At 27.0% G+C, this 72089-nt stretch overlaps 1 protein-coding gene and 1 long non-coding RNA gene across 3 annotated transcripts; one reads left to right on the top strand and one right to left on the bottom strand.

Annotated features, from left to right (window-relative positions):
* Positions 1-15744: 15744 nt before the first annotated feature.
* LOC136076674 (uncharacterized) lies at positions 15745-64217 on the bottom strand. Its single transcript, XM_065790008.1, has 5 exons — positions 63982-64217; positions 63116-63173; positions 17278-17424; positions 16038-17205; positions 15745-15921 (listed from the first exon to the last, which is right to left on the bottom strand). The coding sequence occupies exons 1-4, from the start codon at positions 64088-64090 to the stop codon at positions 16263-16265; spliced, it is 1257 nt and encodes a 418-aa protein (XP_065646080.1). The 5' UTR covers positions 64091-64217; the 3' UTR covers positions 15745-15921; positions 16038-16262.
* LOC136076352 (uncharacterized) lies at positions 56533-57678 on the top strand. 2 transcript variants are annotated; one of them, XR_010636189.1, is made up of 3 exons: positions 56533-56666; positions 56959-57114; positions 57476-57678. It is a non-coding gene; the product is annotated as an uncharacterized LOC136076352 (long non-coding RNA). The 2 variants fall into 2 exon arrangements; XR_010636190.1 differs by having other exon boundaries at positions 56533-56675.
* Positions 64218-72089: the final 7872 nt, after the last annotated feature.

The raw sequence follows: 72089 nt of genomic DNA, 5'->3' as shown, positions 1-72089 counted from the left end.
GTTTGTGACTTTAATGTTCGTCACACTGAATGGCTTGGCTCTAGAGTTTGGCTCAAACTCTAACATATTTAGTCAACTTTCCAATTCACTTTCCAGACAATTCGAATCATATACCTTCTTTACTTGACTTATGTCTTGTTTCTAATCCTAGTCAGTGCTCAGTTTCTCCACATATACACCTAGGTACTTTTGATCATGGTTTGATCACTCTAACACCTTTATCTCATTCTTTAAGTAGTTATATTTGTGATGGCCCTTGGGTAGAAATCTTATGCCTTCCTGCTGATAAATGTACTAATGTAACTTCTTGGATTCAGGCTGGAATGGAGTCTTTTATTTCCTCTCAACAATTCTAAGCCAAGCCTCACTCTTCTTCATGGTTTTTACTCTAGTTATGCTGCTGCAATTCACAATCACAACCATTACTTCCATATCTATCACCAAAACAACTCTCCAAAAAAACAGACGTCTGTTTAATATTGCTAGAAACAATAGTTAAATGGTTTTGTCTAATGCCAAAAATTTTAAGTTCACAAAATTTTGTACTTAATCTTAAAAATTAGGCTCTGGAGAATCTATAAAAGTGATCCATTTTAAAGGCGAATCTGTTATTCCACCTCTCTTGCACGGTTCAGATTTTGTCACATCACCTGAGGAGAAAGCTGAATTGCTTGCTAAGAACTTCGCATCAATCTCATTTTTTGATTCCTTAAATCACATTCTATCAGATAAAACCAACAAAGTCAACAAAGTTTTTACCATCTTATCACAGGGCACCGCGGGAGAGCATTTAACAAGAAGTTCATGCCCCCTTCTATACCAATGTCACTTGATGGGCTTGAGCTGGGATTGAACCTCGGACCTTGAGTTCTGAGCCAGAACTCTAACCTTTGCACCATGGCAACATTCTCCCAGAAATTCTCACATCTAAAGTGGCATTGTTTGCTGATTATACTACCTTTTATTCTTACCTTAAAAAGAAGCCAAATCTCTGATTGCTTCGAGGGGGGATTTGAGCTTGAAATGAAACTTACTTCTGCAGAAGCATAAAGCTCTCAGTGGCTGGTGAACTTAAACTCAGACAAAAAATTTTTTAGCTAATCGTTATTGCAACAAATTAGATCTTCCAATATTTATTAATGGCAATGTATTTGATAAGTCATCTACCCTTTATCTTCTTGGATTAACTCTTACTTCTGACCTTTCTTGGGAACCATATATCAAATCGATTGCAAAATTAGCATCTGGTAATTTTGAAATCGATTTGATATAGGGTTGCATTTCTTTATCCTTCTCCCTTTCTTACTCAGGATTCTATTCTCTTTAAATCTCTAATCTGTCCTTGTATAGAATACTGTTGCCATATCTAAGGCAGATCTTTTAATGATGCTTTTTGTCTTTCAGGAGTGCAAAATGCACATTGTAAACATAGGTAAACCTGTTCTAGCAGCTAATCTGTAAACATTATTACATCGCCGAATTGTTGCTTCTCTTTCTCTTTTCTGTAAATACTATAACGGGTGCTGCTCTAAAGAGTTAACATCTCTTGTACCATCTACTAAGGTTCAGACTCGTATTACTTGTCATTCAATTAAAAAAATAATATATAACGTTGTAATGCTGCATCTCTCAAATAAAAATTCCTTCTAGTTATTCTCGTAAGTCTCTTAAGTCTCTTTCTTTACATTGAATGTTTCTTTACTGTGAATGTGCTCCAAAAAATTCTGTCTAGTTTTTTTCCTCTAACATCAGTTGTTTGGAATTCAGTTGTTTAGAATTCACACCATATATCTTGTTTTATTGATTCATATAATTTGTAATCTTTAAAATTGTTTGTTAATTATTATCTTGCTTTATAAACTTTATCTTTTTTCTTCCAGTATTCCAGTAAAAAAAAAAATATTTAAAAAAAAATAAAAAAAAGGGAAATTAAAAACTTAACTAAAATAAATAATAAATTATAAAACTATAACAACAAGATTATTTAAATTTGAAATAAAAAACTTTAAATTGTTTCTATTTATTATAGTTTGGTAACTGTTTATATATATTATATTTGCTAATGTTTTTATAATATAATATTATGCAAAATCCTTTTAAATAAAGTATCAAATTACATCTGGAGATTAATCAATCTTCAGATGTTTTATATTTTATAATTTACTAATTATTTTAGTTAAGTTTTTAATTTTCTGTTTTTTTAATATATTATATTTTAATTATAAAAATGAGCATTTAAAAGTTAAAAAAAAGATACAATTTTTCGCAGTAACATCAAGAAAAGAAAAAATAATTAAACCTTTTCTCTATAATTTTCTTTAATTTTATATTTAAACAATTTTTTATATTATTTTATATTTAAATATATATATATATATATATATATATATATATATATATATATATATATATATATATATATATATATACTACAAAATAGAGTGCTCAATGTTCTTAAAAGAACAGAGCAATTATAAATTACAAGAAAATCACTTAACAAAATCTTTTTTTCATTTAACACTGTGTTTCATTAATAAAGACTCATCAGAAATGAATGCTCAAATTAATAAAACTTCAATTTATACCAAAAATTAAATTACAGGAAGTCGCAAATGTCTTCAATACTCTAAATTCACACACACTCGTATATATATATATATATATATATATATATATATATATATATATATATATATATATATATATATATATATATATCCAATATGTTGTTTGAAAACAATTTCAATACATTCATTAATTTCTATACAAATTAAATATCTAATATACTGTTTGTAAACATTAAATAAAAATTTAGAAATATTCAAAATTCACAATCCTTTAATTAAAAAAAAGACATACTTGCTTAACTCGACTTTCTATTGGTACCAGATGCAAAAAAAGAATTTTTAAATAAGGCTGAAAGTCTACTTTATTCTATATCACTACAGTTATTTGACTTAAGGACAATGTCACACCCATTAATTTAATGTAGGTACGTGCGTATCTGGGTTTTTTACGGCACCGATTTTTAAGACAAAAACTGTGACCTATTTTTTTCACAGCGCACAGTAGGCCAGGTTATGGACAAAAGTATAAAAACCAAAATCAAAATTTTGATGCCTAAATGGTGTCGAACCTATATAAAGACATTATAAAACAATTTAAAACCGTTTATATACACTTAAAGTTTTAATGAATATACTAATGCTGTGGTTGAAGTAGACGCAAATGTAAATTAAAAAAAAAAAATTATAAAAAGAAAAATGTTGTTTAAAAAATCGATGGAAATAAATAAAATTTACATAAAATATTGCGCTTTTTAAAATATTATATTATAACTCTATATATTATCTAGATTTTAAAAGTTGTTAGACTAAAATTGGTATGTAATTAACATATTTATAGCAAATTTAAATATGCTTAATTTGTCATATTTTAATGTCTAACTTTTGCTTTTAATTGACAATATATTTTTTTTATTGCTACGTCTTGCTTTTATACTTTTATAGATATTTTAAAGCTTATATATGTTTGCTTTAATAGTTTCATAAATCTGGCTGCCACTAGGCGCCACTTAGGTTTTCTTTTACGTTTGAACTATTTTACCTAACAAAAAATCTGTAATTGCGCTCAAAAATTTTTATCTGCACAAAATTTTAAAAAATGTGGAAAACATATAATACGGTCTTAGTCATACAAAACGTATTACTGAACAATAATATATATATATATATATATATATATATATATATATATATATATATATATATATATATATATATATATATATATATATCCTAATTTAAATTTTGTTCTTATTTATTTAGCGCTTGTCAAACCAAATTGATTTAATAATCTATTTTAGTTGCTTTGGTTGTGGCTATTCATTTTAGATGTTGAAATGCTGTTTTTATTAAGGCTTCATGGGTGTCACAAGAAGCAAAATTCACTAATTTATTTGACTCAACAGTCTTTCGTTTATTTATTTTGATTATGTTAAGAGATGGATTCAAAGTAAACTAACCGGTGCAATGTTTATTATAAAAAATTCAGCTTGGCTTGAAAATGATTTTAATACCACATTAATAAAGGATAGTAAAAATAAACAACTCGGCAGACCTACATTATCATTTTAAGAATCATCATTAAAAACAAAGAAAAGTTGCAACTTTGTCAACTTCAAATTCTTGTGAATTATTGTTTGCTAAGCTTGTACTACTTATAGATTACATTGTCAAAGATTTTTGACGATTGTGAATGCATGGGAACAATATAAACATACAAATTTTAAAAATTCTGTAGACGCTCGTAAAATCTGCTAATTAGAAAAACTAATTAATTAAGCTAGAATACAATTTTTTTCTACAGGAAAACAAGTTTATCTAGCAACGTGTTATAGCACGTGTAATAACACTAGTTAATCATATTAAACTTAAATAAGTTTCGCTTTTCACGAGCAAAGGTCTCATAATAAAACAGGTGTTAAATAGTGTACATAGCGCAAATAAAACATATGCAACTAATAAAAGTTAGTTGCTGCTAAGCAAAATTAGGTATCCATACAATTAGATAAAAAATATATTCACCTTTTTTAAAAAGCGCGACCTCATATTGGTACTTATATAAAATTTGGTAAATATTGCACTCGTAACAATATCTGCAAATACCAAAACTAGATTTTTGCTATCCGAAATTTAGTATCAATAGCAACGAATTAAAAAAATAACACCTTCATAAGAAGCGCAGACATCATATTATTACTCATCCTAATTTTAGTCAAAATAGCCCTAATATTAAATTAGTTATGAATTTTGTCCAGTAAAAGTGAATTCTGGCCCACTGTGCAGCGTGCTCGAAATCGGTGTGACAAGGGTGTATTTATTTGTCTTTTTTTTCAGAATTTTATATCAGCTTAGATTTTATTTAAAAAGTACAACGTTTTATGTTGGATAAATTATGGTTTTTTTTTTACGTGTGATTGATTTTTCAGTTTTTTTATTGCTATTTAAAAATTCGTTCCTGTTCTGGAACAATTCTCCAGAAAACAGACGTCTGTTTATTACTGCTAGAAACCATTGTAAAAAGGTTTTGTCTAACGCTAAAGCCCGCTATTCTCAGGTCATGAAATCTCGTATCTCATCTCAAAAATTAGGCTCTTGTGAATTCTGGAGAATCTTTAATAGTATCAATAATAAGGGCAAGTCTTTAATTCCACCTCTCTTGTATGGTTCAGACTTTGTCACCTCACCTTAAGACAAAGCTGAATTGTTTGCTAAAAACTTTTCATCAATATCATCTTTTGATTCCACTAGTTGCGTTTTACCTGATATTGCCAACAAACAGGTTGATCCATTGCTTGACATTCGTATCACTCCAGCTTCTGTGTCTAAAGTGATTTCCTGCCTAGACTCTTCTAAAGCTTGTGGCCCGGACAACATACCTGTTATTGTCTTACAGAAGTGTTCTCCGGAGCTGTCGTCTATTTTTTTAAAACTATTTAACAAGTGCTAATCAGAGTCTTGTTTTCCAGCCTGCTGGAAAGCAACATCCGTTATCCCAATCTTCAAAAATTCTGGTGAGCGATCTGATTCGTCTAACTACCATCCCATTAGTCTTCCTCCTATCATAAGCAAGATCTTTGAATCTTTAATTAACAAACACTTAATTTCTCATCTTGAATCTAATAACTTACTTTCTGACCATCAATATAGATTTCGATCTTCTCGTTCTACAGCTGATTTGCTTATAGTAATAACTGATAGGTTTTATCGTGCATTAGATAAAGGTGGAGAGGTTAAGGCCATCGCTCTTGACATTTCAAAAGCTTTTGATAAATTTTGGCATGCTGGTCTTCCCCATAAGCTTTCTTCTTATGATGTATCTGGCGACATCTTTAAGATTATTGAATCCTTTCTTTCCAATCGTAGCATAAAAGTTGTCCACGATGGAAAGCACTCTTCTTCTTATTCTGTAACTTCAGGGGTTCCTCAAGGTTCTTTCCTTGGCCCTATACTCTTTTTAATTTACATCAACAATCTTTCAGATATTCTCACATCTAAGGTGGCATTGTTTGCTGAAGATACTACCATTTATTCTTGTCGTGATAAGAAACCAACACTATTTGATTGCTTGGAGGGCGCATTTGAGCTTGAAAAAGATCTCACTTATGCTACAGCATGGGGCTCACAGTGGCTGGTGAACTTCAATACAGATAGAACTCAATTTTTTTCGCCAATTGTTATCGCAATAAATTAGATCTTCCTATATTTACGAACAGTGATGTACTCGATGAGTTATCTATCTCTATAAATCTCAAATCCGACCTTGTATGGAATACTGTTGCCATATCTGGGTCAGATCTTCTAATGATGCGCTTTCTCTTTTAGACAAGGTGCAAAAATGCATTGCAAACATAGTTGGACCTGCTCTTGCAGCCTACCTCCAACCATTTTCACATCGTCGTAATGTTGCTTCTCTTTCTCTTTTGTACAAATACTATAATGGGCACTGCTCTATAGAGCTAGCGTCTCTTGTGCCATCTACTAAAATTCATTCTCGTGTTACTTGTCATTCAATTAAGTCTCATTCTATTTTTGTGACTGTTCCTAAGTGCTCTAAAAACGCTTATTCGTCTAGTTTTTCTTTCAGTAACTTCCAACTTTAATTAGTGGCTGCTTGCAGCCTTGTTGGAGTCGAAGATGTTTTAAAAAAAAAAGAAAAAAACTGCATTGATATTGAAGGCATGTTGATACATATTTGAAATTTTCCAGTCAACTGTTTAAATCAACTTTCTATGTGCCTGCCAAATTTCATTTAAAAAAATTCCTGACCACATACTGTATTTTTCGACCCAGTGAAGGTTTCATTTCTACCTCTTTTAGTGTTACTGTTACCGTTACCCTTTATTTAACTGTTTTTGCTACTGTTACTGTTACTTTTTGTTATAAATTTGGTTGTTTTTTTACTGTTACCGATAATTTTTTTTTGTTTTTAAAATTTCCTTTCTGTTCCGGAGGTGCAATAATGTTGAAGGCATGTTGGTACATATTTGAAATTTTTCAGTCAACTGTATAGATCTATTTTCTATGTGCCTGCAAAATTTCATTAAAAAAGTATTCCTGACCACATACCCTATTGCTCCGCGCAGTGGAGGTATGTATTTCCACTTCCGTTATCTTCCATAGCGTTAGGGCGTGGGGTGGTTTTTGATGGTGAGCGTTCAGTATATTTGATTTTTTATTCATAATAATGATATATTTTATTAGAACTGTTATACAAACTTTTTTTTTTTAAATAGCCTTTTACTACTAAGAAAATTTGGGTTTTCTTTTTTTATAATTGTAAAATCATTTTCACAAAAACTAACGAGTATAGTTAATTAAGGTGGTTATATATAAATTTTTTTTTGATTGCTAACTCTTTTCACACACCAAAATTAGTTTAAAGGTGAAATTCTGCGAAAAAAAAATTTAAAATGCTAAAATTAAAATTAAATGACACTTATTTATGATGATTCTGCATAAAAATCATTAAAAAACGAAAACAGCATTTCTCAGCTTTTTTCCATATCCATAATTTACCCTATAGCTTAAGGTGGCCTTAAGCTATATATGACATATAAAAATTATACATATATTTAAAAATTTTTATAGATTAATGGTGATTTTTTAAATAATTTAATAATGATTAATAGCCGACCCAACTAAATAGTAGTCTACACAATATTTAAAATCTACACAATATTTAACAAAATCTACACAATATTTAAAAAAAAATAAAGAAGCATTTATTATATAAAAATATTGCAATTAACAATAAGCCTTCAAAAACTATTATATACAAGAGGCAGATCAATGAAAACTCCTTACAACAATTCCAAGACCTATTAAAATATAAAATTGATTGGGGCCTTATACATAAATCAAATGAGGCAAACAATGCCTACGAACTATTTCTTCATCATTTTTGTAATCAGTATGAAAATGCGTTTCCTGAGAAAAAAATTGTTATAAATACCAAGTCGCTCCTATGTCTTTGGATGTCTAAGGGCCTACTATCATCCAAAAAAAAAGTTGTATGAAAAGTTCTTAAAAAATAAAACATAAAAATGAAACAAACTATAAACATTATAAAAATATATTTGAAAAAACTAAAAAAAAACTTTATTACTCAAAGTTGTTAGAAAAAACTAACGGAAACATTAAAAAGATGTGGACGGTAATTAAAGAAATTATTGGCGATTCAAAAAATTATGAAAAAAAAATCTGCTTAAAAAAATTTTAGTAGATGGTAAATTTATATACGATAAAGCAATAATTGCTGAAAATTTGAACAGCTTCTTTCTTAATATTGGGCCTAACTTAACTGAAAAAATTCCGTCAAGTTCTTCTTCATATGATTTATATTTAAAAACCTATGATAAAGTAATGGATTAATCTAAACTAGATATTAATGAGTTGCGATCTGCTCTAGATAGTCTTAAAAACAACACTAGTGCAGGTTTTGATCAAATTAGCGTGCATGTTGTAAAATCAGTTTTTAATATTATAGAATCCTCTCTATATCACATTTTTGATCTTTTAATTAAATTAGGTACTGTTCCAGAAAAACTAAAAATTGCACGAGTCTCACCTATTTTTAAATCTGGTGATGACACAAATACTTCGAATTATAGACAAATATCGGTTCTGCCATGCTTTTCTAAGTTACTCGAACGCATAACGTATAATAGGCTTAACAGCTACTTAACGATAAACAACGTGTTGTTCAACAAGCAATTTGGTTTTAAAAAAAATCACTCAACCGATCACGGTTTGACCGAGCTAGTAACCCATGTAACAAGTGCCTTCAATAATGATTGTTTGACATTAGGAGTTTTTATTGATCTGTCTAAAGCCTTTGACACCGTCAATCATGTCATTCTTCTTAAAAAACTTGAACATTACGGAATGAAAAACAATAACTTACTTTGGTTTAAAGAATATCTATCAAGCAGAAAACAGTTTACACAATATGAAACAGCTAAAACGTCCAAAAATATATTGACATGCTGAGTTCCTCAAGGCTCGATTTTAGGAGCGGTATTATTTTCACTTTATATAAATGATTTGTCTTTACATCAAACGATACATCAAACTTATTAAATTTTATTTTATTTGGGGATGACTCCAACCTGTTTTATTCTCAAAGGGTTATTAAAACGCTTTTAACAGTGGTTAATGAAGAGTTAAACAAAGTAAACGAATGGTTTACACGTAATAAACTAACGCTTTACGTAACAAAAAGTATATAATATTTCACAAACAAAATAAAATGGATAATCTTTCACTAAAATTACCTGACCTGAATATAAATAAATTTGACAGCATGTCAATTTTTATATTTTTCAATTGAACTCTATATTAGGTCCATCCAGCACTCTAGATCTTATTTTAACGGAGTCATCTCAACGTATATTTTCTCTTGAAAGACATTCTCAACTGGGGTGCACTAAAAAAGGACAAGCTCATTTAATTCTAACTTGGAATTTCGCTGTAAAATCGTCAACCCCTCCTAGAAATCGGTTTTCTTCATCTCGACAAGATTTTAAAAATGGCAATTTCGATAAACTAAACATGTATTTCAAAGATTTTGACTGGGTTAATCGTTTTAAAAATTTAAATATTAATGAATGTTACAATGTATTCCAATCTATCTATATTGAAGGGTGTAATCTTCAAATACCAGCAATCAAATCGAATTATTCTGCTTTACACACACCTTGGATCACAAAAGAAGTAATCTCTGCTATAAAAAACAAAAAGAAACTTTATTATAGAAGCAAAAACCCAAACTGGCGTCTGGACACTAAACTATACAATATTAGCTGCAATAAAGTAAAACAAACTCTAACTCATTCTATTGCTCAATATGAAAAATCTATATCCGGAAAAGCCAAGACAAATCCAAAACTTATATATAGGTATATAAACATGAAACTTAAAGTTAAAAATCAAATAAGGTCTATGAAAGAGTCAAATGGAAACATTACTTCTAATGAAAGCCATATAGCTACAATCCTTAACAATTACTTTTCATCTGTTTTTACTCCTTTAAATTTGAGTCAATCGCTGCCAACATTCGAAAAGCGCACATTTTCCGTGATTGATGAGACGTCAGTCTTAAATAGACTTAATGAGAACTACATACAAGTGTTACTTTCAAACCTAAACTTGCATAAACCAGCAGGCATAGACGGCATTCACCCACACGTCCTTAACAAATGTTCTTCATCTCTGAACGTGCCCATTACCTACATATTTATAAAATCTATTTGTGAAGGTCGAGTCCCAGCCGCGTGGCTGGAAGCTAACATAACACCGCTTCACAAGAAAGGATCTAAACTTGATGCATCAAACTACAGACCGATTTCCCTAACTTCTGCCTGCTGCAAAATCCTAGAGCGTATTGTAAAAGATTGTTTAACCGAGTATCTTAGTGCAAATAATCTTTTATCTCAAAATCAGCACGGGTTTGTTCCAAAAAAATCATGCATTACCAATTTATTGGAAACTGTCGATCAGATCTCACACTCAATGGCAAAAGGCTATAGTGTAGATGTTTTATATTTAGATTATGAAAAAGCGTTTGACACACCTCCTCATGATCTGATGCTCCACAAACTTTCTGGTTATGGTATCTCTAATATGCTTCTTAATTGGATAAATTCTTTTCTTTCTAAAAGAACACAACGAGTTGTCATGGGTTCCACCATTTCAGAGTCGTTACCAGTCACCAGTGGTGTCCCTCAAGGATCTGTTCTAGGACCACTTCTATTCATCTTATACATTAATGACATAACAGACCTAGTTAGCAATCCAATGAAGTTATACGCTGATGACAGTAAAGTTATTTCCACAAATTCTACACCTGAGAGCCCAGCTCTGCTCCAGATGGATATAAATCACATTGCGTCTTGGACTCTAACCTTGCGCTTACGACTTAACTACAAAAAGTGCCTTATCTTACACTTTACCAAAAGCAAAAATCCTAACCACCAATACTATATCTTGACTCAGCAAGGGAAGCAGCTTCTTGATTCCTCGTACAGTGAAAAAGATCTTGGGATTTGCATTTCACACAACCTCAAATGGGATACACACGTTGAAATAATATCATCAAAAGCTAACTCTGTTCTCGGTCAACTAAAGAAATCATTTATTTATAAAAATGCACAAGTTTGGAAGAGTCTCTACACATCGCTGGTCTGACCTCACCTTGAGTATGCTGCTCCAGTGTGGAATTATCTTTCTGCACACAACGTTGAAAAAATTGAAAAAGTCCATAACCGTGCCACCAAAGCAATTCCATCTCTCAAAGCCTTATCCAGTGAAGCCAGATTAGCACACCTTCATCTTACCTCACTAAATGAAAGACGCAATTGAGGTGATTTAATCTACAACTTCAAATTTATAAATAATTTAGAAAATATTTATTGGATTAACCCACAAATCGGCTATCCAGCTGTGCGAATAACTAGAGGACACTCTCATCGTCAATAAAAAGAGTTTTTTCACGCTTCTGACCTCAATAACAACATGCGTGCTATTTACACTAGACTCAATTTCTTCCCTAACAGAGTAGTAAACCGATGGAATTCACTCCCACAAACTGTGATTAACTCTCGTCATCTCAATGAATTTAAAAATCGTTTAGACAAACACTGTAGCCAACACTTGTATTTAAGTTAATGCACCGAATTGCTGCTACAGCTCATTGTCTACTGGCAAAGAGCTAAAGGGTTGCTACCCCTTTCAAGCGACATTTTATTGTTCGCCGCAGCTTATCATTATTATTATTATTATTATTATTATTATTATATATATATATATATATATATATATATATATATATATATATATATATATATTTATATATGCATATATATTTTTATATATGTATATATACATATATATTATACTTATATATATATATAAATATGTATATATATATATGTTTATATATATATATATGTTTATATATATATATATGTTTATATATATATATATATATATATATTTATATATATATATATATATATATATATATATATATATATATATATATATATATATATATATATATATATATATATATATATATATATATATATACTTATATAAAATGTATATATTTCTTATATGTATATATTCATAAGTACATGCATAAATACATAATATTAAAACAAATAAAAATATATATCAAAGGTATATGATAAAGAATAAATGTTAGAATTAAATATACAACACTTACTCTATTATTAGGACTAGAAATATATACATTTTATATACGTATATCAAATGTATACATTTTTTTTATATATATTCAGAAATTTACCTATATGTACATGCATGAATACATATTATTAAAATAAATTAAAATATATGATTTAAATATATACATACATATATATATATATATATATATATATATATATATATATATATATATATCGCCGTGGATAGCCTACCGAAAGTCGGTAGCCAAAAAAATAAAAATTTGCCTAGCGAAAGTCCGTTTTATTGGCTAAAAATGTCACGTGTCAAAATAAAATTTATTAACCAATAAAAGCGCTTTCGGTAAAACAAAAAAAAGTTACGACTCACCTCGACTGTCGGTAGCCAAATTAAAAAATTTTTGCCTACCGAAAGTCCCTTTTATTGGCTAAGAATGTCACGTGTCAAAATAGAATATATTAACCAATAAAAAGCGCTTTTGTTAGAATATAAATACTATGATAGCCTGCCGTTTAAAACGTGTAAAATACGTAAAATATTTTAAGATATTTCTTAAAAAAATACACATACGTTTAAAAAAATTAATATATCTAAAATATAATGACGAATTAAAGTACGCTTCCGGTAGCAAAATTAGTGTTCAATAAATACATAAGTAATATTCATAAAAGATATCTTTAATAATATCAGTTAAGGTTATTTAGTTTACCAAATAATGCTTTTAATTTTTTTACTTTTAAAATTACAATCTGTTTAATTCAAAGGTTTCAATGCAATAGCACGCATATGAGCTTTTTTTAATTTAATTTTCTTAAACACCCAATAAAATATTTGGGTGTACGTATTAAGTGGGATATACGATAATGATAAAATAAACAAGATTGTTAGATCAATTTCTGCTTCGGAATGTTCTCCTTCATAAAGTTCCTTAAATCACTTGTTGTTCCTCTAAATTCTAGTTAAACTGATTGTTTTAAAATTGCTTTTCTAAACGTTGGTCTTTAATACTTGCTGTGAGCGTGTAACATTAATTGACCATCTACCATCGTTCACACATTAGAGTTTGTATAATTCCATTAGGTTGCGTATAGTAAATACTTCGTTTATAAATAAATTCAGATATTTTTACACTGTAATTGAATAAGTAGAAACGCATGGGATTATTTATTAACCTAATAAAAGAGTTTAATTTATTACAAAACAGAACCGCCGTCTTATCTTATGAGTTGAAAAAATAATGCAGTAGTTTTTATTTTTCTTAGACATATTTAAGAAAAATTGTGTGACCGTATCAATATTATTATAAAAGTAATTGTTATAACAACACAATTCAAATCCGCGTAATATTTTTGGCGTCAGCTTTATTGATGATACAACACTTTGTTGATGATACAACACTTTGCTGATGATACAGCACTTTGCTGATGATACAACACTAGCGTAATATTTTTGGCACATCTCAGGCAAAGTGCCAAATAAACAACTATTGATTAATTTTAATTGATAGTTATGCACGACACCTTAATCAAATGTTATTAATTTTATGACTCATTAAGGTGTTGGCGTTGGTCATTAGTAAGACGGTATAAAAAAATTTTTTTACGTTTAAAAAGAGCTGTAATTAGTTTTATAAATATGTACAGAAAAATATACTTAAACAGAGTTTTGAATTTTGTACACTTTAAACATATTTGCAGGTTTATTTATACTTGAATCTACATATTCTATATATAGGTTTATATATACTTGAATCTACATAATCTCTCTCACTCTCTCACTCTCTCTCTCTCTCTCTCTCTCTCTCTCTCTCTCTATATATATATATATATATATATATATATATATATATATATATATATATATATATATATATATATATATATATATATATATATATATATATATATATGTATATATATATATATATATAGTAAAATAACACTTTACTAACTTGAGCTTCTACTGTCAGTTTCTCCTTCAGCAGGATCATCAGGAACCTGGCAGTAGAAGCTCAAGTTAGATATTTATTTTTTTTGTACTAATTTATATATATATATATTTATATGTTTGTATGTGTATATATATATAGTCTAAAAGGTTGGACAAAGCAAGGAATTGCATCTCCACAAACTTTAAATAACTTTAAATAAATATTGCCTTGGTTTTTAGTTTATAAATTGCAAAGTATAAAACTTTTGTAACTTATTTAACGAAATGCACCACGAGAAGGTAAACCATAGGACTCGGCATTTCATATTTCTAGATTAAATACAAAACAAAAAACAAATAAAAACAAAAAAGGAAAAAATGTTGTAACTAAAAAACTGTTGTTTTTTTCTTTCTCTTTTTCTTTAAAACTATTTCTTTTTATTTTATAAGATTAGATTTTTATTTATCTCAAAGCTTGGATCAAAAAACAGCTCAAAAATAAAATATGACATTGCATACAGAGGTTTTATAAATATTTTCACAATCTGTATCTAATCTATACGATCTAAATAATACTATTTAAATATAACTATATAATCTGTAACAATCATACTATATAATACTATTTATCATAATATATAATACTATTTAAATATAACTATATAATCTGTAACAATCATACTATATAATACTATTTATCATAATATATAATACTATTTAAATATAACTATATAAACTGTAACAATCAATTTAATATATATATATACAAAAATTATAAAGTTAATACTTAAATCATTACCTTCCATAACAAGTGCGACAAAACCAATACCTTGCTTTTAAAAAGGAATTCTCTTTTTGTCCTACACATTTTTTATGCGACCACAACAAGCATGAATCACATGCTAATGCATTGCCAGTTTATTTTCTTTGCTTGTGCTCTTCAGGCAAACAGCGCATGGCCAGATATGTTGATTTTTTTTAGCCTTGATTACTTTATCAAGTGCTTTCCATGCATCTGAGCTAAAGTATATTTGCAATGAAGAAAGCAACTCTAATGCACTTTCATCAAGTATAGATGATGGAATACAATTCGGTCTTTTTTCTACAGCACTCTTATTGATAAGGGTACCAGAAAGAGCTTTCTGTACATCGTCAGCTTTTAAAAACCAACTAAGCATCACTATAACAAAACCATTTAATCTTAATAACTAATGCTGTAAAGCCATTTATTAATAAAAAAATTCATTAAAACATTTATTAATTTTAATTAAGTGGTCACCAATAAAGTATGTCATGCTGTATTTGACTTTTTAATATAGATAGGAGACCATTTCCATTTTTGCACAGTGATTATCATTAAACATATAAGTTTAAAATTGTGCAAGAAAAGTAATCTTCTTAGTACTAGAAAAAAATCTTTTACTACAATTTACTAGTTAAACTCTTTATAGATGACCCTTAATATAAATTAGAAAGAAAAAATTTTAAAAATAACTTGTTATTTATTAGCTTTAAATGTAAAACAATATTTTTAACATACAAGCATGTCTTTCAACAGGTTCAAGTTTTATAAAAGGAACTGGCACATCAGAAGATCGACAAAGACGTTTTTTAGGAAGACCTATTGTTGTATGAGACCTATTGTTGTATGTAGCACCTTTAGGACGCCCACATTGGACAACACTTTGAGGCAAGCAAGTCTTTTTTAATTGAGTACCTAAAATAAATGTACAAAATGCTATAATTCCATCCTATTCTTACATAATTAATAAACTCTATTTAATATAATTATCAATCTCAATTGCATATAATTTCTTCGAAATTTATATATACCTAGAACACCTGCTTTGCCCTGCACAACAAAACATTCTTCTTGGTTTTGTTGCAAAATATTGGCAGTAACATATTGCTCTAAAGACTCATTTCTGAAATCGATCTCATTTCTATCCTTTTTGTTAGAGTTTTTAATAAGGTCTACATCGTTTGGTGCTCCTGCATCTGAAAAAGTTTGACTTGAGACTATATCAGATACCTTTAAGTCTGTCTCATCAAGTTTATTTAATACCATGACTTTGCCTGCTCCCAACCCTTTTGCAGTTCTTGTAGAAGTTCCATTCTCTGTTTAAAAGAAGGTCCAGTTGATTCAGAAACTAATGTAGCTAATATTGAAGTTGTACGAAGTGCAAGCTTGAATTTTTCGTGCTGAGAAAGGATTGTTTTTTTTCTTGGAGCAACACAAATCTCCACACAAGACTCCTTAGTTTCGGAAAAAGTATTATAAACTCTTTGATGCTGACGATAATACTTTATTGTCCACCTTTCTAGACATAGCTTGGCATCAAATAGATTCAAACCTAGCAACTGGCTAACAGCAAAAATATGGCGACATGGCAGACCCATTGATTTTCTAAATGTACAACCACACATATCAGAAGTGACTATAAGCATACCTTCACTGCTTTTAACTATATGGTTTTCATTGTCACAAAAAAGATTTACTTCAGAACACAAGGAAAATTGTTTCAATACTTGCTCAAATGCATATGTTGTCAGAAAATTTTTATAACCTGCTTCAGCAGAATTAGGTTCAAAAAAGTCAATACAAATTTTCTGCATTTTGAAAACAGTTTTGTGATCTCTCTCATTTCGCATTGAGACTAATAAAACATATAAATTCTCAAGGAAGTTTTTTAATGTACTATTACAGTCAATAACTTCTTTCAGTTTTCCATTAAAATTTTCCAAACGGTTGTTAGTGGTATTCATGAAATTGGCACATGCATAATTTAAGCCAAAGACCCATTCATTACGAATGTTGTGCCAATTATTATTAAAATAGTTGAGAACTGTAGTTGGCGATGAAGAAACAAATATCTCATAAAATTCATTATATTGGGCCTCTGATCTTGCATATGCTAATTTTTGAATGAGTTCGAGACAAGACGTTCGTTGCCCACTTGTGATGCCAAGTTTGACAGAAGAAATTTCACGATTAAAAGTTCTGAAAATAAAAATCCTTTAACTAACTATTTTCACAATTAACATTAAACTAGCTGTTACTAGATTATTTTACCTAAGAGTGTGAAATAGGCAAAGTAAAAGAGACGCATCAGGAAAAGAAGCACGTACAACATCTCTCTCGATCAAGTCTTTGTCCGTCATTATGGCATTAGTTTTAGACCACGAACAGTTGTTTCTTTTAAATGTTTCTACAAACCAACTAAAAATATTATAAAGATAGTTATTTTGACAAAAAAAAAATACCAATAAATAAAAAATACTATCTTTACATACATGTTTGATGATATACTAAGTTACAATTCTCATAAGAGACCTTACACCTAAGTTACAATTCTAATAAGAGACCTTAAGAGACATCCGTCCGTCGATGTAATGTTAAACCGTTAAGTTAAGTGATAAAACCGAGTACTAAAGTGTTGAAACCGAAATGATGAACCGTTTAAAGTGAAAAGAATTTTTGTCATAAGAGACCTCTTGGTCGGAGATGACCCTAAGCGCATGCGCATGCGCATGCGCGCTGAAAAAAAGATTAGGCGATGAATAATTAATGAAGCGTGACCAAATGTATATAAAGAGTGAAAAAAAAATAGTGTCATAACGAATGGAATCAAAAAACAAACCGTTACAACAATTTCAAACTCCAACGAAAGTAGCAGTAGTTCAACCTTATAAACCTGATCCTCCAATAGATAATGGTGGTACACACGACTCGCATGGAAATCGTATTCGATATTTTGAAGTCTATTAATAAAGCAAAAATAGTGTCAATATTAACAGTTTTGAGCTTGTTTATCGTTATTGTAGTAGGAGGATATTTATTTGGTGCGTTATTAGGAGTTTTTATATTATTTGGAACATTGTTAGGATTTTATATTTGTAATAAGATAATAAAAAACAAAGTGTAAAAATTTTTTTATATATTATATATTATAAAAATATTATTTTCCAATTCTATTAATTCCGTAAGAAATTCCACCAGAGATAGCTCCACCCAAAACGGCTTTGCCAATGGTAGGGAGAAGAGCGCTAGTAAAGGAAGGTAAAACAACTTTAGATACCATTCCTAAAAGAGGTCCTAAAAACTTTCCACGCATTCGTCTTGTTCTATGTCTTTTATAATGTCTTTTATAATGTCTTTTTTTATGTCTTCTTTTATACATTTTTTTATCTCGGAATAAGTGAAGATAATAAAGTGGGTGCTAAAACTGCAGCTAATAACGGAAGAAATTTACCACGCATGCGTTTTCTTAAATGTCTTCTTAAACGTTTTCTACCTGCGCCTTTTAACGGAGGTAAATAAACTCTTCCTCTTCCTCTTTTTCTATGCATTACGACATGTTAGAGTCTAGTTAAACTAATTTATATTGTAAAGACATGATTTTTTTAATATGTTCAAATTTATTTTTTTGCATTTGTTTCTTTTAAGCTTTATACCAAGGGTAAATTTTAAATTTTCTTAAAGTGTCTTGTATATTATTGCTTCCTCGTAATTTTCTTCGTCTTCTGAATCGCTTTCTACCTGCGCCTTTTAAAGGAGGTAAATAAACTCTTCCTCTACCTCTTTTTCTATACATTTGTAAAAAGATTGTTTTTTTGAGAATGGATAAAGGTTTTTATATTGTGAAAAAAAAGTAGATTTTTAACAGGTGCAAATTTAATTTTATGTAAGAATTGTTTTTTGTAAATTATTTTTTTCCATATTGTCATAAAAAGAATCGGGCATATAATAAAGCATTCTTAAATAATCAGCTTTAGTTTGAGGATTATATTTTCCACGTCTAATTCTTTTTCGTCTTTTGAAACGTTTTCCTTTGCCTCTTTTTTTACATGAACTTTTTTTATTTTACAAGCGGTGCAACAAAATTTTTTACGCATCGCGTTGTTTTTGAAGATAATCCAAAGCGTAACCTCCTACGTTTGATTTTAATAGTCGTTTAGCAAAATTTTTTACTTTGGTAAAAAATTTTCCTTTTCCTCTATGATGTCTCGCGCTTCCTCTATGATGACGACGATGATGACGACGGTGTCCGCTTCTTTTTGTACGCCTGCGAGCCATGAAACAGAAGAAAAAATAAAAAAAAACAAAATTTATGGTTTTTAAGATTTTTTTTAGAAATAAATAGTCGTTTGCTTATAAAATATTAAATACAAATAGGGTTTGTTTCATAAAATTAAAAATGTTTTTTATAACAAATTAAGAGGATTTAAATTTGCTAGGAATATAGTTGACTTCGGTATCGTTTCCTGCCCCTTGTTCAATAACTTGAGCTGGATATTGTAAATACATAACAAGTACACCTTTAAATTGTTCTGTAAATTGAACATTGATTTGAAACGAATTATTTCCAGCAATAGTAGCAGGAGGTTTATCGTTGATAAAATTATAATCGCTGGTGGTATCAATGACTAAAGGTTCTGTAGTGTTAGTAGTACTAAAGTAGAGTTTAGGATGTCTTATAAAACTATCATCATCAGCATTATAAAAATCTGCAAAATTATTAATATTAAAAGTAGAGGGTATATTTCCTTTACACCAGGAAGCATAACTTCTCCAAATTTGCCATTGATCATCTGGTTTTGTCAAATCTAATTCAGTAGTATCACCTGCAGAATTAACATATGTTCTTCTAAAATTATAAAGGGTGATTTTTTTAATCAAGCTGCATGCCATTTCAACGGGTGTAAAACAACCTTTGCTTAAATGATCGCTTTCTTTTTTCGAATTAACAAAAAATATAATGCTGTGAGGTACAAGATCTGCCGTCTTTATACTTCCCAAATTGACAGTGACTTCTGCAACATTTTCTACATTAGTGACAATTTGTTCGTAGTGAGCGATACGTAGTAAAGTATACATTTCGTCTTTTTTACTGTTGAGATATAAAGATTTTTCCAAGGGTAAACTAGGTTTGAGTCTATAGGTATTGCAATAAATCATTGGGTTTTTTATAGCTACTCCTACATTAGCAAGCGCTGTTACGTCTGCATCTGCAATAGGTCTTACAAATTCTAATAGTTGATTCATATCATTTTCAATATAAAACTCCAATCTAATTTGTTTATTTTTTCCAAAATATTCTTTCATTTGAAAAATTTCACATATTAAACTCAAAGGTACTCTAAATTTACAACCTTTTTCACCTAGCATGAAAGCATTATATCTATCTCTTAGCGCTGTTTGATAACCAGCAGGTGCAGGAGCAGCTCCGCTTGCTGTGTTGAGAGGACGAATGAGTCCATTAGGGTCTGCAGCTTGCATAAGGGTTTTGGTTTCAGCATAATTAATAGGGGTTGTAGTATTTTCACTGTCTTCTGTTAAACCTAAACTAGGATTAATCATCAACTCTCTAAAAGGTTTCATATAACTTTTTTTAACGAGCATTGCTCTAAAACGATCATAAGCTCAATTATTGACAGCGTTGTTTGCACAAGTTGTTTTATTTTTTTGATAGTTGGGATAAAATTTAAAAGTTTTAATTAAAGCATGAATAAAGTTTTGACAAAGACTGATTTTTTTGGCTAAATCATCGTCTGTTGTAGGTGTAAATCTTGTTTGCGTGTTTAAATTTTAAAAAAGATATAAATCAAATTCTAAATAATAATCTGGTAGATATGTCCATTCATTAAGTATAGTGGTAAAAGAAATTAAATTAGCCATGTCAGAAGTAAGATCATAAGAAAATTTTTGATTATTAACAGCAATAACTTCATCTTGAGCTTGAGCTGTTTGAAAACCAGGATATTTTTCATTTAATATTGCTTTATATTCTGCACTAATATTACCACTTGTTGCTTCTTGCAATAAACGATTTTCGTGGTCGGCTTGTGCCAAAACATCTTCAATAGTAACATGACCGTCTGTATTGGGTGTGTAACGATTACCGTCACCGTCTCTCATATATTTAGCTAACGAACCCATTTTTTTTGTTAAAAAAAAAAGAAAAAAAGATTTTTTTCTATTTATTCATCTTCTGATTCTGAAGTGTTTTTTTTAAATGGTATTTTTTTATTTTTAACGTCTTTTAAAGCTCGAGTGTAACCAAGTTCAATTAAACTTTTTTTATTCAATTTTTTTTTCTTTTTTTCGTTATTCTGCATGAGTGAACTTGATAAAATGGCTCTTTGTTGAATAATGCAGTTTTTACATAAACCATTTATTTTGTCAACGGCATTGACTTCTTGAAAACATTGTGAACAAATGTGCAAAGGAGTTGATTTTATTTTTGTTTTTTTTTCAACAAGTTCTTCTTCTTCTTCTGAACTTTCGGTTTCAGATTCTGAATATTTTCGTTTCTTAGGTTTGGGTTTTTTTTGTTCTTTTTTTTGTCTCGTTTTGAGAGGTTTTTCTTCTTGTATTTCTTCTTTTTTATTTTTAATTTTTTTAATTTCATCCAATTCAGATTTCATGTTTTGTAATTCAGATTTAGTAGAGTATTGAGTCAGTTGATTTTGTAATTGTTGCATGTGATTTTTAATTTGATTGAATTGATCTTTAGGATTTATTTTTGTTTCTTGCATCATTTTTTCTTCTAAATTTATTAAATTTTTATGATATCTTCCTCTGGCACAAAAGAGACTCATTTTTTTTTGTAAATAAGAGTGATAGAAAATAAATAACAACTTTTTTTTTTCTTTTTATATTTTCTTAATTATAATAAAAAATAAAAGACATTAATTTATACTAATCAAACTAGTTAATTGTAAAACGGAACCATTTGAATCTTCAAGGTAGGATTAAAAAATACAGTAGAACTAAGATTATTAAAGGTAAGCGGTTCAGATTTAGAATTGAGAAACGACCATCTTGTTTGTTTCCAATCGTCCACATCGTTAATATCAAAAGTAGATAATTGTCCTTGAATAGAAGTATTACGATTTTTTGTAAAATCAATATTGGTGGTCACTTGAGTAGGATTAGTGTAATCTAACAAATTGAAATAAGCAACAATTCCGGGTACATAAATTTTGTTCATATACATACCACAATTTACAGCTTGATCGCATTTAATAAAAATGTAAGCGTCTGTAGTAGTAGGAAAATTGGAAACGGTGTTATTAAAATTACTAATTTGAACAAGGGTACATCTTAAGAAAGCGAGTCTTTTTTTTTGAATGTTAAAATCGAGCGTCATGGCGTTGGTCATATTTTGATCGACTTGCATAATAAAGGGATTAATTTGTTGAGTTAAACTGTATTGATCTCTTTGTAAAAGCAAAGTATAAGGTATAGGATTGTTTCCAATAGGTTGATACATTTTTAAAATGATATTTTTTAATGGTAAACTGTCTGTCCAAGTTTGTACAATCGTACCGTCACTCTTTTTTTGATAAATAAATTGTCCGTTAAGCGAAGTGCAATAAAATACCAATTCTGTTAGATTATTTCCTTGTAAAATGGCTTTGACACTATTGAACCATGTTTTATGAGAGGGTGTAGTCGCTCTTTCAAAACTGCTCGTAGTGACAAGAGGTACTTTGATGGTATTTGAAAATAAAGGTTTGCTTTGTTCACAATAGATTAAAACTTCAATAAAAGTTTCTGCGTTATATTTAGCAATTAAAGTATTATCAGATGTCCACATTTTATAAATATCATCAGGAAAGTTGGAAGGTAAAACTTGAAAAGGAGTACCTTTCATTTCGGGTGCGCCAATGACTCCATTAACATAATTAATATCATAATCTGAATAGGAATTATGACTCATTTTAACATCCAACAAACCTTTCATAAGGTGTGTGCTCACTTTAATTGGTGACAATAATTTTCTTTGGAAAGAGGGTAAAGAAAAAAACGTATAATAATTGGATACTCCGTCTATAGGAGTAGGAATACATGATGGTTGACCTTTGGGATTATTGGTAAGATATTTACTAAACATGTTAATATCAGGTCCTGCATAAGTATGGTTGTCAAAGGTCAAGTTGTTTAAATTGAGATTGAGTAAATTGTTTGTTTGGTTTAAACTTTCTGTAAAAACATCCATCATTTTTAATTCTCTTTCGGGCCATATGACTTGATCGACGTTAAAAAAAGGTAAAGGTAAAGAAGCTAAAGGTATATTTTTTAAAGTATAACGATAATATTTTCTTTTAGACGTGAGAGGGAACCATAATTGATAAAAACAGGTTAATAATTCTGTAGGTTCTACGCCTAATTCACTAGCTGTAACATAGAGAAACTTTGTGCCAAAACCAGTAGGAAAAGCAGTTGAAAAAGCAGCTTTAATAATATCTGCAAATTGTGGTAGTACTATTTTTTCACTAGTATAAACACCTAATTGATAGTTTTTAGTGTCAACATAGTCGTTCCAAATTTTCCATAAAGATTGAATACGAATATTGACATTATAAGGTATATTGAAATCGTTAAGATTAGTTTCTACGTTATATAGGTTGCCTTCAAAGGGTATTGTGTTGGTGTTAGTTATTATTTTTAATAAAAAAAAAGCAATTTGCCACGGTACAATGTGTTTTGTTTTTGATTTTGTGCTTTGTGCAATAGGTAAAAAGTTATTAATATAAACATCTAAATCGACGCTAAGAATATTATCATCTGCAGTTAACGGTCTGGTATCCGAAAGTAAGCTTCCAATAGATAATGAGGGGTTTTTATAATTGGGTGTTAACATGATATGAATAAACGGACGAACAAAAGTTTCTTCTACACCGTTTAGAATAATCTGTCTTTCGGGTGAAATGGCTGCTATTTGTGTGGTGGTTAAAAGTGGATGTTTTACATAAATACAATAATTTTTACTAGTGTGAGTGTTTAATGATAAATTGTATATATTGTCGTATAAAGATCTAGTAGTAATATAATTAAATTGTAATAAATTAGTAAAATCTTCTACAACGTAGGCACTTGCAGATGTTCTGTTTGAAAAAAAACCAAAATAAGATAAACCTCTGTCTTGCACGTATGAAGATACACTAGATCGAATAGGTTGTAAAAAAGAAGGGTTATTTGCATATTCGTTTCCTTTTTTATAATACCATAATAAATTATAGTTGGTTCTATTTGGAAATGAGGTGGTATTGACGTTGAATACATTTTGTCGAACATTGTTGTTTGCATCTAAACTAAATTTTATCATGGGCATATTAACTACAGCTGTTTTGTAACGAAGCTCAGTCGATGGATCGAATAAATATTTTGGATTAAAATATTTTGTTGATGAAATTTTACCATCTTTATTATAATAACTTGAAAAAAAGTCTGAAAAATAGAGCACTCTATTTAATTTAGAATTATAAAGTTCCAAGTTTCTAATGAAAAAATCATCTTGATAAGCGGAGGGTGTCATAACACCAAAGAGTCTACCTCCACTTGTTGCATAAAAAGACCACATATAACTTATATGATCGCTACTCATGTTTTCCATATCTAAAATGTCATAGCAAGGAAATGTGTCACCTGGTAAAGGCACGTGGTTGGCGTACAAGACAACACTTTTTGTAACAAGATAAAAATATTTTATGGGTCTTGTAGGATTAGCAATCATATCGCTTTGAATATCGGCTAACATTTTTTTTATAGCAGGTTTAGATTCCATTCTTAATCCGTAGGCATTCTCAGAAAAGGATAGGTTTTCGTCTACTCGAGTTAAATTCGTAGGTACGTCCATACTAGCTAAATGTAAAATGGTATTATTTTTAAATGTGGGTTTGTCAATATCGTTAGGTGTCAAGGGTAGACTAAAATCGTTCAAAACATTATAATGCACGCTAGCTTCATTTTTATTTTTAATTTCACTAAAATAATACGTACTACAAACATATTTATTTACATCTAAAATATCGTCAAACGTTAAATTGTCCATTTTTTCTTTTCTTCTTTTTTTCTTGTAGTTTTTTTTTAAAGGTTTTAAAAAAGTATTCACATATTCGTTAAAGTTTTTATAATAAATGTCTTTATCTTCTTCGTTAACAGGTAACAAATCTTCTCGTTTCACTTTAAATGTTGTATTTAAATCACCAATTATTCCCACTTTATAAATATAAACGGGTAAATAACCTTGTACTGAAGGGTTAGTGCGCTGAGAGACATTGATAATAATTACTTTTTTGGTAGTGTCCCAATAGGGTTGATTGCGAGTAGTCGATTTGCTAAAGGTGTCTTTGGGATCAATTTTATATTTTTTCAAGTAACATTCGGTTCCAATGGAGAGTGGTTTGTATATTTTTAATTTTTCGTTTTTGTATTCTTTTTCTACTCGATGTAGCATGTTGGAAGAAAAATGTCGCCCTCGTCTTTTATCGTCTTGATATTGATCGATTAAACGAAGAGCTTTACCTTTGGCGTCGTCAGCATCCAATTCGTCAGGAGCGATTCCACTCGTCGTTCTTTCTTTTTCATTAAGTTTTTGTTCCATGTCTTCGATATAAAAACTCCAATTTTTTTTTTGAAGTTCACCTTGTTTTCTTAATTTTTGATAAAGTTGTTTTAATCGTCCTACAGTCGATTCAGCCAAGTAAGCTTTTCCATAATTTTTTGAACTAAAATGAACAATGTTTTGTTCATAACACCATTCTTCCATTTTGTTGTTAAAAAATTCTCCACCTTGATCTGTTTGAAGGTAAATAAAAGATTTATCGTCTCTTTTAATGTCTTCAAAAATGTGTTTAAAACTGCTTAATACTTTATCAGCTGTTTTTTTACTGGTGACTCTCAAATAGACTTTTTTAGATACTCCATCTACTACAACTAAACAAAATTCAGGTCGATGAGAAGCAAAGTTTAAATTAAAACTGTTCATGTCGGCCAAATCGGCTTGAAAATATTGATGAGGTTTATCGCACGAATATTGATGTGTTTCATAAACATAAGGTTTCCGTGGTGCTTGTTTTTTAACGTTGGCATCAGTTGTTTTTTTAAAAAGTAAAGTAACGTGTGACCAAGCGGTGATGAGTCCATTCCATTTGGCATATATGGAATTTTCTAAAAGCGCTTTGAGTTGATCATAAAATTTCAAATCAGTTGGATTTTTTTTTAAAGTGTCCAATTGCAACAAAACCTTTTTAATTTTGGGTACATCTGTTAAAGCAAACAAACGACTCGATAATTTAGTCAGTTGATTTTCTACAAGGTTGTCAATAGCATTTCTCAAATCATTGTCCATTTTTTAAAAGTCAGTATATTTTGATATCGGAGTTTTTCTTTTTCTATCTTCTATGTTTGTTGATGATGATCTAGTAGGTGGTTTTTTTGTTCTTAATCCTAACCGACTACTTCTAGTTAACATTGGTGTTTCAGTACTAGCAGTAGGAGTTGGTTCGGGTAAAGCAGTAGCACCTAATAATGAGGGATCAGTTTCAGGTTCAGTAGATGTAGTTGTTTCAACAGGTTCTTCTTCTTCTTTTTTAGTTTCTATCGAACTCAAGTAAGGATCGGATGCTCGTGTTCGTGGTTCTTTTTTAGGAATTTCTAATAAGGAAGCTTTTGTTAAAGGATGAGTGAATAAATTTCTTTTTTTAAAATGGGTAACATGTTTTAAAGCATTGGCAAAATTTTCAATATTATTAGAATCCATTTCAAAACATTTTTTATAAGATGTTAAAAGCGAATTTAAACGAACAACATGAGAATTATACATTGTGCCCATTATCATTAACATTTCGAGTAAACTTTTTTCTTTGATTGTATTTTCTGTACTGTAAAATTGATTTGAATTGGATTTAATATGTTGCAATAATCCCAACATACCTCCTTTAGCGCAAGTTTGTTCTACTTCTTCATTTAATAGAGCTACTTCTGTTACATCTTTAAAAGGTAAAGAAGGTACAGTGTTGAAAAAAGTTTTGAATGTTAAATAGACCATAGTTTCTCCGATGGCTCTGTTGGCTAATGCGTTTTCGTTATAATTGTTTAACATTTGATTAAAAATATCTTTATTGGGTAGTAAATAACTGTTGACTTGAATATATTCTCTTAATATTTCAAATTTATCACCTCGAAACATTTCGCCATATTGTATACATCTTTGTTGAACAACATCTTTTGTTTTTGTTAATATTTCAAAAGCTCTTGTACCACCAAAACTTTTGTCACTGATAGATTCGCTTTCTATAAAACTAGATGTCATAACAGTGTAAGGATCTCGAGCTAAAGCACTAGCATAGACACCTTCGGAGGTTAATTTAGTTTCGTTTCGGAAGGGTATGTTATATTTTTTAATAAAACTCCATAATTTGGCAAAAGTCAATTGTCTTATTTGATAATAATCGGCTACTACTTTCATGTTAGCTACAGAATGAGAAGAAGTGAGTAAAGTTAAAAATTCGTTAGCATAATAGGAATATTGTTTTGAATCGTTTATTTTTTCAAAAGCAAAGTTGGTCACATTGTTAATAATACTTGCTATAGATTCTTCTACATCTACAACATTGGCTTGATATAAAATATAAATTTTTAAATTGTTTAGAGTGGCTTTTTCGTTTCTAGGTTTGTAAACCCGTAAAGAAATTTGATGTGATCCATATCGATAATTGACTTGATTTTTACACATGTCTATTAGATGTTTAGGTAAGTTGGGAATTTTTTTTACAGATTCGTTTCGATAAAGTTGTTCCAAAATTTCACTTGCGTTGGCCGTTTCGTGAAAAATTAAAAATTTATTAAGAGGTGTCAAAGTGTAAATTCTTTTATGAGCTGATGGAATAGTGTTTAAAGTAGTAGAACGTGGTAAAGTATTTAATGTAGGTTGAATAGAGGAAGGAGGGGTACTAGTAAGAGAGTTGTCTTCAATAGGAAATCTTTTTAAATTTCTCATCATTCTTAAAGTTTCGCTAATGTTTCTTTGATCAATTTGATCATTGAATTCGCTTTGTTTATTTAAATTTAAAATGGATTTAAAAGCGTAAGCATCTCCTCCTACGTTGAGATATGTTTTCCATTTTTCTTGTTCGCTGATTAAACTTGTAGCAATATCACTATCGAGCATAGTGTCTAGAGGTAGCAAAGCATTTAAATTTTGTTGAAAACTTACTTCGCCAGCAATTTGATTTTCGAGATTGATAGGATCAGCATAATTGAGAGAAAAAGGTAAATCATATCTTTGAATAATGTCAGACACATTCGAAGTGTTGGTTTCTTCAGATTCTAGGTTTACTTGTTCGTTTTCTTGTTCGTTGATTTGTAATAATTTTTTGTTAAAAACATCCATGTTGTAGGCATTTTTGGCTAATACTTTACGTAAAGTTAATAATGGAGACTCGTGATAAGGTCTATATCTATTCATGTTTCATAAAAATACAAATTATTTTGAAAATACAATTCTTTTTGACAATAGTCAACGTCAAACTGTTGTCTTAATAAATCGATTACAGTTTTTGTAGGTTGTATAGTGTCAAATGAAATTAATTTATTAGCGTAATAATTTATAATTTCGTGATAAAGTTTAAAACGAGTAGAGTTGAAATATTCTTTTAAAACGTTGTAATTGTGATAAACAAAGTCGGATATAGCTTGATTTTTATCTTTCATTTTTTCTTTTTTCATGATGACTTTTCCGTTTTCGTTAAATTTTGGATACGGATACAAATATTCTTTGACAAAAAGTTTAATTTCTAAACAAACGTATTCTTGAAAAGCGTTTTTTATTTATTGTCTTTCGTGATCCGATAAAAGTTCACATTTTAACATTTTTACAGCATTAAAACGTGTCAAAATTTCTTTCATCCATATTTTAATTTCGTTTTCGTCAATGTCTTTTCTTCTATTCATTTTGGGAATAAAAATTTGACCTCGAACAGCTAATTTTTGTCTCATGGCTTGACGTTTACTTGCTTTGTTGGAAGAATTGCATAATTCGTTATCGTTTTGTAAAATTCGTAAAAATTCTTCGCTTTCCCAATCATTCAGAATCAGAACTGGGTCCACTGTCTGAAGATTCGTTTGAAGATTCGTCTGTAGATTCGCACAATCCATATCGTTTTTGTCTTTTGATTTCTTGCAGTAGCTGTGTTGCTCTTTCGCTTTCACTCCATTTTCTTTTTTTTATCGAATTTTCTTTTTCTTTATTTATATCGTTTTGATCTTCTTCGTTGGGTTTATTCTCCTTTTCTTGATTATAGTTGTTGTGATGCGATTTGAGATAATAATGATTTTTTAATTGGGGAGCTTTGACATAGGGAAAAGATTGAAAACTAACAATTTTTTTGTTGACGCTCATGTCTTTATAATCAAAGTCTAATTTACCTTGAGCGTCTACTGGAATAAATACTTTTTGTTCTTTACTTGTAATTTGACTTCTTAAACGTGCTACAGAAGAGTTTCGTTTAAATAAAGCCAAATGCCCGTGTTGATTAGAAGTTTCTTTATTTAACAAATCGCTTATAACGTGATGATGCATTTTACCAGTGGAAGGAAAATCATTTTTAAATATTTTTTCAATCTCGCTGTTGTTATCAAAAGAAATAATACATTTGTAATGCGATACTAAATTGTTCCAACATTGACTAGCTTTAGAAGGTACGGAATGAAAAATAGTAATGGTACCTACTCCATGATGTGATCCACTAGAACACGCGCTAGTATATTGTTGACTTTTTAAGCAAAAAGCACTAATATCGTCAAATAAAAGTATTGTTTTTAATAAACGGTGATCGCTATTTTGAATACCGTATTTATCTTTTGAAAAACCAATGGCTCTTTGTATTACAGAATCTAAATTTTCTGGACTGTTCACTGTTATAATATGATAGGCTTCTAAATTATTTTTAGAAGAATCAATAATATTTTTCCATGTTTTGTGTTGACAATCACTAGGTTCTCTCATTTGTATTACAAATAACATTTCTGCATCAGGAAATTTTCCACATTGTAATAATTCTCTAGCCATAGTTGATTTTCCACTGTTTGTAGGCCCAGTAATAATTGTATTTTCAGGGTAAACATCTTGAGTAGGTTTAAAAATATTAAATTTTATTTGTGAATTGGTTTCTTCTTCTTTGAGTTCAGTTTCTTTTGATGTACCTTTTAAATAGAAATCATGAAAACCTTTTTCGTTTAATATTTCGGTTATAGATCTACCATCTTTTATTTCTAAAGGTTTTTCTATAGGCTGTTCTACATTTTCAATTTTTTGTTCGAGAGGTTTTTCTTCTTTTTGTTCCATTTTTTTTTTTAACTACGAATAAAAAAATGACAATATTTTTTTTTAATTTATATTCTTTTTTAATAAAAAAAATTTACAAAAAACGGTCCAAAATAATTTTTCTAATGTCCTTTCTTGGTATGTTATTCATTGCATAAATTAATTGTTCTTTGGTACCATTACGATTCCATATTTTTAACATTTCAAAAGCTTTTTCTTCAATATATCTGTAATCTGCATCAATAAGATCCAGTTTTAGTTCGTTTACTTTTAAATATCTCCCACATGTTTTCCAATCTCGATTTAAACGTTTTGCCACTTCTATTAATAATATACTATCCATTTTTTTTTATTTTTCTAAAAAACAATTGCAATTATAATGAACAGTATTATAATCATCACAATGTTTACAATCTTCTTCATAACATCCTACGTGCAATGTAAATCGTAAATAATCAATGAAACAATCAAGACAACAACTTAAAAATTCTTCAGGAATTAAATCTCGTCCGTTAAGACTAATGAGAATCAAACGAGAAGTAAAAAAATCGTTCTTTTTAAAATAATGAATTTCGTTTTCTGTATTTTCTACTAAATAAAAATTTTTATAACCAATTTCTTTTAATTTGTTTTCAAGTTGTTGTGCTGTTAATTTTTGTTCTAAAAAATAAAATTCCATTTTTTTTATATTCACAAAAAAAAAAAATTTACAAATTTATATTCTTTTTAAGATCGTATAATAAAGGGATCAAAACTTTTCGATTAAACACGGCCATTGTTTGATAACGTTCTGATTGTTTTATAATATTTTTTTCAATTTCAAGTAAATTTTGTATGTGTTCGTTGCTACAAAATTTTTCTATATCGGGTAACACTTTTAAATTGGCTTCTCGTATCGGTTGCAAAAGATAATGATCTCGAATTTCAGTCATGACTCCGTCATCAAAAACATAATTTTTTTGTGTAAATCTTTTTAAAAAATCAATAGTGTGTGTTTGTATTTTAACTTGTTTGTAATTAACACTCATTCTATTTTGTTCAATAGGTTGATTTTCTTTTATCACTAGGAAAGGAACTTCTTTAGTTATTCTTTTTGCAGCAAAGGTATCAAAACCATTAACATAATTTGAAAATAATAGTTTTGAATTGGGTACTCCTTTAGCTCTATTTTTATAATAATTTTTTTCTTCGTCGCCATCAACACTATGAATACTATAACATTTAGGTCCCATAGCAAAAGCTTGAGCAATATAATCAGGAGGAGGTATTTCATTTTGGAAGTGATCCGTTTCTTTAGCATAAAGAGTAGATTAAAAAGGATGAGTTTTTTTATAATTGGAATAATCCATCCAACGATCACCAAATTTTGAAAAATAAATCCATTCTTCTACTTTTTCACGAAACGTTGTAGAAAGCATTTTATTTTTTTTTTGAGTAATGAAAAAACAATCAGAATCAGTATCTGTTACTACCAAATGTTTTTCAGCTCCATGATTTCTTAATATTTGTCCCAATTCCCAACTAAATCGTCCAACGTTGAGTTTAGCATAAGATAAAATTTGTGAAGCTACAATACGTAAAGAGGTGTTTACAAGTTTACATTTTTCACTCGTTGTTAAAATGAGTGCGTTTTTATGATCTTTCGATTTTAAGAGTTCAAAAGCGTCTTTCATTTCATGATGATTGTCTTCAACGTGAAATAAAATACTTTTGGTTTTTACATCTGTCATCAAACTAAATAGACTTTCTTTAAAATAATCATCATAACTAAAATCACTCGTCTCGTATTGATCTAAACATACTTTTTTTTCAAAAACATCCAATTTATATCTTTCGGGTTCAACACCGATAAATTGGGATCCGTCATATAATAAATTTTGAAAATGAAAAGGAAATAACATTTTAATATTTTCATCCGTTTGCCCTTCTTGAATTAAAACACGACGAATGTTTTGAAAATTTTCAATCGTATTTTGGAATGCTTTTTCTTCGTGGTTGATAAAAGTAGTATTTAATTTTTGTGCAATTTGTTGACTCAAAGTTCCGTAATGACCGTTAATTTGCAATTTACAAGAAGCATCCACTACCTTGTCATCCTTTTTAATAGCTTCTTTTCTTTTTTCCATATTTCTTTTTACCATTTTTTGAGCTAAAGGATAACGCCACAAAGGAAGTACTTTGTAAATTTTTTCAACAATGCATCCACAACATGTAGTCAACCATATTAAAGTGTCTAAAAATTCACACGTTTCATGCGAGCTTAATTTCATGACCAATTTAATAGTTTTGTCTTTTTCTTTACCGTAAGTTCCATTGTTTTTGAGATAACGTTTAGATACAATTTCTGTGGGAGAATAATCTTGAAAAGATATAATTTCTTTTTCTACCATGGGTGAAAAACCTCCGACTTGATCTTGATACTCTGGTTTCATACTAATTTGACAATGAACTAAAGCACTTGTTGAGAAACCGTTTAAATTAACACGATGGTATTTTTGAATCACATCGTCTAAAGTAATACATTCCAAATCAAAAGAATATTTCATGTGAAAAGGTAAAGGTTTTAATTGTGCTCCTCCGTATTGTCCGTTTTCGTCCATAAAAATTAAACATCCTCTCAACTCACTGTTTAATTTAAGTTCTTTTATTTTAGGTTCAAAGTAATCTGTATCAATGGCAAATTTTTGTGTACCGTTGGTTGACATTCCACCTCGAATACTTTTTTCAATCATTTTTTGATGTTCGTTGGTGGGAGGATATTGAATAGGAATTAAACTAATGGTAGAATTGAGTTTGCTTGTATAGCTAAAAATACTTACGTGATTAAGAATATGAAACTTTGTAAATTCAAATGTTCTTTCATCAAAGTCAATCATAACAGATCCTAATACAACTGTGTCGAGTACAGTATAGATATGTAATAAAGATTTTAAAGTTTTTAAATTTAAAAAGTTCCATAATTTTTTGACACCTTCATAAGCTTCTTTTAATTTTTTAATTTCTTCTTGTAGATTTTTAGATTTCATTAAATCATTTTGAGCAAATAATTCAATAGGTGGAAATGTTTTATATTCAATATTTAAGAGTTCGTCTGTTATTTGCGAGTAAGGAAATAATGTTTTTTTAATAAAACAATTTTTAAACTCTCGATTGTGGGTTAAATGAATCAATTCTGGATGAAAAGGTCGTAAATAATGCAACATGGTATTAACAATTTGATTTTGAGCTTTTTGCGATAACATACTACTAGCTTGTTCTAAAGAACAATTTAAAATTTTCAAACTGTCTACAATTTTAATATGTTTACCAATGCAGATAATATTGACTTTGCTCACATTTTTAGATATAACAAAAACATCTTCCATGTTGCTATATTTTATAAAAGCATTATAAGGTGTAGTTTCAGATTCTGCCAAATGTCCGTATAACGGAATATCCAACATTTTTTTTAAACCTTCAACAATCATAATGCGGTTATCAAAAGAAGCATTGTGTGCAAAAATAGGACAAGACAAGTGTTGACTATATCGACCTAAATTTTTGTTGCAATAATCATGAGCTAATCCATACACTTGACCTGAAAAATGATCGTGATCAATAACAAGATAATCTTCAAAAGCGTTAAGAAAAAAATTGCATTTATTCAAAACTTTTTCTCGATTTTTTTCATCTTGAATAAAATCAGATAAACTAAATTTTGTTTCAAATTGTTTATTAAAAGCAACCAACATGGCATGATACCATAATTCATAAACGGGTTGCTTCAATTTTCTCATCAGAAACAAAAAATGAAGATTATCTGTATATTGTTCACCACTTTCGTTGATACATTTGCGAAAAATTTTGATTAAAAAGTAAGGATCTTCTAACAACTCTATATCTTCTTGATCAAAATAAGCTTCAAATTGATGTTCTGTCATGATAAGCAAGGCCAATTGTTTCATATAATCTACAAGATCACTACTTGTTATTCTCACATAATCACTCAATAAACCATTAGTAGCAGGTAAGTATTGAAATTTTTCCCACCATCTACAACAAATGTAATACAAAGTGGATACTTGAAATAAATCTTGTTTTATTTTTTCAGCATCGTTGTTTATTAAATAATTTTGAACATTCAAAGGTAGCATGAACAAATCTAAACGACCTACTCTTTGAAATAGAATATTTGCTACTTGAATTCGTTTGTCGTTGTAAATACGAAATTCATTATGATTTAAACTTTCAATTTTTTGAGGAGTCATGTAAGTAAATTTATTTTTATAAACATCAGATTGTTGTATTTTATCTACAGGAGTTCTACAAATAGTACATAAAGGATTTTCTTCTTGCCATATTAAATTTCTTTCTTCAGCTGATAAATTTAAATTCTCAAAACGTGGTAAACATATTTCATAAACAAAACGAACCAAAGTATCTGCTAAAGCAATTAAATCTTAAACTCGCAATTCCATTTTTAATTTTTCATTACTTTCACAATTGAGTCTTTCCCACAAGATACGTCTGTGTGTTTTGTTAAGTAAAGAAATTCCTGGTTGAAAATAAGCAGGTAAAGTCGTTAAAGGATTTCTTTCTAAACTTTCAACCGTATTTTCATAATAAAAAATCCATTGAGTAATCACGTGTCCTTGTTCATCCAAAGCAAAACATTCTCTTGCTAATTTTTCATGAATGCATTGAATCACAATGGAATGACAATGATAATTCAACTCAGATAAAGGTTTAACTTTGGAAGTAGCATTTTCTTTAGATTTTGTAATACTTGTTTCGCAATCAAATGTGATTAAAAAAGGAAACAAGTTTCTACTCGTACACATGAACGAATTTTGTGGTCGATAGTGACTAATGCAATCGTTGTATGTAAACTTGTCCGCTTTATAATAACCTTCGCATTTGTGTTTCTTAGTAAATTTTTGTCCACAATCTGAACATTGCGACAAAACACGTGAGTTGTTAGAACAAAAATACTTTGTAGAAAAATTTTCATTCAACATGCTTATAGCGTGAAAAGAATTGTTTTTTTGAAAAATACAAATTTTGATCGTGTTGATTGTTTTTTTTCGTTGATTGGCTTTATTTCTTTCTTCATCATTAATAAAAACTCTTTGAGAATCTTGATCGTCTTTGGTAATGTTTGCACTTTCATAAACCACTTTTAATAATTCGACAAGAGAACTTTTATATTGCGATTTTAATTTAGAATGCAACAAACGAATTTTAGTATTTTTTTTGTTAACAGCAAAAATTTTAATGTTAATACGATCAAAAGTATTTTCGTAAGCAAAACAATGGCACAAATCAATCAAAGTTTGAAACGTCATACTTTTAGATTTTTCTTTTAATTGTTGTAAAACGTCTTTCCATGCTAGAATATTTTGCTCTTCTTGTTCTTCAAAAAGAAGTTGTAAAATATTTTCTTCTGAATATAAATCAGTAGCATTTTTTTCCAACACTTTTATGTTCCATTCTTCAATGGTGTTCACATTCCATTGACGAATCAATAAAGAAACAAGAAAAGCAGAATAAAAACATAACCCTGGTTCAAACAAAATACTATAATCTAAAAACATTTTTTTTTTTTGTTGATAAGACAGAATAGTATAAGATGTACTTTTTAGTAATTTTTTCCATTGTGTTATAGAATGTGGTCTGTACCATTCGCCAAACCATTCATCTATTTCTTTCCTCTTTTTGTTATTTTTTTCATAGTAGGTTTTGTTATGTTTTTTCTTTTTTTCAATTTGATCATCTGTCATGAGCGATTTTCTTTTATAACCAGACAATTCAAAATCTCGTAATTTCATCATGGATCTTTCTGTTAAATTGGATAAAGTTTTAATTTTAAAATTACATAAACGTATCAACCTCCATCCACTATCGTTTTCTAAAATATTAAAAACAGCTCGCACATTGGCATCTTGAATAAAACGTAAATTAGTTGGTCCTTCTAAAGGTTTAATAAAATAAACAGGTGAATTGTAACAACGTTTCATTATTTTAAAATACCCATTTTCAATAGATTTGCAACACAAAGTAACAATATTATAACCTAATAAGAAATTTTGAAACAAATCACCAAAATGAATACTGTTTTTCATTTGTGTTTCAAAACCTTCCATTGTTTTTTGTTCAACATGATAAACAATTTCATCAGGACTTTGAGTTTCTGAATAAAGTTGTAATTCTTCTACAATATCTTCATCTTTATAATTGTCTTTAATGAAAAAAAAATGTTCAGTATATATGCTGTTATTACTAAATTTAGTTTCCTCAGTTTGATATTCAAATTTCATTTTTTTTTAAGAATCTAAAAAAAAATTACATGTATTTTTTATAAAATTCTAAAACATCATTATCAACAGTAATACTTTTAAATAAAGTTCGTAAATCAAATTTATTATTAATAATTATAAAAATATCATTAATATTGCAAACTCGTGATAAAGAAACATAATAAAGACTATTAATAAAAGCCTTTGAATTAAATTGAACAACGGCTTTATTCATTGTACTTCCTTGAGCTTTATGAACAGTAAAAGAAAAAGCTAATTTTAAAGGCAAACCAAATCTTGAGCCTACAACAGTATGAGAACAATACAAAATTTCTTCTTTGACACATTCAATTTTGACTTCTTTTTTATTCATCATCACCCAAACTGCATTACTTTCTATTAAAATGACAGTACCAATAGTACCATTGCACAAACCTTCTTCCACATTAATATTTCTTACAAGCATCACAATAGCACCTATTTTAAGATAAACAGCAGCTGGAATTTGAAACGTGCATGGAATATTTCGATTTTTAATAATATCTTTAGCATAAAACCAATACCCTTCTTGTTTAATAGTCTCCATTTTTTGATTGTTATAAACATCCACTTCGATGTTTCTAAAAAATAATCTTGTATATTTAGAGTTTAAATTTTCATCTTTTTCAAAACAACGCGTCATAAAATAATCAATAGTTTTATCTGAAACTTGACCATAGCGGATTTCATTTAAAGCTCCAAAAAATTGTTCATCGTCTTTTTGTCTAAAGCATTGAGTTAAAACCAACACTTCTGTCATGTAGTGTTGCCATATTTTTGATGTAAAAACAAATTGCCCTGTAACAGGTGGCAATTGAAAAAAATCACCACAAGCAATCACTTGTACACCACCAAATAATTCATCGTAACATTGTCTAATTTCACAAGCTATTGAATGTAATAAATCAAATGTTTGTGCATTAATCATTGAAATTTCATCAATAATGAGAACATCAGTTTCTAACCATGTTTTTTTAATGTCTGGATGCATATGACGTTTATAATAATCTACACTTTTAACACCAGTTTCTATACCAGCAAAAGCGTGTATAGTGACACCATTAATCAAATAAGCTGCTTTTCCTGTACTCGCAGTAATATGAATTGTTTTATAAATTTGTATACTTTGAGCAATTTGATTGACAATATAACTTTTTCCACATCCAGCACCACCAGTAATAAAAAATTTTTTTCCTTCATCAAGCCATTGAAGTGCTTTTTGTTGTTGTAAAGATAACATTTTTTATTATTTTTACTGAAAAAAAAATATTTATTTATTAAAAAAATACATATAAGTATACTTGATAAAAAAGAACAAAAAAATAAATTTAAAATTTAAATTTGTTCGTAATTTAAATAAAAAGTCACTATTGTTTTCATTCAACAAAAATTTCAAAGATGATATTTCTTCATCTGTTAAAGTTTCGCATTTTTCTTGCATCGAAGAATTCATATTTATAATCTTCTCCAACATTATTTTATTTTCATTTATATTATTCATCTAAAAAAAAAAAATTTTTTTTTATTTCGAATATAAAAACATTACACCATATTTTATAAAAAACATCATATATATAATGTTCCTATTGATCATTTTTTCCCATTTAGTTGCAAAATTGTTTTTGTTTCCATTAACAAGTAATAAAAATTTCACAGCTGTCATTTCATCCTCGTTCAATACGTTTATTTGTTCATTATGTTTGTTTAATAATTCCAACAAGTTGTTATTTTCATTTATTTTATTCATCTAAAAAAAAAATTGACAGTTAATATATAGAATTAAAACATTTTTCACAATATATAAATGAACAACTTGTCAATTCAGAACATCTATACTCATCACAGTCATCACATTCGTTTAAAAAATGTTTACAATTTTCAATTTCTTCACATTTTTCTTTTACATGGTTTAATACATCTTCTTTAGATGTATTTTGAAAAAAATTATAAAAACTTTCAAAATTTAACTCAAAATAAACATGATAATGAATTTTAATATATTGAAAAACCATCAAAATTAATATAAAAGGTATTTTTTTCATTTCTTGATTAAAAAACTCATCCCATTCGTAATTGAAACCATAAGCAAAATATTTACATTGATGACATAAAATTTTTCTCGATGTGATTGCATGCATTCGAATTTGTTCCAAAGTAGCTGGACTTTTTTGATTGAATTTGTATATGCTTTCCATCAAAAAATTCAAATCATTTTCTGACAATTCCATTTTTTTATTATGTAATCTAAAAAAAGAAGAAAATACAATAATAAAATAGTTACTTTAACGAAACCATCGATAAACTAAAAATTTTTTAAAATCGCAATCATTACACAAATGTTCAAAAGCACAATTACATTTAGCTAAATCACGTATTTCATATTTATGAAAATTAAAAGTTTTGCTTACTAATTCTACTGATAAATCAAGTTTACTAGAAGCTTTAACTATCATAGCATAAAATTCTTTTATTGAATCCTCACAATAACTACAACAAAAACAAAGAAAGTGATAATCAAACACAGGATCGTATTCTCCACATTGACATTCGCTCAAAAATTTAATCTTTTTTTTTTGATTTCTATAAACTTCCAAGAGTTGTTCTTTAGATAAATCTATTTTTTTTGAAGCTGTATCCACACAAGAACTACAATACATACAAAGAAATGATGGTTTGTATTCATCACATTGACATTCAATCGAAAATTTCTTTTGTTTTTTATAATCTTCCAAGAGTTGTTTTTTAGATAAATCCATTTTTTTTGAAGCTTTTAATAGAATAGAATAGTTACACCACGATATTTCCTGTTGTTCCATTTTTTTTATTATGTAATCTAAAATAAAATAACAAAAGAAATATAAAAAAATATTAACAAAATATAAAAAATATTTTTTCAAAATGTTGGCCATTTATCGTAATAAATAGAACGATGCAATCCAAGAATATCTTTAATCTTTTGACAATTTAAACACAAGCTGTTTCTTGTACATGGACATGATTCTAAGCTCAAAATTTCACTTTTAGCGTCGTGTAAAGCATATATGACTCTATCTTCTGTCACACCCAACTTTTTTGCCACCAACTCAAAATCAATTGGCTTTTTAATTATTTTAATTATTTTAGTTTCCATTTTTATTATGTAATCTAAAAAAATACAAATATAATATAAAAAATGTATACAAAAATTTAATACAAAATTTAATATAAAAAATTAAATATACAAATATAAAAAAAATATACAAAAAATTTTTATTAATAAAACAACTACAATTTCATAATTTTAACTAAAAAATGTTCAAATATCATTTGATAATCAAGGTTTAAAGTTGACATTTCGTTTCCTATTTGTTTACATTCTTGACATATATTATTTAGTTCGCATGGACAAAACGCCAAAAAATCCAAATTTTTCTTTATTTTTTCGATTGCATTATTAATTTCAATATTATCCATTTTTTATTATGTAATCTAAAAAAAATATAAAAAAAAATGTATATAAAGTTTTAAATATAAACAAAAATGTTATAAACATACAAAGATTTAACATATAATTTTTCTTTTTTCTGAAAATATGATTTTCATCGCAATCCTTTTACATTTCGGACACAAATCCTTTGTTTTGCAAGCACACAAAGCTACACTATAAATATCTTCTTTATAATAACAAAAATATCTTTTCATTGCTTCTTCAGCCAATCCCAATTTTTCATAAGCTATTTTTTTATTTTTTTCCATTTTTTTATGTAATCTAAAAAAATACAAAAAAAATGTATACAAAGTTTTAAAGAAAAAAAATATAAACAAAATGCTATAAAATTTAATATAAAAAAATTTTTTAAATATAAACAAAATGCTATAAAATTTAATATAAAAAAATTATTAAATAAAACATTAAATATTACAAAGTTTTAAATAAAATTCCATATACAAAATATAATTATTCAATTTCTTGATAGTCTCGTTTTCTTCTTGCAGAGTCTCTTTTTTCTGCCATTATAATATCTAACACAATCATTCGACATTTTTCACACATATGAACTGTTTCTGTTTGACAAAAACACGAAGCTAGGTTATAAATTCCCTGTTTATAATAACGAAAGTTTTTTTTCATCAACTCTTCACTGAATCCCAATTTTTCACAAGCGTAACTGATATTTTTTTCCATTTTTATTATGTAGTCTAAAAAAATGTATATAAAGTTTTAAATAAAAAAATATAAATAAAATGCTATAAAAATTTAATATAAAAAATTCAATATTACAAAGCTTTAAACAAAAATTCCATAAAAAAATATAATTATTTGTTTTATTCTCGCTTTCTATCTTTATTCTCTCTTTTGTCTGCCATTATAATTCTAACATATAAAAAACGACACATATCATCTGTTTTACAATCACACAAAGCTAGGTTATAAATGTCTTTTTTCATCAAATCTTCAGAAAAACCCAATTTTTTGCTGGCTAATATTATGTTATTTTCCATTTTTTATGTAAATCTAAAAAAAATACATAATTAAAAAATTTTACCAAAATAATTATAACCAAAAATATTTCTTAGTTCAATATAAATGTAACAAGCATTTAAATTACAAAATACACATTGAGGTGAACATTCACAATCAGCAATTTTACATAAAGCATCATAAACAAAATCACGTTTTTTACAAATCACTTTTAATAATGCTATTGAAATCCCAATTTTTTTTGAGACTTTTTTACACTTTTTAAGTCTCTTCATTCAACCACCAATTTTGAAAAAGCAAATGAGCAAAAGTTTCTAATAACACTTCTTTTTTAATTTCTTCACTTTTTAATTTTTTCACTTTTTCAGGTTTGATTTTTTGTACTTCTTTTACAAAATTGCTAAATTCTTCTTGAGTCATTTCTTCTTCAAACAAATTATTAAGATGATAATCTTCCAAATAATCTTTATCCATTGAAGATTCAATAATAAGGTTATCAATAATTTCATATTCATAAACCATAACCATTTTTTTATTATGTAACCTAAAAAATACAAAAAAAATGATTAAAAAATTACAAAAAAATTATCTAAAAATGATATTATTGATGACAATTTTTTTTTCCACATTCATTGCATAAATAAGTTTAGTTTTTTGACATTCTTTATGATGACACAATTCTATGTATTGACAAATTGTTGGTGTTGCTGCCATGATACTGTTTGTTGGACGAATTGTTATTTTTACCATTTTTTTATTATGTAATCTAAAAAGAAAAGAAAAAAAATTTAAACAAAAAAAGTACTCAAATATTCCATTGTTTTTATAAATGAACGTTGTAATTCTTCGCGAACACGTATTATTTTTTCAGTCTTATTTTCAAAAGAAAAATGATTCATTATGTCTTTGCGAAATTCAGGGACATTTTTTTCAATATAATCAAACATAGCCACATCTCTTTCTTTTTGTTTTTCTTTATCGTCTTCTATTTCACTTTTAAGCCATTCAATATTTTCACGATTTGTTGTAAATAATTTGTACATGACTTCCATATATAATTGCAAAGTTTTTAATCTGTTTATAAAACCATCTTTTTCAGCATCTTTTCTTATTAATTTGTTCAATTCATCTAGTGCAGCTTCACTGTAATCATCCAACAAATCTTCATCATATTTAACAAAACTTTTTACTATTTTATATTCTACAGCAATATCAGCATTAAGTTTATCCAACTTTTTGTTGATGATGTATTTTACATTACCTTCTTGAATAAAATCCATTTTTTATTAGTTTATCTAAAAAATACAAAAAAATTTTTATTAAAGAGAAAAAAATAATTAATTAAAACTAGTCATAAAAAAATTATTCATTAAAAATATTTATAAAAGTAGTCATAAAATAATTTTTAATTGTTTTTTTTAACAACAATCTTTCTTCATGCTTTGAAATATACATAAAATCTTTCATATCCACATTGTTTTTCATATAAGAAAACATGGCTTCATCTCTTCTTGCAAATTCTTCTTTTTCTTTGGTGACAATAAATTCGTCTTCTTCAATTGAATTATTGCAAATAACAATCATGAAACCTAACAACTCCATTAAAAAATGTCGTATATTGAGATTATTTTGGATCACCTCTATATTTTTATTTATAATTTCTGTTATTTTTTCAAAGTGAACCAATATTCCATTTTGATGATCATCATTTATTAAAAATTCATCAATAATAGTAAAATGAAAATAACATACAGGTGATAATTCTTCCAAATTATTCCACAATTCTTGCTCAGAATAATGTAATCTGTGTCGCTTGTCAAAGCATTGAATTCGAACTTCAGACCATTTTTCATTATCCATAATTTTCTTATTAGTTAATCTAAAAAAAAAATTATACAGTTAAATGTTTAAATTCAGTTACTAAATCTTGATAATTATTAATAACAGTAATTAATTCAAAAATATTTTTTTCTATAAATTTTATATCCTGTAAATATTTTTTTATACTATCATCCTCATTTTTTATACTATCATCCTCTATTATATCATATGATATTATCTCGTTATACATTATTTGACATGTTTCATAATTACTTTCAAAAACAATCAAATAATCTTTATATGAAATAATTTGTTGTCGAGTTCCAAATGTAAAATAAAATTTCCTTTTTACTTCAACCATATTATTACGAGCTTTAGTAAATGAAACACTTTGATAATTTCGTACAAACCCGAGTATAATTTGTAAACATTGATGTTGTTCATAATCTCGTATTAGAAATTCATTCCAAGCTTTCCAATTAATCAATTGATTATCCATTTTTTAATTAGTTATCTAAAAAAAAATTATACAGATAAATGATTAAATTGATATTGCAAATCGTGATTACATTCAATATAATTATAACTAAAAGTTAACAAATCAGAAAAATTTTTTGCAAAGGTTTGTAAATTCAATATATAATTATAAATAAAGTTATTTTTTTCTGTTTCACTCATATAGCTAATCATATAGCTAATATCTTCTGAATTTTCCAAAAGATCTCTTTCTTTTTCACCACAAGCGAGAATAATTTTAGAAAAAATATGCAAATAACAATCTAGTTTATTTAAAGACAATACTTGAATTGTTTGCATAAAAGAACTTTTCATATCATTAAAATCCTTCATTACATTATCAAATGAGTCCATATGATAGCTGTTAACATAACCCATTATGTTTGTTAAACGAAGATATTGTTCTTCATCATGTTCAAAAATAGAATCCCAAGCAAACATTGTAAACCAAACCATTTTTTTATTAATTTTCTAAAAAAAATTTTTTACAAAATATAATAAAAATATTTTTTACAAAAAAAATTATTTTCCTGTGGAACCAAAACCGCCCTTTCTTTCTACGTCTTTAATCATTGTCATTTTCACTTGCCGACAACAACAACCCTCTATTTCTATTACATTTTTTACAGCTTTAAACATTTTCACAAATCCCATTTGAGCAACAGCATCTCCACGTTTAATAACATAATTTTCTTCAGAATGATTCATCAATAAAACTTGAATTTCTTCTTTATAATCAGCATCTATTATGCCTGGTGCATTCAATACCACAACACCATGTTTATAAGCCATACCCGATTTTGAATAAACATGCCCTGCTAAATTAGAATCTATTTTATCAATATACACTCCAGTACTTACTAAAACACGTTGATGTGGTAAAAGTATAACATCCTTTGTGCTTCTTAGATCAAAACAAGCACTTTCTTTTGTTTCATAAAATGACCATTCTTGAATATCTGTAATTTCAAGTGATTGAAATTCTTTTACTTCATAAAGAGACCATTGATTTTCTTTTATTTTAATCATCTAAAAAAAAAATTCAAATACATACATTATGTTTTTTTTTTAAAGAATAAACTATATGTTCTCTTTTTTCTTTATGAGAAACAATACAATTTTTACAAAAACTTAATTTACAAAAATAACAATTAAAACAAAACAAATATTTTTTATCACAAAGTTCACAATGACCAAACCAATAATAATAAACTTCAAATTGTTCCAAATCATTTTTATTTAAAGGTCTATTAAAAAGTTCATTAATGTATGCTAATAACGGTACACCTGTATTAAACTCTGTATCTATCCACATATTATAAAATAAATCATTTATTTTCATTACTAATTTTCGATCGTACTCTTCTACAAATAAAGACTTTTCTAATTGTACACTACCATCAAAATGTTTATATTTTAATTTTACAATTTCTATTCTTGTTCTTTCATAATATTCATTTTCCTCTTTTTCCATTTTTTTACAATCCAAACACATTTTAGTTCTTGCTGACTTGACCAGAAGATGTTGATGATTTGATTTTTTCAGAGCCCTTTTTATATAAAATAGTAGTCATAACAACATTATCTCTAACATTAAAATAGAATTAAAATATCAAAGTACAAAGTTTAAAGTTCATCGTACGACACATTGAACTTTACACTCTTGATTAAGGATTAAAATATCAAAGTACAAAGTTTAAAGTTCATCACATTGAACTTTACACTCTTGATTGAGGATTAACATTTTTTTTAAAAAACTTGTTTAGTACTTGTTTTTTTAATCTCTCTTTTCAACACAAACAGTATAAAAAGAGCTCATTTTTATTTTAAAAATCATTCACATCACAACAAAAAATGGCAGAGTTTGAAACTGTGTACTGCAACGATAACACCTATGTTAAATTTTCAGATTTAGCAGCTTCAACCTTATGGCTTATTGAATTTAAAGAAGAAAAAAACATTAAAGATAAACAATATTCTACTGTTCCTCTCAAACCATTAGCTCAAATTATCTATCATAAAAGAGAATTGATTTACAAACAAAAAAATGAGGGCTGTGAAATATTGTTATCATGGAAATATAGAGAATTGTGTGATCTCAACAAAACAAATTATTTGTTTAGGTCGGAACTCAAATTAACAAAAGACGACAACTCATTTAAAATGTCCAAAGGCGAAATAACAAATAATGTGGTTTTTAAATTTAATCATAATAAAATAACCAAAAAAGTATTGCAAAGTTTAATGTTGTCTATGGAAGAAGCTCAAAACAAAGCTTATCAATCAGTGGCTTATCCTAGAACTCGTATATTAAAAAAGGCTGATTTTAGCAATTTTGATATACGCTTGGCAAAAGAAGAAGACGAAATTCACGTCACAGAATACGAAAGACTAATGGCTATAGAACACTCTTTTCACAATGCATTAATTAAAAATGGTGTTTCTAGAAATTTAAATCAAAATTTAAAGAGAGCATGTGGAGAACTCGCTGAAATCGAAACAAAGAAAGCCAAAGTCGAACCCGAAATACCGAAGTACCAGAAGAAGATGAAGAATAATTTTTTTTTTTGTAATTTTTTTTAATTGAATTAAAAACCTGTTTTATAAATAAAAAACTAGTTTTTTTCTGACTATTTCCTATATAAAGGGTAAAAAAATAAATACTAGTTCATTTTTGAAAAAGAAAATGACTAGTAAACAACTCGATGAAAGTCTCATTAAAGCTGTTCAACTTTTTTATCCAGATAATGAATTACATCCTATGTTATATGAATTTCATCATTTAAGCAACACCTACGAAGAATGGCAAGATATTATCTTGTCTTATTTAAAAAGTTTTAACTTGGAATTAAACTTGGAAGAAGAAAAATACAAAGATTTGTATTACATCTTTATTGCTAAAGACTATGAAAATCGTCTTGATTTATTTGAAAAACCTTCACGTTGTTATATGAATTTTGTAGAACAATCACCATCATGGAGAACAAGCATGTTAGAAGTGTGTCGCGCGATAAACGAAGATTATTTAAATATAACCAAATCAAGTGTAGAAAAACAACACGAAGAATTAAAAAAACAACTAGAAGATTTTATTAAAATCTGTAAACTTTACTACAAATCAAAAAACATGGAAAAAAAATGCACTTCATGGAAAAGCAAACTTAAACCGTCTTTAAAATATTATTTTTTGTTTCCTTATCTATCTAACAAATGGGAGTATGATAACTTGAAAAAAAATTGTAAACTATTAAATTACGTTTATCCACCTTGCGTGGACCAACCGCCTTGCTTTTCGTTTGACGATAAAGTTTTTCATAATGGATATTACACCCTATACACACCAGTTCCTATTTATAAATATTTTATAGAAAAAAAAGTACATCAAGAAGGAGATCAAGTGTTCATTTACAAAGCCTTTGAACGTTGCAATTTTCACGAAAAAAGTTTAATAGAAATGTTTCCCACTGCTCAATGGTTTTTTTTCTTTAAAAGAAATTTTAACATTTCAAGGATTTTATATAGAAAAGAGGATGACGTTTATAATTATGAAAACGACACGATGGTATTGAAACAACCTATTCATTCAAACACTCATTATACTAAATATTATGTGACTGCGGAAGAAGGATTATAAATAAAAACAATTTTTTTTTATTTTTTTTTATTTTTTTTCCATTTCAAAAAGCTGATATACAAGTTGATTTACTTTAAATATATTGTCAAAACATTCACAAGTTTTTTTTTTTAATATATAAACACATTTGATATTGTCTTTTATTAAACGAATAAAACTTGAATACTCTTCAACATTAAATTCTGTATACTCTCGTACGTCAACATCTTTTATAAAACCGTTCACAAAATCTTCTAAATAAAGCGCAAACATAAACGTTTCATATTTTGGACAATGTTCGTGCATATGTTCTTTAATGTGTTTGTGTTGAAAATGCTCTAGACATAAACTTTCGTAATTTAAGTATCTCGGTAATTTACTTACTTTTGGAAATAGTAATCTATTTAAATCAAATGTAACTATTTTTTGATCGTTTATTATACTCAACACGTCTTTTTCCATATTACCACCTTTATAAAAGACTAGATTATACTCAAATTTAGAAAATATACTTTTTAAATAACTCACTACGGAGCAGCAAAATATAATTTCACCAGTATGTTTGAAAGACGGATAGTACTCTAATCCGTGAATATTTTTTAAGCAATATGAAAATACCTTTTTATCTTTCTCATCCAAATTTTCAAACTTTTCGCATGGAATAACTTGCGTATGAAAAAACTTCTTATCACTAATTGAACGTAAACATAACTCTCTTATGCAGTTTCTGCCCCATTTATGAATCTCTTGATTAGTAATAAACTCAAAATCTAATAACCACAACTAAAAAAAAAAATGCTTTTTTATTAAAAAAAGAAGCGTATTCTTTTAATAAAATGAATAAAAAACTATAAAAAATCAAATTTTTAAAACATTTTTTAACATTTTTTTAATTTAAAAAAAATGAATCGCGTTGATAGCATCATTAAAAAAATACATAACAATTGCGCAGTCTGCGCGCTTGATGAAGTATCTAAAAGATATAAACATTACGAACAAAGATCTGGAAATTCTTCACCTTCATCTGATCACGTAGAAGAAGAACATTTTACAGATAAAAAATCATATGATTTTTTACAAAATGTACTCGATTCAAAAAGAATAACATTAAATTCTTACAGTATTGAAAAATGTTTTAAAAACAGTCAATTTAATAATTTACTCGAATCGCCACAACTCTGTTCTAATCATATCCACCATTTTGACGATTTGAAAGAAATATACGGTGATAACTATATCATAGAACTTTATAAATCCAAATTAACTCTTTTGCTATTAGAAAGAAATATCAAACCACCTATGGATCAAACAGATGGTGATCAAACTGATGGTTTTGTAGATACGTTTACTACAAAAGTAATACCTACCGTCTCTTCTTTGCTAATAAAACTAGATGGTGCTTTAAAAAAGAATTCTGTTAAAAGAAATTTCGAAGGAATTATAAAAGAAGGAACCAGTGATAAAAAAACTTTATTTGTTAATATATTACATGCTATTGTAACACTATTTATTACGAGTTTTTTTAATTTAGAAAAAGAAGAATAAAAAAAATGGCTACTGATGAATCTTTGTCTCGTTTTTTTAAAAATTCAGAATTTAAAAATTATTTTATAGGAATATATGCTTTTGATGAACTCAGTCAAACAAAAACCTATATTCATATTATTCAACAAATGAAAAAAAATGGTTCTTTTATTATTTACAACAATGAAACTACAAAAGAAGCAGGTCAACATTGGAGAGTTTTAATGAAAATAGACAAGGGACATTTTTTTTGTTTTGATAGCTTAGGTGAAGAAAGTGCATTGCAACAAATTCCATTACATTTAAGATTTAACAAATATTTATTTGAAGCTGTAGAAGAAGTCAATAGCAATATACAAATCAACACTATTAATATCAACTACAATGAAATTGAAATCAATTCTTATATAAGACAAACAAATCATTTTCCTACAGAATGGACAGCAGAAAATCATGAATTTTATTGGTTTACTAAATTTATTTTAAAATATAGTGAAATCAGTGGTAATCAAAATGTTTTTTTTTCATACAATAAATTTCCTTTTCAATGGAATGATAGCAGTTTATGTGGTGCATTTGCCGCTTATTTTGTAGCTCTAGTTTTTCGCAGCGAAAATGTATTATATACTGATCAAATATATTTACCTTCGTTGTGCAGACTGTTAAATTATTATTTTTCCGAAGTAACAACTCTTCATGCCTCTTCACTAGTTCAATCCAATCTCTATTCATTTTTCCAATTTATTAAGTATGAACTTTTTCCTCACCTTGATAACACTGCTAAACATCTGTTTAAAAAAGACATGCAGTTGCATTTATATATGAGAAAACAAGAAAAACTGGAACGTGATATATTGTCTATGAAAACAAAAGAAATTCCTTTACATTATGATATTTATGAAAAACAAATATTGGCTCAAAATGCTATTAAAAGTTTTTTAAAAGATGCAGGATTTTTAAGAACAAATTATGAAGCTACATGGGATAAATTATCAGTATTAGATATTCAAGCCATTCCATCTGTAATGAATGAAGAAAATATTTACTACATGATGCAAGATGAAATGGATCGAATTTATGCAAATAATTATACACGATTAAAGACTGCCAATCAATTCTTAGACGTGCCTATTGATGATGTCATGACAAAAAAAGAGATAAAAAGGCAGATTGCTCTAAATTATATATAAACAGAACCATGAAACGAACAACGTACACACTACTAGAAGAAATTGTGGAAGAAAAATGTACTACATGCAATGGTTATGGTGAACTCTATTTCCTAGTATTAAAAGATAAAAAAAATGACGCTTTATTAAAAAATTGTACGATTCACGTATTAAATAAAGAAGTGTGGATATTTAACACCATTACGAAAAAAGCAGCCAAAATACATCTTCACAAGACGACTTGTTTAACTTGTAAAGGAAAAAAAATAATTACCATCAAACGATGTAAAAAGAAGAAAGAAGAAGAAAAAACAAACAATTTTTTATTTGTACATATTTATTCATTAAACGAATTAATATAATATTTTTTTTAATATACTTCAAACACTTTATCCGGAGGCATATATGGGTTAGCGGGTTTTGTAACAACAGGAGCAGGAACAGGAACAGAAGCAGTTTTTGTTTTTTTGCCTTTCCACGCTTTTTTTATACCGTATAGCAGCGAACCCACTTGCAATGCGTTAGTTACATTTTTAGGCGTAATAAAATCAGCTAATCCTCTTCCTCGTCGAACTCTTCGCTTACGTGACTTTAATCTATAACGTCGTTTATACCTTTTACGTCGATAAACCATTTGCTAAGAGAATTTCCAACAAATCTTAAAAAGTTTTTTTGACTTATTTCAAAATGATGAATTTGTCTGTCTTCATATATAAAAAAAAAATTATATTTATTATTTAAGTAAGTTACTTTAATAATTTGACCCTGTTTTAAACGATGCAACAAACAAAAATCTCCCTTTGCTTTACTATTAACTTTAAATAGTGAAATATAAAAATCTCTTAATTTTGGAAAAGGATAATGAATGTCTACATAATCAATAAAATGTTTCATTCTTTTATGTCTTCTTCTTCGAGTAACCAAATATTAAATGACTCTTTCATAATGTCAACAAAGTTTTCATATGTCATTTCAAATTCGTGGTCCATTTTATTATAAATAAAATTAATATTTACATTTTCATTAGAACGTTTAACTTTAATTTCAGCAAGTCCGTCCAAACGAAATATTAATTTGAAATTGCCCTGAACTTCTTTTAAACTATCATTCACTTCAAACTTGGAAGCTTCCACATTCATAATAGAGTTATAAAATTCGTTTAAACAAGTTTTAAACTCCATTTTTTCAATAATTTTTAATCAAAATGAATTTTTTGTTTTATTAACAAAAATTTATAGTCTTTTTTTTAAAAAAAAACAGGAAAAACACTATTAAATATTTTTTTTTATCAATATATTTTAGGTAATTTATGTCCTACAAAAAAAACTCCGTCATTGATGTGAGAAAAAGTATATAATTTATTTACATAATCTATATCTAAAACAAAACCACCCCAAAAAGTGGATATTTTTAAATGTCCATTTTCTTTATCCCCACTGATAATTTCTACAACGCCATTTTCATATTCGTATGTTAGAATATAATCGCCCATAGCACTTGTGTCCGTTTGTAAATTCTTTAGTTTTTCATTTCGCTTTTCCATGTCTTTTATTAGCCATAAAAGTTCTTTTAAATTTTCTCCAACATATTTACGAAATTTTTGTATAAAACATTTCTCGCAATACTTTTTGATATGTGTTTTTCTTTTTACATGTTTACACACTCTTGAATTCATTTTTGTAAATAAACGTTTTACAGAGTTGAGCTTTTTTATACATGTTTTTTTAATCCGATTAAAATATAGTTTTAAATACACCACCAAGTACGGGTATATGACCTAATAAGCTACCAAGGATACCTTTACCTCGCTTTCTTAGTATACGTTTTCTCCCTTTACCAACTAAAGAATGATAAGGTCTTGGATGAGGTCTCGATTTACGATGAACAAAAATATATCTTTTAGCATTTCTATGACCTCTATGTCTTCTATGTCTCATTTTTTTTAAATATTAAATACTTCGTTTCTTTGTTTATTGCAATCCACTTTTGTTAAAACAAAACGATATATCGGTTTTCCTACTCGATTTAATTCACGATTTTGTTTATTATTTATATACTTGCTTTTTGTTTTTCGATAACACATGAGTGCTTTTCTACAAATTTAACGCTTTATTTTTTTCAAATTTTTCTTAACTCTTCTTTTTCTTAGAGCTCTTATTTCCGTATTATTTGGATCTGTTAATTCATTTTCATCAAATGAAGTTCTATCAAAAAATTCAAAAAAAGCATCTCTATGAAAAGGCCATTTTCCATCAACTGTATATTTGGATAATTTAGACGAATATTTAGGTCTTAAGTTACTTTTATAATACGGAGGTCTTGAAAATAAATTCCGTCTTACAATCATACGGGAAAAATCAATATCATCTGCAGCCATTTTTTTTTAGACTTTAACTTTTTTTTTTGTCTTGTATTTTTTTTAACTTTAATTTTTTTGACTTTGATTTTTTTTTGACTTTAACTTTTTTTTTTATATCTTTTTTTTTTACAATATAAAAAACATAGTGTCACCCTGACACAACCTTACTTATTCTGTCTTTACTTTGTCTTAGTAGGCCTACTTAGTTGTGTTTTTTTCTTACAGTGTTTATTTTTTTATACGGCCGTATTTTTTCTTACTTACTTACTTAACCTTACTTAGTCCTTACTTAACTTACTTAACTTACTTAATCCTGACTTAGTCCTTAGCCTGCTTACTCACACACTCGTTCGCTCACTCGTTCTCACACACTCCACATACATTACCAAGTCAACTTTCGTCAACTTGATATTTTAACATTTAACTAACTAGACATACATTACCAAGTCAACTTTCGCCAACTTGATATTTTAACATATAACTAACTAGACATACATTACCAAGTCAACTTTCGCCAACTTGATATTTTAACATATAACTAACTAGACATACATTACCAAGTCAACTTTCGCCAACTTGATATTTTAACATATATCTAACTAGACATACATTACCAAGTCAACTTTCGCCAACTTGATATTTTAACATATAACTAACTAGACATACATTACCAAGTCAACTTTCGTCAACTTGATATTTTAACATATAACTAACTAGACATACGCTACCAAGTTTTATCAACTTGATAATGAACATAGAAATGTTATGACATGAGTGAGGTTTGAACCCACGGCGGGTAAATGTCATGGCGTTTGAAACATAGTGCGGAATGCGTATGCACTACGCTACGTCGACGTGATGGTTCATGAAATTTTGAATTCATTTAAAATGTTATTTTAACACTTTACGTAGAGTTTTTTTTCTTCACAGAGTTTTTAAAAAGTTGTTTACTCCGTATTTTAATCTCTTTAATCTTGTTCATAAAAGCGTTATTAAAACTTTCTAAATTTAACTAACATGACACAGCATTTTCTTTTCATTGCATAAAGTTACATCACTTTAGCTTTTATTTCGCGTTAATCTGTAGAGATTAAATTTTATACATAAAAAGCGTGTTTTTTTATTAACAAAATCAAATGGCTCGAACACGCATTGTAAAACGTAAACGTATCAACATGAATTCAGAAAAAACAGAAGATCAAGAGTTAAACTTTTGTGAAATCGACTTAACAACTCCAGATGAAATTATTTTAATCGAAGATGATGAGGAGATACACAAAAAATTATTTAATTTAGTTATAGACGCAAGCGAACAACAAAAAATAATAGAAGAAAAAGAAATAGATTTTCAAGTGGAAAATGTAAGTCGTATAAATATATATATATATATATTTTAATAAAAAATTTAATAAGTTACGAGCATTATTTTTCCTTTTTTTTTAGAAAAAAAAGAAAAAAAAAAAAAGTCGATCGAAAAAAAGGAACGATTTAAAAAAAAGAATAAAAAAACTTTTTTTTACACCAACAGTATATTCTTATCAATAAACTTTTTTTTGTAAATATATTATTTTTGTAAATATATTATTTGTTTCTATTTTTTCTTCGTATGTTTGCTTCTTTTAATTGATGTTTAATGTCGACATATGATTCGGCAGTATGAACCCAGCGTTTTATTCTATTACCAACTCTTCCAAGTTTACGGTTTGTTTTATTATCTTTATATCTGTTATTTGTTCTTCGTAAAGAAGATAATATTCTTTTACAATTGCTCGGTAAATACTGACTTTCAGTCTGTGTCGATGTTGAACTTTGTTTAGTACTTGTTTGTGTTTGAACTGCTTTTTTTGTTCTAGGAACTGTAGTTTATGTGCGTGCCATATTCACCGTGTTTAATGATCTAGGAGTATACCTTATTTTAGGCATTTTTTATAAAAAATGATATTTTTATATTTATATCTATTTTTATTAATTACCAAAAAACAACATGGTTTTTTTATATAAAGCAACTATTTTTTTAGTAAAAAAAATGGAAAATATAAGAATAAATAATCAACTATTTCCGTTTGAAAAAGAAAACGTGTTTAAATTATATATATATAAAGATAAAAAAAAAACGCCTCTGGCAATTGTCCGTCCGTACAATCCTGAAATTGGTAATTTTTTTATTTAAATAAAATATATCTTTATAATTATGCTTTTTTTTAAATTAATATTATTTTTTTTTCCTTTTAGACAAACGACTAGCAATAGCTAATGATTTAATGACAACTTTAAGAAAAAAACAAAGAGTCGAGGAGTCTTCTCGTAAGTTTAACTTTATTACAACTTTTTTTTAAAAAATAAACTTTTTTTTAATATTTTCTCTCACTTTTTTTAGAAAGTCGTTATCGTGAAAGCTCAATTTTGTAGCATTTTTGTATATTTTTGTTTATAAATTTTTTTTGTATATATTTTTTAAAGAAAAGTAAATTTTTTTTGTAGTCTTTTTTTTTATATTTTTTTGTTATTACTATCTTGATATTACTATTTTAATATTACTATTTTAATATTACTATTTTTATATATAATAGAATAAAAAAAATGATTAAAGAAATAATAAATCACACCTCAAAACAACTCCATCATGAATGGAAACATTTGGCGTTTTTGTTGAATTTAAAAAGAACTGAAACAAAAAAAATCAATAAAAATTACATAAAAACATTCGATAAAATAAAAAAAGTTTTAACTACATTTATACTAAATCAACCAAACAAAAAGTCGGCAATAAAGCATTTGTATTTTATTTTATCCATATGGGAAGATGAAAAACTTTTATATAACATACAACAATGTAAATTATTTATAATGAATTATTTATATTAATTTTTTTTGTATTTTTTTAGCAAAACATAACATGAATTTTATGCAACTAAAACTAAAAATAGCAAATTGTTTACAATGGCAATGGGAAAGTTTAGCAGAATATGTTGGATTTCAAAAAAGAGAAATTGTATGTATTCAGCACCCAGCTAACACATGCTTAATTGGCCCAACGTTGGGTTAACGTTGGATTGGATGACTAACGTTGGCCCAACGTAGTGCCAACGCAATGTAACTCGACGTAGATTTTCATCACATTGGCTCTACGTTGGGCCAACTTACTTTGAAAAACCTACGCTATCGAGCTATTCACGCAAAGCATTTATATATAGCATTACAATCTCCATTTTAAAATAGTTTGCTTTTTATAATGGCATCGTTGTAAACTAATAGAAAAAGCAAAGTAATTTTTGAGTGTTCTGCTAAGATATTAGAGCGTTGCGTGTAATTGAATTGTGCAGCTACACTTACAAAGGATTCAATACAATATCTATAATATTATTAGTTTCGTCATAAATCTTAAATCTTAAACCAAGATTTCTGTTGTTTTTATCAAAAAATTTATTGTTAATTTTAGATAATTTTATGATCTATTTAGACTAAGTTTTAGTATATTATATTTATATATATATATATATATATATATATATATATATATATATATATATATATATATATATATATATATATATATATATATATATATGTATATATATATATATATATATATATATATATATATATATACATATATATAGGTATATATATAATATATATATATTTTATAGAATACATTTATAATTGTTGTAATATATATATATATATATATATATATATATATATATATATATATATATATATATATATATATATATATTTATTACAACAATTATAAATGTATTCTATAAATTATATATATTATATATATACCTATATATGTATATATATATATATATATATATATATATATATATATATATATATATATATATATATATATGTATGTATATTATATAGTATATATTATTATGTAGGTATATTATATACTATAATATATATGTATATATACATATATATATTTATATATATATATATATATAAATATATATTTATATAGTATATACTACTGTTACCCGCAGTATCAGGAATTTGCTAAATGCTAATATTTATATTTATTATTTGCTATTTATATTTTTTATATAATATTATTTGCCAAATAATATTATATATATATAGCAAATAATATTATAACTATTAGCATTTAGCTAATTCCTGATACTGCGGGTAAAAGTAATATATACTATATAGCTCTAGTTTATGTATTGAGCACTCTTTAAAATATACATAATTATACATGATAATATAAAGATACTATCTTTAATATTTACATATATAGACTTGCGTATATATATATGTATATATATATGTACATATATATATATATATATATATATATATATATATATATATAAATATATATATATATGTATATATATATATATATATATATATATATATATATATATATATATATATATATATATATAAATATATATATATATATATTGTCGCTGCAAAACAAAACTCATTCAAAGTTTTTAACGTTTGTTATATTTACTTTTAGTTAGTAATGTGAGTGAACAACAGAATAGCAATTTGCCTATGCGAAGAATGTCACCTGGTTTATCAACATTAATATGTCTCGACGTAAATAATGTATTTTTTGCTTTTAAATTTTAAATATTACATATTTTTTAGTAGTCATTATTACACTGTAGAGTATAAAAAAAGCCTCCAAATAATACTAGATCCAGGCCTATAAAAGTATTAATCCACCGCTGCGCTCCTCAGATGTTGCTGTGGTATTAACTGACAATATATTTTTGCCATTGCATACCATCTTTATAACATCTTTAGCAGGTTCTACTTGAAAGAGCTTCAGTGTACTTTTAATAAAATATTTTATCTGATCTTATGGGTTTATTTTTAAACTTTTCAGATTATTTATCTTGTTTTGATTGATGGACGAGTTGTTGAAGAAACAGTGAGCAACATTTTCTGCTAATTGATGGCTACAGAAGTGGATCAACAAAGTAAACAGTGAAGGTCGAGGAGGACAAAGCAAGGGATGAAAAACATGAATCTATTGTTTATGGTTAGTGATCAATAAATATTAAACATGATAATAGTTATGTTGTATAGGGTCATTCAGTTATAACATAAAACAATTTACTTATACACATGTAAGTTTTAACTTATACTTAAGTTATAACTGAATGTAACCCTATTTAAGGTTTTAACTTTTAGGAAACCCAAGTTGGCTTTACGAAAAATAGATAAAATTTGGTTTAAATGTAAATAGAATGTAATTGGTTTCATTTGTTGTCTTTTTAATGATTGCCCAACAAATTACTTTTAAACTGTAGTTAATCTATTTTTTAGGGCTACTAAAGTTTTTGAAATGTTTTAACACAAAGTTATTTAATAATATTTAAATGTATTTTTTTTACGACAAGGTGCAAAAGATGTTTCAAAAGCGGAAGTAAACGATCAAATGAAGTCGTGGGTTCGTAAATTGTACGACCGAAAAAAGTTAGATGGTGCGAGGATTGATTATGCATGCCACTCGGAACTTTGGGACAAAGGCAGTGATGCAAATGGCGAAGATAATGTCTAGATTATTGTATAACAGTTTTAATATTATCTGATATACATTTCATTTTCTTGAATATGTTTTGTTTTTCACCTTGAAAATAAATTTAGCTTGAATGAAATAACAAACACATTTCAATTTGCATTTGATTAAAACAATTTAAATAGCTTTAATCATACGTCGATTGCAATTGCAATCTTTTTAATACATTAAAAATAAACAAATTTAAGAAATTTTATGTTAACAATGACCTAACTAACTGCGTGCTAGTTATAAGTAGCGTTTATAATTCACTGAACCTAATAAAATATATCGTCGGATAAATGCTGGCTAAACTGCATTGGGCCAATGTAATCGGGCCAATGTATGCCCGGCGGCCATCAAGGAATCGGCCCAACGCTGGATGCCAACGTTTGGCCAACGTTACAAGAAGCATTGGGCCAACGTTGGCCCAACGCTGGTGTGTTAGCTGGGCAAGACTATGGAAACGTAAATGAAAGAATTCATCGAGTATTAACTTTAATTTATCAAAGAAAGGGTACAGAAATTGAAACAGCACGATTTTTATACGATTCGCTATGGACATGGTCAGTGGATCTTTCAAGTGATTCACTATCGTCTTGGGCAATGGATTTTAAAAATGAGAAACTAGAACTTTATAATAATATAAATGAATGCTTGTCAATAATACATAATTTTATATTGCAATAATTTTTTTGTAACTTTTTTTTGTTTTTTTTTTAGCAAAACTAATATATTTAAAAAAAAATGAAGCAACATGTCAAGCAATGTGGATGGTAAGTCTTTGTTTTTTTATTTTATTTTGAATTTTTTTTTTAATTTTTTATACCATTTTTTTTTATTTTATTTAGTTATGGAGAAAATATTAATGAAGAAAGTATATGCTATCACGATTTATTATTAACAAAAGAAGAAGAACAAGATTTGGAAGAACTTATGGAAATGGAGGAGTGTACAGAAGAAGAGTATGAAAAATATTTAGAACAATTAGTTCAAGAAATGGAAGATGAAGAAGAATTAGATTATATTGAAGAACTCAAATCACAAATGATAGAAGAAGAAATAGAAAAAGAAATACATGAAATCTTGGATGAAATAGATTTGGAACAATATATTCTAGATGTCATCAATAAAATGGACAACACACCCGAACTTTATTTGTAACTTTTTTTTATTTGTAAATATATTTTTTTTTTCTTTTTTTTAGTCAACTAATAAAAAAATGATTAATAATGATGTTTATGAAGATATGTTTCCTGATTTTGGCGACGTGTTTGAAGAAGTTGAAAAAGACGTAACAGAAGTTGAAAACGTAACTTTTAGCGATATATTTAAACAGGAGGATGATGATGAAGAATTAGAAGAGAATCTTGTTTATATTTTTATTCTTTTATATGTTTTATTGTCTAATTTTATTTATTTATTAATTCTTTTATGTTAAAAAACACATGTATATTTTTTATTATGGTTTTATATAAATAAATGTTTTTTTTTCAGCAACTAATAAAAAATGTCAGACAACACATATCCATGCTGTTTTTGTGGAAAAGAATTTAGTGTAAAAGAACTTTTTAATCATCAATCAGAATGTTCTACAGAACAATACTCTCATCATTGTTTTACATGTAAGAAAAAGGTACAAGATTTGTTAAACCATGAATGTGATTATGAATTTCTAGATATACAAAAAATATGTTTTTTTTGTTCAAGCAAAGTAGAAGATCAAGATTATTATGAGCACTCTGTCATTTGCTTTCAATATTATAAAGAACAACAAAATCGTTATTTAAACCAAATCATTCAAGACGAAAAGAAAAATTTAAATTATTTAAATCTTTCCATTAATCAAATCATGAATGGAATGAAGAATCTTCAAGAAATAACAACTAAACAAATAGTTGTCACTAAAGAAAAAGAACAAGAAATTAAAAAACTAAAAGAAGATAATGACAAACTTCATCAAGCACTAGAAGAAACCAAACAAGAAATGTCAGAATTAAAAAATATTTTTTACGACAACATGATGGTTTTAGCAAATCAACAAGATACAGATCTTAAACAAGAAATTACAAAACTTTATCAAATCGTAGAAGAAAACAGTACTGAATTCTTAGCTTTAAAAAATTCAATGCAAGCACCTAAAAAAGTCAAGGTAATACAACATATTTTTAAAGATACTCAAATCATTAAACTGGATCAAATGGATCTGAGGCTATTATCAGATGAACCATTTTATACTGAACCTGTTTACACATCAGAAGGTTATCATTATCGTATAAAAGTTTATACTCGAAGCACCAACGTAAACAATTTAGCCATTTATTTTCAATTATTACGAGGTGATCTAGATGATGCATTAAAATGGCCTTTTACTAAACATGTCAATATGACCTTGAGAGATAAAGATAAAGATTTTACTCGGACTGCTAACAACGATAATTATCTTCAAAGTTCATTCGATAGTTCTTTTGACAAACCTACAGAAGAATATAATGTAGCTGTTGGTTTTAACAATTTTATTACACACGAACAACTCAAACAATTTATTATTAATAATAATTTATTTATTACGATTACTATTATATAATATTTTTTATTCTAAAAACTCATTTTTTTATACAATTTTTTTGTACTTTTATCTAATTATACGTTTTATTTTTTAGATTAACTAATAAAAAAAAATGAATACAATTGACATATTCAGAGAAATCAGTTTGGAACTAACCACTGACAATGTCAAATCTATCAGATTCCTTCTCAGAATACCGCTAGGAATTAAACAAACTTTAAAAAATGGTTTGGATATTATAGAATACTTTAAAGATAATACTATACAAAGTGAACATGGACATATTTACGAATCATTAGAAAGTAAATTGGAATATCTACTCCTATTATGTAAAACAATTCATCGAAATGATATTTTTAACAAATACAAAAACAAAATACCACGACTTCCTAGTTATGAAGAAAGCATCGCTAAAAATTTACCTCCTATATATTCACCACCGAACGCAGTATATCCAAGTGCAGTCGTAGAAGCAAAACAAGAAGAACTATTACATTTTTATAATCCAGAACCAGCTGAAGCACCTGAGTGTGCCCAAGAACCAGATTTTATTTAAAATACTTTTTTTATTATATTTTTTTTAACTCTATTTTTTGTAAATTTTATTTTTTTTTTAGACAACTAATTAAAAAAAAATGGGCAGCAACTGGGGTCATATTGGAAATATACTTCATATAGAAGAAGCTACACTTCGTCATTTTTTACAAAGACTTCATCAACAAATGTCAAGAAAAAAAAAAATTATAGAAATAGACAAAGAAACAAGAAAAAAGGCTCATTATTTGGAAAACATTCATTCTTACATTAATAACTTTGAACAACAAACACTCATCTGGTTTACTCCTCAAGAACGGCATTTTTCTTATTATCTTTTTGATTACGACAGTTCTAGATTGGATAACAGATTTACCCATGAAAATCAATCACAACTTAGCTTGAAAGATTTATGTAAAAGAACTTTGGCATATCGTCGAATTTATTTAGAATTTAAACAGTTGCAAAAGAAAATTGTTTCTTTATTTGATAAAACCAAACTAGCACATAGCAAATGGAAAAATAAAGATAACATTCGTTTGATATTTTACAGCTTTCATTCGCTCGTTGATTTTGAATTTGATTCTTTTTTTAATATTTATAATAATCGTTTATTATTTTTTAAACTTCAAAGAGAATATCTTTTCAAATTATTTCATATACTATTTACAGAAATATCCTATTTTGCTGATCCACGTAAAGAACTGGAAATACATTTAATACGAAAATTATATCGTTTAATTATGGAATATATAACTTGGTCACAAGAACAATATTTTTATACTATTGAACCTTGTTTTATTCATATTAATATTGTTAATAAATATTTTTAATTTTTTTTTTTTTAGATAACTAATAAAAAAAATGCAACTAGAAAGAAGTAAAAAATTTTACGAATACAACTTTTACTACATTGTCAAATGGTTTTGTGTCGAATCAGATAATAACATGGATCGAAATAAAAAATCATTCCAACAATTGACTAAAAGAACTTTAGCAATAAGAAGAACTAAAATTGAATTGCAATTCTTAAAAGAACAGCTAGGAGATTTATTCCCTCAATATAATTCTGAACAATTTTTTTATACCAGTTATGAATTGTCTTTTTTAAATGATCATAATTTATTTTTTTGGATACACAGAAGAATTATATTTCATTTAAATCGTTTATTTAGAAAACATTATTTTAATCTTTATATTAGTGATAATGATTTAGAATTTTTTTATCATTGTATTATGAAATATGCTCAATGGTGCATTGATCAATATTATTATATTTGTGAAAATAATTTTGTAAATTATAAAAATAATATTTTGTATTTTTAGTCAAATTAATAAAAAAATGAAATCCGGATATTCTAAACGAAAGCCTAGCAAAAAAGTCAGAAAACAAATGAAAGGTATATTTTTTTTTATTTTTTTTCTTTCTTTTTATCAATACATTTTTTAATCAACTTTTTTTGTTTTACAGCCATGTACGCCTACTACTTTAAACAGCAAAAGCATTCTTTGACTCACTCGCTGGAGATAAACAAACGATACTTTTGTATAAAGCAATGTGGGCTATGTCAAGCCTGTCATTTGAAAAAAAACAATTAACTTTTTTTGTATTTTTTTATTTTTTAGAATATATATATATTTTATCGCAATTTTTTTTATATTACTTTATACTAACATTTTCTTTTTTTTGTGTGTTTTTTATATTACTTTATACTAACATTTCTTTTTTATAGAAATAAATAAAAAAATGAATAACAATATTGAAAACTGGGATGAAGAACTCTCAGCCCAACCGTTTGAATTACCACCACCTCATTTGAAACTTAAAAAAATTAATCCTAAATTAAAAGGACTAAATTACGAAAAATGTGTCAAAATTGAAGTCAAATTAAAATTAGAAGAAACAAACCCCCAATATCAAGAACAATGGATTTGTGATTCACCCCCTTTTGAACTTGATAAAAAATTTTATGATTATTATGATTTTATTATGAATTTATTGTGAATTTATTGTGATTTTTTATAATGATTAATTTTTTGATATTGTAAACTTTATATGTAACAGTTTTTTAAAATAAATATTATATCTACGTATACGACTAATCTTTTTTTCAGCGCGCATGCGCATGCGCATGCGCTTAGGGTCATCTCCGACCAAGAGGTCTCTTATGACAAAAATTCTTTTCACTTTAAACGGTTCATCATTTCGGTTTCAACACTTTAGTACTCAGTTTTATCACTTAACTTAACGGTTCAACATTACATCGACGGACGGATGTCTCTTAAGGTCTCTTATTAGAATTGTAACTTAGGTGTAAGGTCTCTTATGAGAATTGTAACTTAGTATATCATCACATGTTATGACACAAATAGTCAAACCTCAATGATGCCGCATCTTCAGTTGTAATTAAACCAAAGGCAGCTACTTCACTTTCACCTATTTTAGTAAAATTAAATTAATTAAAAAACAATTTAGCAACAATGCAAATACAAAATATAATAAGTTAATTGGCATATTGTCACCATGATCACCCAGTTACTGGAAACCTGAAATCCAGTCCAACCTGTTCCATGTCCTGCTGTCTTGTTGGATTCGCTTTCTAAGCAAGAGGAAGTCATCATTACAATAACTTTTGTATTTCTCAATCTGTTACTTGTGATAGTTAACTTGTGACTTTTTCTCTTGACAACCTAATCACTTACCTTAACTCCTTGATATGTGTCTTAAACCTGACCCTAGCTTGCTTACAGTCTCTTCTTTTTCTCCTTTAGGTGGTTCACGAATGCAGTGTTTTCCATAAACCTTTCATCTTGTATTTCTCCTTCAGATTCACCCTATCATTGCAATACTTACTAATAATGTGCTTATGGAATACTGTTGCCATATCTGGGGTAAATCTTCTAATAATGCTTTTTCTTTTTTAGACAAGGTACAAAAACGCATTGTAAACATAGTTGGACCTGCTCTTGCACCCAACCTCCAACCATTACCACAACGTCATATCGTTGCTTCTCTTTCCCTTAACCCTAACTCTTAAAGACTTAGAACCTACAACCTTTCTTCATAAAAGTCTTCATTCATAAAAAATAAATATTTGTATATGAATATATACACTTGTTCATTTCCTTTATACATTTTGTGATTGGTTGATACATTCCTAAATTGACTGCTATCAATATTATTTACAACAGTTGATCTAGGGATGTATCAACCATATCATTAATGTATAAAGAAACACACTAACCACAACTATCTTCACAAAGTACAATATAAACAGGCAGACGAATTTGTAAAAGTTTATATGTTGCATCAAAACAAAGAAACTCTGGATATGAATTGTACGCACTGTGCATAATATCGTCTTGAAAAAAAATCCCTTTCAAATTGTTGTCAGAATCTAATAAAACTTCAACATTAGCATCTGAAAAAAAAAAAAAAAGTGATTGTTTTAATAATAACTAAAAATAATAATTTATGTAAATAAATAAAGTTTAGAAACATTTTCTGAATGGCTGAGTAAAAATATTAGAAGCAGCTATTACTATAACAAAGTTGTGTTATCAAATTTTGCTATTACATACCATTTTTAAAAATAACTTTTTTATAAAAATAACTTATTTAACTTTTCATTACGAAAGTTTTGTTTGATTTCTTGATTGAAGTGTCAGGTTGAAGTTGAAGCTTAATCAGCCTAAATTGTTTTCTGATTTTAACATCTCTATCTATATTAATTAATTCAAACAAAGTCAAAAAATATATGAATATTTGTTGCCCTTTCATTGGTAATAAAAGCTAAAACAATAGATACCTATGTAGATACTGTACAGTAAAATCTAAGCAACTGTTAAACTTTATCATAGAAAATAAAAAGTTGAGCAGGCTTTTTTAGCTGGCAGCCCAAGACATTCAAAATGAAAATTTTTTTTACCTAACATCCTATTCAAATTAAATTATTTTGCGCGAACAAGATTAAAAGATTGGCGGTCGCACACAAAGTTTGTCCACATTTAAAGAATTTTTTTAGACACACTGACCATGGCAGTTTGCATGTTTTAACTTTTAAAGCGTTTCAATAATTTGTGGTAAAAAGCTAAACTTATCTACTTAGAAAAAAACCAATTCTAAAAAAAAAGAAACAAAGTTGTAACGAAATATAATATTATATTTTATTCATTTATAATTTATTAATTAATAACTTAAAAATAGTAAATTCTAAAAAAATATTCATTTTGTAAAACTTTTTTAAAACTTTGTATTCTTTTTTTTAGGTTGGTAATTTTAGCTACCAAATTTCATACAATTTAAGGAAAAAGGCAGTATATTTGAACTAAAATTAACTAAAAAATTGCATGCTTTTTTTATAAATGTATTTACCACATTTGATCCCAGTCTGAAATTACTTCCTTTATATTGCCCGATTTCCAGCGTTAATACAAAATACTGGAGATAATAAACGATTGCTCTGTTTGAAAAATGTAGTTAAAAACTTATAAAAAAGTTTTAAATAGCTACAAAAAATGTAGTTAAAAAAAATTTCGTCCAAAAAAATTACTTTAAATGTGGACAAACAAGGCGTGCGACCGCACACGCTTTCGGGTAAGACTTGATCTGTGCACTCCTAGAATATATATTTACAGTCATGGACAAAAGTTTGCGACCACTGCCATTTTTGCATATTTTTTAATGTATTCTACTCTGAATTGCTTTTGGGCTACTTTAGTGCTACAATTTTACATTATAGTATATTACACATAGTACATTATACTAACAATCAAACAGGCTCCAAAAGTTATGGTTTGGGGAGCAGTCTTTGGTAGGGGTTGTGCCGGCATTTGGATTATGCCTAAAAATACAACGATCAATGGTGCTGTTTACTTGAGTATACTGATGGATAAGCTGCCATCATTTGTACCAATACATGGCATCACTCATTTCCAGCATGATGGCGCACCTTGTCATGGTACCAAGGCTGTTTAGGACTGGCTGCATTCTGAAAACATCCCGCTACTGGAACCTTGGCCAGGCAACAGTCCAGATCTCAATATTATTGAGAGTGTTTGGACTGTAATGAGCAGAAGATTGCTGCACATAGCCTAAGTTCTGAAGATGACCTTATCAACTGGATTAAACGCGTGTGGGTGCAGGAGATTACGCCGGACTATTGCAAGAAACTGTGTGAATCGATGCCAGGATGTATTGAAAATATTCTCAAAAATAAAGGATTTCATTGTAAAAACTAAAATATGAATAGACATGCTGTTTAACCTGTATAGTGTGAATAAACATTCGAAATATATGTACTGATTTATAATTTACTACTTGTTTTTCTAAATTTTGAGTGTTTTTTGTAAAAAATTGCAGTGATCGCAAACTTTTGTCTATGACTGTATATATACTACTTATAATACATATATTTATAGTTATTATATATTTTCATTTGCATCATTGTAAACAATTTATCTAGATTAATTAATTTTAGAACTAAATATATATATATATATATATATATATATATATATACACACACATATATATATATATATATATATATATATATATATATATATATATATATATATATATATATATATATATATATATATATATATACATACAATATAATGTATATATATATATATATATATATATATATATATATATATATATATATATATATATATATATTATTCAACAACATTTTATTACTCATTAAACATGATGGTAAACCAGTGGTACTTGGTATAAGCGTATACATTTCTGTTTATTTGGATTTTAAATTGCGATTTTCATCTTGAAGTTTTCTGTTTTTTTTTTGTAGCCATGACAAAGTTTAATGTAGTAGATTTCTAATACACAGATCCTCCACACCAATTAAATCTTACCATCTCAAATTAAATGGTAACAGAATCTAATGGTAACAGCATCTTAAACAGTATGGCTGTTGCTAACACTTTCAACAACTGCTATAAAACAATACAATGCCCACCTAAAAGTAAAATGATTTCTTCTCTGACTATTTAAAAATTCCAATTCTAATTTTTTTTTTCTTTATCTAATGACTGAATATGGTATCTGATTTAATAAAAAAAGTTCTAGAAAGCAATAAAAGTTTAGATCCCACACACAATAAAAAATTATAGAAAACAATAAAAGTTTAGATTCCACACATCTTCTTAAACTTAATGTTACTTCTAAACCTCTGTGTACCATATAACAGTTCTTCTAATAAAGGCTTATTTCCAGATGTCTTTAAGATATTCAAAGTCATTCCTATTCATAAAAAGGGTTCTATAATGGACCACACAAATTATCAATCAATTTCTCTTCTATCTAACATTAGCAAAGTACTTGAAAAAGCTTCTATAGCTTTTTTTTAAAAAAAATCAGTCTCCACAAATATAAGTATGGATTTTATAGCAGACACTTAACAACTCATGTACTTGTTAAAATAACTGAAACTATTAAAAAAGCTCTTGAAAATAAAACTTTTACATGTGGATTGTTACTTAACTTGGAGAAAGCCTTTGATTCTGTTGATCACTCTAATCTCCTAAGTAAATTAGAACACTACGGTATTCAAGGTATTGCTTTACAATTGTTTTCATCATACTTTCTTAAAATTTTGCAATTTGTCTTCATTAATGATGCCAAATCTTTGCCAATAAAATGCTCCATAGGTATACCCTAAAGTTCTGAATTAGGACCATTGCTATTCCTCATTTTTATAAATGATCTTAATATCTAAAATTTTAAAGGCTTATTATTTTGCTGACAACATAAAATTACTCATAACAAACCAACCATTAAAAAAAAATTAGCAAATATGTTAATCATTTATCTAATCTAGTTACATGCTGCACTTTAATTAACTAAGTTTTAATACCAACAAAACTGAACTCATCATTAACAAATCACATCAATCTAAAAAATATAAAAACCTAAACTTAATAATAAAATATATAAAAACCTAGTTTCATTAAAATATCTTAGAATCAAAACTGACTCAAAATCTATCCTATTCCTCTAGTCTTAAAAACTTAGCGGTGAAATTGTGTAGCGGTGAAATGGAATGCTAGCCAAAATGTGTCACTATGTCAATTATGAAACTTTACTCAATATAAACCATTCAATTTTTGGATCACATCTCAGATATGCTTGTCAGGTTTAGGGACAAACCAAGTCTCTAACATTTTTTAGATTATTTAACCTGCAAAACAAAGATTTAAAAATAATATACTTTCAACAATACAATTTTAATTCTGACATCAATTACGTTCTTAAAAAAAAATACTCAAAATGTGTGATCTTGAATCAAAAAAGTAAGTAAACCTCCCTATAATATCTTCAATCTTTTATTAACTTTATATATATATATGTATATATATATATATATATATATATATATATATATATATATATATATATATATATATATATATATATATATATATATATATATATATATATATATATATGTATGTATATATATATATATTTATATATATATATATATATATATATATATATATATATATATATATATATATATATACATGTATGTGCATTTGTACAAAAATTTTTTACTTCAGATACTTCATGATTATGTGTATTATTCATTGTTTTTAAAAATTCTAAAAATTGACCATCTTCAGAAGCTTTAAAATGGACAGTGTTTTTTAAAAGTTCTATAATTATTAGCACAATCAAAATTCACCATAAGACTTTTTTATTCTGTTAGTTATTGGATTATAAGTTTTAATCCAATAGCAATTATAATATAATATAAATCAAAGTAAAGTTCTATACTTTGCTAAAACAATAAACACAATAACTTACGAAGTTTTACGCTTTCCCTTGCCACAATATTTAAATTTTTGACCACCATGAATACAACAATACTTTATAAAATAATATTTAATATCAGCTGCCATTAAAGCAGCTTTTTTAGGAATGGATTTCCTAGCAGCCTCAATAGTTCTAGCATCTCTTACCCACAACTTTATAAAAGAAGTATCTTCGTACTTTCTAATAGCTTCTTTTAAAACTGCAAATGATGCAAAAGAATAAGAGCATGAAAAAGCCATAATTTCGCTAGAAACACAATAAAGTAAGTTATGAAAACAGCTGTACGAAAAATACTTCGAAAAATGTGGTGAAAAAAGATAAAAAATATAAACAAGATTACATTTTTAACACGTGACATTCTTAGCCAATAAAACGGACTTTCGGTAGGCAAATTTTTATTTTTTTGGCTACCGACTTTCGGTAGGCTATCCACGGCGTATATAATATAATATAAATATATATATAGTATAAATATATATATATATATTTATATATATATATATATATATATATATATATATATATATATATATATATATATATATATATATGTGTTGTATATATATATATTGTGTATTATGTATATGTGTTGTATATATATATGTTGTATATATATATATATATATATATAATTATATATATATATATATATGTGTGTATATAATAATATAGTATAAATATATATATATATATATGTGTGTATATATATATATATATATATATATATATATATATATATATATATATATATATATATATATATATATATATATATATATGTATATATATATATATATATATATATATATATATATATATATATATATATATATATATATATATATATATATATATATATATATATATATATATATATATATATATATATATATATATATATATATATATATATATATATATATATATATATATATATATATATATCAGGCCTTGTTACGAGATTTCGCTGCGTAGCGAAAACGCGTAACGCATTTCTAAGTAACTCAACTCAAATATATTTTGCATCGTTAGAAGTTATATTGCGTCACTCGCGTTAAAGTTTATTTATTAACGTTATTTTATTAACGCGTTAAAAATCATACAGTTTGTTTTTTTCTCACTATAACAAAAGTTACAAATAAAATCTAAGTTCTTATTTAAAAAATCATTTTTATTATTTTTTTTAAATATAAACTAAATTTTATTTTGAAAAAAATATTTTTTTCATGAAACGTAAAATAATGTTTGTTTATTTTCTTATGATTTTACAGTTGGTTTTTGGTTATTTTATTAACTGTTAATAAATTTTTTCTTATTTAATATGTGAACTCATTTTAATGTTTTTAAACAAGAAAGAGTTTTTTTTTTGTTGTTTATCAGTTACCGATAACATATTCGTGATCATAATTTATTTTCATAAATTAAACGAACGTCATTAAAACTTTACGTTATTGAATTAACAATAAACAAAATATCTTATTAATAAAATATTTACATTAAAATAAATCGTACATTTTTTAAACTATTATGACTAAAAATAAATTTAATATTTAAAAGAAATTTATAATTTAATTCCTTAAGATAAAACTTATTAAAACACTTAATTTTTTTAAACTAATTTTTAACAACAACAAAAAAATTATTTAACAAACTGTTTCTTTAACAAAAAATAGTTTACAAATTGCGGTTAAATGTTTTTACTTACGACTTTATTTCTTCTGAATAAACGTCACGTTAACGACAATCAAAAGATAATTTAAATATATAAAAAAGATACAAAAATATATAAAAAAAATACATAAAAAAGTTTTTGCGTAGCGCAAAACTGCTGAACGCGTAGGCAAATCGCCTTTTCGCAAGCAAAATGCGAGCTGCGTAACGCTTCTTAACAAGGCCTGATATATATGTATACATATACATATATATATATATATATATATATATATATATATATATATATATATATATATATATATATATATATATATATATATATATATATATATATATATATATATATATATATATATATATATATATATGTATATAAAATGTATATATTTCTTTTATATATATTCATAAATTTACCCATATGCATAAATATATATTTTATATATATTCATAAATTTACCCATATACATGCTTAAATACATATTATTAAAATAAATAAAAATATATGATAAAGAATAAATGTTAGAATTAAATATACAACACCAACTCTATAATTAGGAAGTAATACTTTTTCTATTAAAATTATAAGTTTTTCAAAAAAATGGAAATAAAATTTCTTATCAAAACGTGTTTTTACAAAAAAAACATAATAATGCATACTTTCATTATTGGTAGAAGATTTTATACTGAAATATTTGCTTAATAATTAGGGTAAGGTGTTTAAAGTTTATCAAATAAATAAAAAATTGAGTCTGTTAACGGACTAAATTTAGTCTGACTTATTATATTTTATTAATTTTGATATTACTTTAAACATCTGAATCTTATCAAAATTAAATGCTATTTCTAAGTTAGCCATTCCAGACAATTTTTTTATAATTTAAAAAAACATATATAATTTATATCATCGTATAGAGCTTAACCTGACTTAAAAAATGAGGGGTCACTCGACCTTTGAAGTTAAGCGGATCCAAAGTTATTGAATTTTTTGTAGTGCAAAAATTGATGATTTTTTGACGAAAGGTATAGGGCTTAAGTATGAAAAATTTCCATAGTGATCCAACAACTATAAGAAAATAAAATACACCAAAATTTTTTTGTTCAACTGACGAGATTTACCAGAATCATCTATTTTACAGACTGAGGATTTTTACTTATTTACTTAGTTTTAGAAAATAAAATTTGGGTTATATTATAATAACACCATACAAATGTGCATAAAGGAACCATGGAATACAAATAGTACAACATTTTGAAATTATTGTATAATTTACAGACCGGTCAGTAAATTACTGCAAAAGGGCTACACAAACCAACTTTGAATTTATTTGATATTTTTCAACCGTTATTAAATTTGATTCGAAATTTTTCATAATGGTCCCATTTTTATTCATCTGACGAGATTAACCAGAATCATCTATTTTACAGACTGGTGGTTTTCACTTATTTACTTAGTTTTGGAAAATAAAATTTGGGGTTATATTATAATTACACCATACAAATATGCATAAAGGAATCATGGAATCCGAATCATACATCATTTTGAAATTATTGTATAATTTACAGATCGGTCAGTAAATTACTGCAAAAGGGCATTAAAATCTGTCGAAATTATTCAGAATAACCTATTTAACAGACAGAAGATTCTTCAATAAAGTTAAAATTTAATTTTTAATGAAAATAACTTACAGCACACAAACTTTCTGAAATTTGGAGTACTTACAACTGCAATAGGCAGGTATAACAGCAGAAATTATATCTAAAAATGTAAAAATATTATTATTAGAAACACAGATACACAATAACGTGTTAAAAATATTTTGTTAATTCATTTTA

This window comes from Hydra vulgaris, chromosome 02, assembly GCF_038396675.1.
Source record: "Hydra vulgaris chromosome 02, alternate assembly HydraT2T_AEP".
Taxonomy (NCBI): domain Eukaryota; kingdom Metazoa; phylum Cnidaria; class Hydrozoa; order Anthoathecata; family Hydridae; genus Hydra; species Hydra vulgaris.
This window is presented reverse-complemented; position numbering and strand designations above follow the sequence as displayed.

Bases quoted from the DNA above. Each gene is read 5' to 3' on its own strand.
- LOC136076674 (XM_065790008.1), bottom strand. From the start codon at position 64,090: ATGCACAGTGCGTACAATTCATATCCAGAGTTTCTTTGTTTTGATGCA. The intron at 17,425-63,115 runs GTTTGACTATTT...TAATATTTTTAG, and splicing joins GAAGATGCGGCATCATTGAG to TTGGTTTGTAGAAACATTTA. The intron at 17,206-17,277 runs GTAAAATAATCT...TTTTATTTTCAG, and splicing joins TGCCTATTTCACACTCTTAG to AACTTTTAATCGTGAAATTT.